This window comes from Atractosteus spatula, chromosome 5, assembly GCF_055471065.1.
Source record: "Atractosteus spatula isolate fAtrSpa1 chromosome 5, fAtrSpa1.hap1, whole genome shotgun sequence".
Classification (NCBI taxonomy): domain Eukaryota; kingdom Metazoa; phylum Chordata; class Actinopteri; order Semionotiformes; family Lepisosteidae; genus Atractosteus; species Atractosteus spatula.
The window spans coordinates 12081378-12137038 of NC_142710.1; the positions used below are offsets into that span (position 1 = coordinate 12081378).

The 55661-nt window shown below is 52.6% G+C and overlaps 4 protein-coding genes across 4 annotated transcripts in view; 3 read left to right on the forward strand and 1 right to left on the reverse strand.

The window, feature by feature from the left end:
• rec8b (REC8 meiotic recombination protein b) overlaps positions 1–2188 on the forward strand; it is a 23411-nt gene extending 21223 nt beyond the window's left edge. Inside the window, exon 18 of the mRNA XM_088916741.1 lies at positions 233–2188. Within this exon, the coding sequence (XP_088772867.1) occupies positions 233–321 (89 nt within the window). The 3' untranslated portion in view covers positions 322–2188. The remainder of the gene's footprint in view (positions 1–232) is intronic.
• Positions 2189–4027: 1839 nt separating this feature from the next.
• On the forward strand, positions 4028–6923 carry LOC148834118 (uncharacterized). Its single transcript, XM_088916736.1, has 3 exons — positions 4028–4287; positions 5052–5281; positions 6717–6923. Exons 1-3 carry the CDS (start codon positions 4166–4168, stop codon positions 6830–6832), a joined length of 468 nt encoding a protein of 155 aa, XP_088772862.1. The 5' UTR covers positions 4028–4165; the 3' UTR covers positions 6833–6923.
• A 3328-nt stretch (positions 6924–10251) lies between these two features.
• Positions 10252–39181, reverse strand: ipo4 (importin 4). The gene is made up of 30 exons (XM_088916688.1): positions 38830–39181; positions 33255–33341; positions 33083–33162; positions 31605–31646; positions 31374–31503; positions 29902–30081; positions 27672–27737; positions 26489–26590; positions 25902–25985; positions 25633–25791; positions 25411–25464; positions 25219–25328; positions 24496–24604; positions 24025–24154; positions 23817–23930; positions 23113–23226; positions 22803–22926; positions 22458–22569; positions 22202–22335; positions 21974–22051; positions 21823–21880; positions 20190–20295; positions 19690–19883; positions 15886–15933; positions 15405–15530; positions 14783–15009; positions 13971–14103; positions 13230–13334; positions 11576–11645; positions 10252–10880 (listed from the first exon to the last, which is right to left on the reverse strand). Exons 1-30 carry the CDS (start codon positions 38893–38895, stop codon positions 10750–10752), a joined length of 3273 nt encoding a protein of 1090 aa, XP_088772814.1. The 5' UTR covers positions 38896–39181; the 3' UTR covers positions 10252–10749.
• Positions 39182–47344: 8163 nt separating this feature from the next.
• nanog (nanog homeobox) lies at positions 47345–51015 on the forward strand. Its single transcript, XM_088916702.1, has 4 exons — positions 47345–47615; positions 48568–48896; positions 49598–50191; positions 50686–51015. The coding sequence occupies exons 1-4, from the start codon at positions 47345–47347 to the stop codon at positions 51013–51015; spliced, it is 1524 nt and encodes a 507-aa protein (XP_088772828.1).
• Positions 51016–55661: the final 4646 nt, after the last annotated feature.

The following is a 55661-nucleotide window of genomic DNA, read 5'->3' on the forward strand; positions in this document are numbered from 1 at the left end:
CTGTTCAGAGAGGACACACTCAGTGTTCACAGCCTGGACACAGACAGACCTGGCTGTCCAGAGAGGACACACTCAGTGTCCACAGCCTGGACACAGACAGACCTGGCTGTGCAGAGGATACACTCAGTGTCCACAAACTGCCCATAGAAACTGGACTATCCAGTTGTTTACAGTGTATATTAACTGAATGTGTGTGTACAATGTGTATTAATTGAATGTGTGTGTTTTTCAGAGTTGGTGTCTGCAAGAATCCTGAAAGTGTATCAGGCTGAACCCTACAGCATCATCATTGTGACACCTGGAGAGCTGTACTCATACTAACACACTCACTCACACTGACACACAGTGATATACGGTTACAACAATTGATACACACTCAGTGTAGGGAGGTGAGGGTTACACACACACTTAATGTGATTACAGTATGAAGGGTTAGGGCTACAGTATATAGAGGTTAAGGGTACACACACAGTGTAGAGAGGTAAGGCTTACAGTGTAGAGAGTTAGAGCTACAGTTTAGAGAGGCTAGGGTTACACACACAGTGTAGAGAGGTTACGATTACAGTGTAGAGAGGCTAGGGTTACACACACACTCTGTGTAGAGAGGCTAGGGTTACACACATACTCCGTGTAAAGAGGTTATGGTGACAGTGTAGAGGTGTTATGATTACACACATACTCAGTGTAGAGAGGTTATGATTACACACATACTCAGTATAGAGAGGCTAGGGTTACAGGGTTACAGGGTTACAATGTAGAGAGGATGGAGTTACAGTGCAGAGAAATTAGGGGTACACACAGTGTAGAGAGGCTAGGGTTACACACACACTCAGTGTAGAGAGGTTAGGGTTACAGTGTAGAGAGGCTATGGTTACACACACACTCAGTGTAGAGAGGCTAGGGTTACACACACACACACTCAGTGTAGAGAGGTTAGGGTTACAGTGTAGAGAGGCTAGGGTTACACACACACTCAGTGTAGAGAGGCTAGGGTTACAGGGTTACAGGGTTACAATGTAGAGAGGATGGAGTTACAGTGCAGAGAAATTAGGGGTACACACAGTGTAGAGAGGCTAGGGTTACACACTCGGTGTAGAGAGGCTAGGGTTACACACACACTCAGTGTAGAGAGGTTAGGGTTACAGTGTAGAGAGGCTAGGGTTACACACACACTCAGTGTAGAGAGGCTAGGATTACACACACACTCAGTGTAGAGAGGTTAGGGTTACAGTGTAGAGAGGCTAGGGTTACACACACACTCAGTGTAGAGAGGCTAGGGTTACAGGGTTACAGGGTTACAATGTAGAGAGGATGGAGTTACAGTGCAGAGAAATTAGGGGTACACACAGTGTAGAGAGGCTAGGGTTACACACTCGGTGTAGAGAGGCTAGGGTTACACACACACTCAGTGTAGAGAGGTTATGGTTACAGTGTAGAGAGGCTAGGGTTACACACTCGGTGTAGAGAGGCTAGGGTTACACACACACTGAGTGTAGAGAGGTTATGGTTACAGTGTAGAGAGGCTAGGGTTACACACACACTCAGTGTAGAGAGGCTAGGATTACACACACACTCAGTGTAGAGAGGTTATGGTTACAGTGTAGAGAGGCTAGGGTTACACACACACTCAGTGTAGAGAGGTTATGGTTACAGTGTAGAGAGGCTAGGGTTACACACACACTCAGTGTTGAGAGGCTAGGGTTACACACACTCAGTGTAGAGAGGTTATGGTTACAGTGTAGAGAGACTAGGGTTACACACACTCAGTGTAGAGAGGCTAGGGTTACACACACACTCAGTGTAGAGAGGTTATGGTTAGTGTAGAGAGACTAGGGTTACACACACACTCAGTGTTGAGAGGCTAGGGTTACACACACACTCAGTGTAGAGGAGTTAGGGGTACAGTGTAGAAGGGTTAGGGTTACAATAGAGAGAGAGATTAGGGTTTACAGTGTACAGAAAGGCTCAGGATGCAGTGCTCACTCTGTTTCAGAAGTGGTTGCTATGATTTTTCTCACTTACTGTTCTAAGTGTAGACATTACAAGACAAGACAAGAAAGTAGACATTAAAGACAAATTTCTTATAACAAGAAATTGTTTTTCTACTTGATGTTATTTTTTGTCCAAACCACACTGTACATATTATGGCTCAGGATTCTTCTAGATTAAAGATCCATGTTAAAGAGCCCATCTCTGTGTCTGATTGGTGAGCAGGTAGGGCTTGTGATCAGTACATGAACACTGCACTGAGAGAGAGGGGTTAATACAGACACACTGACTGACTGGACACTCCAGTACATTAACACTGCACTGAGAGAGAGGGGTTCATACAGACACACTGACTGACTGGACACTCCAGTACATTAACACTGCACTGAGAGAGAGGGGTTCATACAGACACACTGACTGACTGGACACTCCAGTACATTAACACTGCACTGAGAGAGAGGGGTTCATACAGACACACTGACTGACTGGACACTCCAGTACATTAACACTGCACTGAGAGAGAGGGGTTCATACAGACACACTGACTGACTGGACACTCTGCACTGAGAGAGAGGGGTTCATACAGACACACTGACTGGACACTCCAGTACATTAACACTGCACTGAGAGAGAGGGGTTCATACAGACACACTGACTGACTGGACACTCCAGTACATTAACACTGCACTGAGAGAGAGGGGTTAATACAGACACACTGACTGACTGGACGCTACAGTAAATTAACATTGCTCCAAGCCAAGTGTCCAAGGGGGTGTGAGGGGAGTGTAAGGGTTATTTACTGAACAGATTTTTAAAATGTGGCGCATCTGTGTGAGAATTCAATAAATCAGTCAGTACGCACTCTGACTCATCACACAGAGAGAGAGAGTGCATGTGAGATCAAACCGTTATTATCTGCTATAGCTGAAATATTTTAATTACAAAGAAATATCAACATGGTTAAATAAACACACTGTAGCAAAGTCATGGGCAGTCTTTATTATGCCATATTATTCTGCCAGATTTGACACTAACAGAACATCTCCTGTCCTGTTGTGTGTTTATTACTGAGGGCTTCTCTGTGATCTCCTCTCTCTCACTGTGTCTCCTGTCCTGTTGTGTGTGTGTATTACTGAGGGCTTCTCTGTGATCTCTTCTCTCTCACTGTGTCTCCTGTCCTGTTGTGTGTATTACTGAGGGATTCTCTGTGATCTCCTCTCTCTCACTGTGTCTCCTGTCCTGTTGTGTGTGTTTATTACTGAGGGCTTCTCTGTGATCTCCTCTCTCTCACTGTGTCTCCTGTCCTGTTGTGTGTGTGTGTATTACTGAGGGCTTCTCTGTGATCTCCTCTCTCACTGTGTCTCCTGTCCTGTTGTGTTTATTACTGAGGGATTCTGTGTTATCTCCTCTCTCACTGTGTCTCCTGTCCTGTTGTGTGTATTACTGAGGGATTCTCTGTGATCTCCTCTCTCACTGTGTCTCCTGTCCTGTTGTGTGTGTTTATTACTGAGGGATTCTGTGTCATCTCCTCTCTCACTGTGTCTCCTGTCCTGTTTGTGTGCTTATGACTGATGGATTCTGTGTCATCTCCTTTCTCACCGTGTCTCCTGTCCTGTTGTGTTTATTACCGAGGGATTCTGTCATCTCCTCTCTCACTGTGTCTCCTGTCCTCGTGGGGGTTTCTCAAGGACAAGTCAGTGAGAGAGGAGAGGTGAGACCGGGAGCAGAGCTGGTGATACAGACTGCGATTCTGCTGTCAAGGTGGACTGACATGTCAGTCTTGACAGTTTAATGAGCTCCACAGCCAAGCGCCAAATTACACACTTTCACATGCGTAACATATATCTGCCCCCAAGAACAAGAGGCAGAGAGCTGACAGCAGCACCTCAGAGAGAGACTCAGCCCCACACACAGAGACAGAGAGAGACTCGGCTCCACACACACAGACAGAGAGAGACTCGGCCCCACACACAGAGACAGAGAGAGAGACTCGGCCCCACACACAGAGACAGAGAGACCCAGTCCCACTCCACACTGACGAGTGAGTGGTCCACACACAGAGACAGAGGAGAATTTATTTTCCAGTTTTCTCACATTCCGACCAGTTTAACTCGGACACGCGGGTGAGGAAGAGAGGTGTTTGCGCACACCTGTCTCCTAGCTGTGGGGCGCGGGGATGGTGCGCTCCGATCTGGAGAGGGACCTGCCCCTCTGCGTCTCCCTGCCCATCGAACTGCTGAGCGTGGAGGAAGCTTTTCCCTTCCTGGACCTGACGCTGAGGGACCTGGGGATCTCACAGTGAGTCCACTGGGAGAGAGAGAGACACTGAGGGATCTGGGGATCACAGTGAGTCTGGCTGGGACAGAGCGAGACACTGAGGGATCTGGGGATCACAGTGAGTCTGGCTGGGATAGAGCGAGACACTGAGGGATCTGGGGATCTCACAGTGAGTCTGGCTGGGAGAGAGAGAGAGACACACTGAAGGACCTGGAGCTGGGAGGGAGAGAGAGAGAGAGACACTGGGGGATCTGGGGCTGGGAGAGAGAGACACTGAGGGATATGGGGCTGGGAGAGAGAGAGACACTGGGGGATCTGGGGCTGGGAGAGAGAGAGAGACACTGGGGGATCTGGGGCTGGGAGAGAGAGAGACACTGGGGGATCTGGGGCTGGGAGAGAGAGACACTGAGGGATATGGGGCTGGGAGAGAGAGAGACACTGAGGGATATAGGGCTGGGAGAGAGAGAGAGACACTGAGGGATATAGGGCTGGGAGAGAGAGCGAGACACTGAGGGATCTGGGGGTGGGAGAGAGAGTCGGTGAGCGGGCGTGCGCCTCGGGACCCGTGTGCACCGCACGAGTCGGTGATTGGGCGCCTCGGGACCCGTGTGCACCGCACGAGTCGGTGAGCGGGCGCCTCGGGACCCGTGTGCACCGCACGAGTCGGTGAGCGGGCGCCTCGGGACCCGTGTGCACCGCACGAGGAGAGCACCACAACTCCAACTCGCATTACTACCAGTCAGCAGTGTTATAGATCGGAGTCTAGTGCGGGTGTGTCTGCGCAGGTCCGCAGTAAAGGAGAAGGTGTTCTGGGTGGACAGCACGAAGACTCGGGTCCGGAAGGGCCCCAGCCAACTGCGGGAGAAGGAGGTCCTGGTCGTGGAGGCACGGGTGCGAGTGCAGAGGACCGGCGACCCGCTGGAGCAGGAGATCCTGTACAGCACCGAGACGCACACGGACCGCAGTTACTGCAGGAGCTGTGTGTCGGTGCTGCCCTGGAGACACACCCAGAGAGGTGAGGGGGGCCAGCCTGTTAGATCTCAGACAGCATTAATGATGGATTAATCTGATCTCATTCCGCTCCCCAGGCTGTGAAATAACACACCCGGGTGAGACAGACACTTCACTGCATGAAAATGAAAAATATTACATTTCAAGCCAGCATCTTCGAACTGAATGTATCAACATATTTACAACTCACTCTCCAGCTGCATTCTAAACGTACTGGAGTGTCCAGTCAGTCAGTGTGTCTGTATGAACCCCTCTCTCTCAGTGCAGTGTTAATGTACTGGAGTGTCCAGTCAGTGTGTCTGTATGAACCCCTCTCTCTCAGTGCAGTGTTAATGTACTGGAGTGTCCAGTCAGCGTGTCTGTATGAACCCCTCTCTCTCAGTGCAGTGTTAATGTACTGGAGTGTCCAGTCAGTCAGTGTGTCTGTATGAACCCCTCTCTCTCAGTGCAGTGTTAATGAACTGGAGTGTCCAGTCAGTCAGTGTGTCTGTATGAACCCCTCTCTCTCAGTGCAGTGTTAATGTACTGGAGTGTCCAGTCAGTGTGTCTGTATTAACCCCTCTCTCTCAGTGCAGTGTTAATGTACTGGAGTGTCCAGTCAGTCAGTGTGTCTGTATGAACCCCTCTCTCTCAGTGCAGTGTTAATGTACTGGAGTGTCCAGTCAGTCAGTGTGTCTGTATGAACCCCTCTCTCTCAGTGCAGTGTTAATGTACTGGAGTGTCCAGTCAGTGTGTCTGTATGAACCCCTCTCTCTCAGTGCAGTGTTAATGTACTGGAGTGTCCAGTCAGTGTGTCTGTATGAACCCCTCTCTCTCAGTGCAGTGTTAATGTACTGGAGTGTCCAGTCAGTCAGTGTGTCTGTATTAACCCCTCTCTCTCAGTGCAGTGTTAATGTACTGGAGTGTCCAGTCAGTCAGTGTGTCTGTATTAACCCCTCTCTCTCAGTGCAGTGTTAATGTACTGGAGTGTCCAGTCAGTGTGTCTGTATGAACCCCTCTCTCTCAGTGCAGTGTTAATGTACTGGAGTGTCCAGTCAGTCAGTGTGTCTGTATTAACCCCTCTCTCTCAGTGCAGTGTTAATGTACTGGAGTGTCCAGTCAGTGTGTCTGTATTAACCCCTCTCTCTCAGTGCAGTGTTAATGTACTGGAGTGTCCAGTCAGTCAGTGTGTCTGTATGAACCCCTCTCTCTCAGTGCAGTGTTAATGTACTGGAGTGTCCAGTCGGTGTGTCTGTATGAACCCCTCTCTCTCAGTGCAGTGTTAATGTACTGGAGTGTCCAGTCAGTGTGTCTGTATGAACCCCTCTCTCTCAGTGCAGTGTTAATGTACTGGAGTGTCCAGTCAGTGTGTCTGTATGAACCCCTCTCTCTCAGTGCAGTGTTAATGTACTGGAGTGTCCAGTCAGTCAGTGTATTATTAACCCCTCTTTCTCTCCTAGAAGGGCTGCCAGAGAACAGTGACAAGACAGTGGAGATGGTTGTTGCTGTGGATACAGAATCACATCCAAACTGGCAGAAAACCAAAGAAACCAAAGGAAATTTGATCCTGAATTAGCAAAGATGACTTCTGAAGCAAAAAACAAGATTTAGTAATGAGCTTTCCTGCAAGTGAACCCTTCAGCTAAAGACCTTTATCTATGGGCTCTATGGACATCTAGTTCTCAGTGCTGTTGACCAATCTGAAATGTAATTCTTCACTATGCTGTAACTGTAGGCCTTAGTCTAACGGAAGTGTTCTACTGTACTGGACTGTAGCTCCTATTGTAACAGACTGTTCTACTGTACTGGACTGTAGCTCCTATTGTAACAGGACTGTTCTACTGTACTGGACTGTAGCTCCTATTGTAACAGACTGTTCTCCTGTACTGGACTGTAGCTCCTATTGTAACTGGACTGTTCTACTGTACTGGGACTGTAGCTCCTATTGTAACTGGACTGTTCTACTGTACTGGACTGTAGCTCCTATTGTAAGGGGACTGTTCTACTGTACTGGACTGTAGCTCCTATTGTAAGGGGACTGTTCTACAGCACTACTGCACTGGGATTATTGCAAGAAATAGTTTCCCATTGTAAGAAGTTAACTCTGTTCAGTGATGTACATTAACACCTGACTTACATGATTTGAAATAAAAAATAAACAATTTCTTCTGCTTTCCCACTAATGACTGCAGTCTCTCTCATCAGTATCAGAGGTCAGCATTCAAACAGATGATAGTCACGTGTCCCCGTCAGTCCGAGATGAGTCTCAGTGTAGCACTACAGAACCAGTGTGGGGGCAGGGTGGCACAGTGGTGAGCATTGCTACTCGCCTTGCTGGGGTTCTGGGTTCAATTCCTGGGGTGCTATCTGTGTGGAGTTTGCATGTTCTCCCTATGCGCATGTGGGTTTTCTCCCGCAGTCCGAACACATACTGGTAGGTTAACTGGCTTCAGTTAACTGGCTTCTCACACCAATGGGCCATAGTGTGAGAGTGTGATTGTCTGTGCGCGTCTGCCCTGCGATGGACTGGTGTCCTGTCCAGGGTGTGTGAGAGTGTGATTGTGTGTCCTGTGATGGACTGGTGTCCTGTCCAGGGTGTGTGAGAGTGTGATTGTGCGTGTCCTGTGATGGACTGGTGTCCTGTCCAGGGTGTGTGAGAGTGTGTGTGCGCGTCTGCCCTGTGATGGACTGGTGTCCTCTCCAGGGTGTGTGAGGGTGTGATTGTGTGTGTCCTGTGATGGACTGGTGTCCTGTCCAGGGTGTGTGAGAGTGTGATTGTGTGTGTCCTGTGATGGACTGGTGTCCTGTCCAGGGTGTGTGAGGGTGTGATTGTGTGTGCCTCTGCCCTGCGATGGACTGGTGTCCTGTCCAGGGTGTGTGAGAGTGTGATTGTGTGTCCTGTGATGGACTGGTGTCCTGTCCAGGGTGTGTGAGGGTGTGATTGTGTGTGTGTCCTGCGATGGACTGGTGTCCTGTCCAGGTTGTGTGAGAGTGTGATTGTGTGTGTCCTGTGATGGACCAGTGTCCTGCGATGGACTGGTGTCCTGTCCAGGGTGTGTGAGGGTGTGATTGTGTGTGCCTCTGCCCTGCGATGGACTGGTGTCCTGTCCAGGGTGTGTGAGAGTGTGATTGTGTGTCCTGTGATGGACTGGTGTCCTGTCCAGGGTGTGTGAGAGTGTGATTGTGTGTCCTGTGATGGACTGGTGTCCTGTCCAGGGTGTGTGAGAGTGTGATTGTGCGTGTCCTGTGATGGACTGGTGTCCTGTCCAGGGTGTGTGAGAGTGTGTGTGCGCGTCTGCCCTGTGATGGACTGGTGTCCTCTCCAGGGTGTGTGAGGGTGTGATTGTGTGTGTCCTGTGATGGACTGGTGTCCTGTCCAGGGTGTGTGAGAGTGTGATTGTGTGTGTCCTGTGATGGACTGGTGTCCTGTCCAGGGTGTGTGAGGGTGTGATTGTGTGTGCCTCTGCCCTGCGATGGACTGGTGTCCTGTCCAGGGTGTGTGAGAGTGTGATTGTGTGTCCTGTGATGGACTGGTGTCCTGTCCAGGGTGTGTGAGGGTGTGATTGTGTGTGTGTCCTGCGATGGACTGGTGTCCTGTCCAGGTTGTGTGAGAGTGTGATTGTGTGTGTCCTGTGATGGACCAGTGTCCTGCGATGGACTGGTGTCCTGTCCAGGGTGTGTGAGGGTGTGATTGTGTGTGCCTCTGCCCTGCGATGGACTGGTGTCCTGTCCAGGGTGTGTGAGAGTGTGATTGTGTGTCCTGTGATGGACTGGTGTCCTGTCCAGGGTGTGTGAGAGTGTGATTGTGTGTCCTGTGATGGACTGGTGTCCTGTCCAGGGTGTGTGAGAGTGTGATTGTGTGTGTCCTGTGATGGACTGGTGTCCTGTCCAGGGTGTGTGAGAGTGTGATTGTGTGTGTCCTGTGATGGACTGGTGTCCTGTCCAGGGTGTGTGAGGGTGTGATTGTGTGTGTCCTGCAATGGACTGGTGTCCTGTCCAGGGTGTGTGAGGGTGTGATTGTGTGTGTCCTGCGATGGACTGGTGTCCTGTCCAGGGTGTGTGAGAGTGTGATTGTGTGTCCTGTGATGGACTGGTGTCCTGTACAGGGTGTGTGAGAGTGTGATTGTGTGTGTCCTCTGATGGACTGGTGTCCTGTCCAGGGTGTGTGAGAGTGTGATTGTGTGTGTCCTCTGATGGACCGGTGTCCTGTCCAGGGTGTGTGAGAGTGTGATTGTGTGTGTCCTGTGATGGACTGGTGTCCTGTCCAGGGTGTGTGAGAGTGTGATTGTGTGTGTCCTCTGATGGACCGGTGTCCTGTCCAGGGTGTGTGAGAGTGTGATTGTGTGTGTCCTGTGATGGACCGGTGTCCTGCGATGGACTGGTGTCCTGTCCAGGGTGTGTGAGGGTGTGATTGTGTGTGCCTCTGCACTGCGATGGACTGGTGTCCTGTCCAGGGTGTGTGAGAGTGTGATTGTGTGTGTCCTCTGATGGACCGGTGTCCTGCGATGGACTGGTGTCCTGTCCAGGGTGTGTGAGAATGTGATTGTGTGTGCCTCTGCCCTGAGATGGACTGGTGTCCTGTCCAGGGTGTGTGAGAGTGTGATTGTGCGTGTCCTGTGATGGACTGGTGTCCTGTCCAGGGTGTGTGAGAGTGTGATTGTGTGTGTCCTCTGATGGACCGGTGTCCTGCGATGGACTGGTGTCCTGTCCAGGGTGTGTGAGAATGTGATTGTGTGTGCCTCTGCCCTGAGATGGACTGGTGTCCTGTCCAGGGTGTGTGAGAGTGTGATTGTGCGTGTCCTGTGATGGACTGGTGTCCTGTCCAGGGTGTGTGAGGGTGTGATTGTGTGTGCCTCTGCCCTGCGATGGACTGGTGTCCTGTCCAGGGTCTACCAATGCTTAGACAATGGAGCGGGTGCAAGCCTGCAGGGGCAGGACAGGGGAAGGGAGTACAGGAAAGAGAAAACAGGTGAAAGACATGCAGAGTGCAGTGGATTAAGTGCCTAGGAAAATTTTATTTTGTACTACTTGAGTTCTGCAGCAATTTTCACACAGAGAAAAGTCTCATTGGAAATGTATTTATCAGTCAGTAAATGAAAACAGCTTCAAAACAATAATAATAATACTCTAACAGAGGGAAAGTAAATGTGAAAGATACCTTGACTCCTGTCGTCTTTCTGCTCTCCACATTACAAACCTCTCTAAACTGGTTAATGGTTTGAAAAACACCCAGCAACTCCAAAAGCACTCCCCTTCATAGAAGAAAGTGAAATATTAAACAGCAACAACAAAGGATAAAATGAAAGTAAAAATTAGAACTAAACAATCTTTGCATTAAGTCTGAACTTTGGCTCTCTGTGTTTCAATTGATAGTACGAAGATTGATGGTATAAATTAAATAGCTACTGAGCGCCCCACCTCATTGGCTAAACTTGAAGATACTGATTTGGCAGGCAGCCAATGAAGAGAGAGTTTCCACCGATGTGGGCGGGGCTAGGAGGCAGTAACAGCAGAGGTCACCGTGGCCCTCCCCTGAGCAGGAAGTGACATCACAGCGGTCTGGAACTCCTGAGGATAACGCTGGGCAACGTCTCTGAGCAACAGAAGCAAAGTGTTCTGGATATCTGAAACAGAGAACAACAGCCAATATAGACACCCTGACAGAACAGCCATTACACTGCATTACAAAAGCAAAGGGCATCAGATTGTCACAGCCTTTTCACATCTCTGCTCATTCTCTTTCAGACATAAAGCAGACAATAAATAATGATGAAATGAAGACAAAGTAATACCCACTACAACATTCTTGGATAAACAAATAAAATCCATGCAGATTTAACTATTCAGTTGTACTTAAGAAATATTACTACAGTACAGTAATGCAAGTATTGTTTCCTGTGATCCACACAATAACAAAGCAAATATCCCTCAAATGTCCACTAATGTTCAGAAGTGCACAACACTCCTGACGAGCACAGAGTGACGTCCTGTCACTGGTGAACAGTCAAGCCACCGCACTCCTGACGAGCACACAGTGACGTCCTGTCACTGGTGAACAGTCAAGCCACCGCACTCCTGACGAGCACACACTGACGTCCTGTCACTGGTGAACAGTCAAGCCACCGCACTCCTGACGAGCACACAGTGACGTCCTGTCACTGGTGAACAGTCAAGCCACCGCACTCCTGACGAGCACACGGTGACACAGTGGATTAAACAGCTCAAGAATGTGAAACAGTGAATTGCAGTACAACAGTACAGCACAGATGACAGACACAGACACACACAGAGTGACAGACAACAACAGATGACGCCTCACCGGGCTTGAGTTCTTTGGTTCCCAGGACCTGACTGACTGCAGACACCACTGGCTTCAGGTGTCCCACAACCTGCACACAACACAGCACAGGAGAACACTTACTCAGGCTGTACACTGCTACATCACTCTGGGAGGTGTTTTTATGGTTAGTGTCATTATTTCAGTATTTCTGGCTATATAAGAAACATCAAAAAAGGGCGTCAATTTTCAGGCATTTATGATTTTCAAAACATAACTAAACTGGTAATGATGACAATATACCGTTCAGTAGCACGTTCGTAGAGAACTATGCACTTCATACAGGCGATTTCAGCTTCTCTGTCAATTATGGCTTTGGCTCAATTTTTGTTTCACAAAATCACTAACTTCACTCTCTTCCCATTTGATGCCTGGTGTTTGTGCACTGGAAGTATTCTCTCCCAGCGTCAGTAGCACTGAAGTCATTTGGCCTGTTTTCACCACAGGCTGTGCTGGCTGTGATTCTGCCCCCTGTGTTGCTGCTCCCTGGTTTGTATTGGCACTGTAACGTCAGCACAGAGAGAGCAGGCCTGTACTAGCAACCCGCCCGTACTGCGCTGTGCTCAGAAAATACCTTTGATAAACTCCAGCAATCCTGCAATTTAGAGACCCAGAACTTTAATCCAACTCAAAATCCGAGGAGGAATGAGACCGAACTCCTCATTTTGGAATGAATTCTTTTCTCCACTGTGATGACTCCTTTTCTGTTGTCTTGGGCTCTTTCTCTTCCAGTGTGGACCCCTCTAAACAGGGACAGTCCAGACTGGACACTGCTGTCCCAAGAAGTTTCTTTTATCCCCCAGATGGACGCCGCTGTGCAAAGCAGTGTGCTTTTGAGAGACTTTTTTTAAGATCACTTTATTGGCCATATACAATTTCACCACGAACCGACAACCTTCCAGCCACAGGCGCAGATCCTGAGCCACAGAGCCACCACACCACACTTCTGCTTTTGCTTTTTCCTTTTTTGGGCTTTTTCCCCGTTTCCTCCCTCTGACCTGACACCGGGGCCTCAAACGGTTACAGTTACCCTGTGTTGAAGTGCTCTCTTCCCATTCCCACTTGTCCTTCAGAGCTGGAGAGGGTTTCTGGGGTCTTCACTGCCCTCTCCAGCGCTACCACCGCACCACTGGTGACTGCTCTCTGCTGGGGTGACAGGGGCGGACACACTTGTCTCGGATGAACACAGCGGCCTCCGCTCACAGTGTCACTACGTTACCATACGTGGTGTGGTGGCTCTGTGGCTCAGGATCTGCGCCTGTGGCTGGAAGGTTGCCGGTTCGAATCCCACAGCCGGCAGAGGAATCCTACTCCGTTGGGCCCCTGAGCGAGGCCCTTAACCCCAGCCGGTCCAGGGGTGCTGTATAAATGGCTGACCCTGCGTTCTGACCCCCAGCTCCTCTCCCTGTCTGTGTGTCTCATGGAGAGCAAGCTAGGGTCTGTGAAAAGAAATTGAATATACGTTTTGGAAATTGTATACATATACAATTTCCCAATACAAGAAATTGTATATGTATGTGGCCAATAAAGTGAGCTCATACATGCGTCCATCACAGGCTGGGGCCCCGAGACCCACGGAGCGGACAAGGCCGGCCCCCGAGCTCGGGTTGACGTGCCCCGCTACCTGCCGTCTCACCAGCGGCTGTGTGTGGGTGTAGAGGAAGGCCAGGCAGCTGAACACGGTGCTGTTCTCCTCCAGGTCCTCCTTCAAGGGGAGACATGACAGCACGGCGGGGAGCACCTGAGACAGCAGACAGGGGACAGAGAAGAGGGACAGGTTCTTGATCATCGGAAATGTACATCTGACTAAAGAGCTGCAAAATATTACCTCCACAAGCAGAGACACTTCACAGCGACAAGCGACAGTTTCATCATTCTTGACACTCTTGACAGAGGGCAGAGTTTAGCAGTCCATGTATGTAGTACAAACCATTTTCTCTTGTATGTAATAATATTCCTTACGCTTATATATCACATTTTCTGGACACTCCACTCAAAGCTCTTTGCAGGTAATGGGGATCCCCTCTTCCACCACCAGTGTGATGATGCACCAGTCTGCTCACACACCAGCTCTCAGTGGGGAGGAGAGCAGAGTGATGAGGCCAGTTCAGAGAGGGGGGTTATTAGGAGGCCATGACTGGTAAATGTCAGGGGGAAATTTGGGCAGCATGCTGGGGTAACACCCCTACTCTCTTCGAGAAACACCCTGGGGTTTTTACTGACCACAGAGAGTCAGGACCTCAGGGTTTACGTCTCATCACATTACTGGGAGATGAATCCACGACATGTGCGGAAGGGGAGGACGAGGATGGGATTAAGCATGAACGTGCTTCAGCCCCTGAGGGGGAGAGAGGCAGGAGATCGCACGCGCACTCACCTGCTCCAGCGGGACACACTCGGCGTTGGCCAGGATCATGCGGCTCAGCGCAGCACACAGGTTGTCGATCACCCTGCGGTCAGACTCCCGGGACAGCAGGGAGGAGAACAGCGCCAGCATGGCGGGGTAGTCTCTGAGACAGGGAGTCAAGGCAACGACGGAGACGGGAGAGGAGGGGGGCAAAGGGCACCGCAGATTCCGAAAAAAAATCCCGCTCCTTCCAGACGGCATCCTGCAGGCCTGCGCTAATGTGTGCTCAGTGTGCGGACAGCAGGCAGGATACTGTGAGAGGGCAGGCCTGCGCTAGCGCCCCCACCCTGAGCACAGTGGAACTGCACCTCTCCCACTCTCACTCCCTACAGCTCAGTGTACAGACAGCAGGCAGGATACTGTGAGAGGGCAGGCCTGCGCTAGCGCCCCCACCCTGAGCACACTGCAACTACACCTCTCCCACACACTCCCTACAGCTCAGTGTGCAGACAGCAGGCAGGATACTGTGAGAGGGCAGGCCTGCGCTAGCGCCCCCACCCTGAGCACAGTGGAACTGCACCTCTCCCACACACTCCCTACAGCTCAGTGTGCGGACAGCAGGCAGGATACTGTGAGAGGGCAGGCCTGCGCTAGCGCCCCCACCCTGAGCACAGTGGAACTGCACCTCTCCCACACACTCCCTACAGCTCAGTGTGCGGACAGCAGGCAGGATACTGTGAGAGGGCAGGCCTGCGCTAGCGCCCCCACCCTGAGCACAGTGGAACTGCACCTCTCCCACTCACACTCCCTACAGCTCAGTGTGCACACAGCAGGCAGGATACTGTGAGAGGGCAGGCCCGCAGGCCTGAGCTAGCGCCCCCACTCCGAACACACTGTTGCTGCGCACCTCGGCATCGCTGTCCCTCACGCCGCCCACCAGCACTGGCAGCAGTCGACTGGCCAGGTGGGTGGCGACGGGCGCACCCCCCGACACCCCCCCGAGCGCCTGCAGGATCTCGGCCAGCGTGCCCAGAGAGAAGGAGCGGTCAGCCACCGTGCAGGAGGGCTTCTGCCAGGGAGAGACAGAGGGCAGGGGTGTGAACAGAGCAACAGAGCGTGTGTGAGTGTGATACAGTGTGACATAGTGTGCAACAGTGTAATATAGTGTGCAACAGAATGTGCGCGAGTGTGATACAGTGTACAACAGAATGTGAGTGAGATAGTGTGTAAGAGTGTGATACAGTGTGTAAGTTCGATAGGGTCTAAGAGTGTGTGAAACTGTGTAAAAGTGTGTAATACAGTACAGTATGTGATACAGTGTGTGAGTGTGTGATACAGTGTGTCAACCTGTGATACAGTGTGTGTGTGTGTGTGAGATAGAGTGTGTCAACCTGTGATACAGTGTGTCAGCCTGTGATACAGTGTGTCAGCCTGTGATACAGTGTGTGCGTCACACAGACTCACAGTCTTGTTGATCAGCAGGGGCAGCAGCTCGTTCAAGTAGGGGGAGAAGGTCTCTCCTGGCACAGCGGCTGCGAGGAGGGGGATACCCTCGCCAGCGAACTCCTGCAGCATGGCGTCATACTCCGCCTGGAACACATGGGGCAGCACAGCACGGTCAGCAGGGGTCTATAGCGCAAGGCATGGAGCTCACAACACACAGGTTCGGTCTGGCCAGCACAGCACACAAACATACTGCAGCCTTGGAAAGAGTTTAAAGAAGATTAATAGGCATGATTCCTAGTTCCCGTCAGGAGATCGTAATATACCCTGAGAAACATCCATCCATTCATTTTCTATCTACTTCTCCCAATACAGGATCACAAGGGAGCCGGAGTCTATCCCAGAAAGTACTGGGCGCAAGGCAGGGTACAGGGAGAGGAACTGAGGGAACTGCTGCTAGCATAGCCTTCTACTAACAGCGAGACAGAGACAAACTCCATACCTGCTGCTCATCATCATCTCCATCATCTCCTGCATCCTGACAAGCTGTCTGCAATAGAGAGAGAGGGGTTAATACAGACACACTGACTGACTGGACACTCCAGTACATTAACACTGCACTGAGAGAGAGGGGTTCATACAGACACACTGACTGGACACTCCAGTATATTAACACTGCACTGAGAGAGAGGGGTTCATACAGACACACTGACTGACTGGACACTCCAGTACATTAACACTGCACTGAGAGAGAGGGGTTCATACAGACACACTGACTGACTGGACACTCCAGTACATTAACACTGCACTGAGAGAGAGGGGTTCATACAGACACACTGACTGACTGGACACTCCAGTACATTAACACTGCACTGAGAGAGAGGGGTTCATACAGACACACTGACTGGACACTCCAGTACATTAACACTGCACTGAGAGAGAGGGGTTCATATAGACACACTGACTGGACACTCCAGTACATTAACACTGCACTGAGAGAGAGGGGTTCATACAGACACACTGACTGACTGGACACTCCAGTCCATTAACACTGCACTGAGAGAGAGGGGTTCATACAGACACACTGACTGGACACTCCAGTACATTAACACTGCACTGAGAGAGAGGGGTTCATACAGACACACTGACTGACTGGACACTCCAGTACATTAACACTGCACTGAGAGAGAGGGGTTCATACAGACACACTGACTGGACACTCCAGTACATTAACACTGCACTGAGAGAGAGGGGTTCATACAGACACACTGACTGGACACTCCAGTACATTAACACTGCACTGAGAGAGAGGGGTTCATACAGACACACTGACTGGACACTCCAGTACATTAACACTGCACTGAGAGAGAGGGGTTCATACAGACACACTGACTGACTGGACACTCCAGTACATTAACACTGCACTGAGAGAGAGGGGTTCATACAGACACACTGACTGGACACTCCAGTACATTAACACTGCACTGAGAGAGAGGGGTTCATACAGACACACTGACTGACTGGACACTTCAGTACATTAACACTGCACTGAGAGAGAGAGGGGTTAATACAGACACACTGACTGGACACTCCAGTACATTAACACTGCACTGAGAGAGAGGGGTGAATACAGACACACTGACTGACTGGACACTCCAGTACATTAACACTGCACTGAGAGAGAGGGGTTAATACAGACACACTGACTGACTGGACACTCCAGTACATTAACACTGCACTGAGAGAGAGGGGTTCATACAGACACACTGACTGACTGGACACTCCAGTACATTAACACTGCACTGAGAGAGAGGGGTTCATACAGACACACTGACTGACTGGACACTCCAGTACATTAACACTGCACTGAGAGAGAGGGGTGAATACAGACACACTGACTGACTGGACACTCCAGTACATTAACACTGCACTGAGAGAGAGGGGTGAATACAGACACACTGACTGACTGGACACTCCAGTACATTAACACTGCACTGAGAGAGAGGGGTGAATACAGACACACTGACTGACTGGACACTCCAGTACATTAACACTGCACTGAGAGAGAGGGGTGAATACAGACACACTGACTGACTGGACACTCCAGTACATTAACACTGCACTGAGAGAGAGGGGTTCATACAGACACACTGACTGGACACTCCAGTACATGAACACTGCACTGAGAGAGAGGAGTTAATACAGACACACTGACTGACTGGACACTCCAGTACATTAACACTGCACTGAGAGAGAGGGGTTCATACAGACACACTGACTGACTGGACACTCCAGTACATTAACACTGCACTGAGAGAGAGGGGTGAATACAGACACACTGACTGACTGGACACTCCAGTACATTAACACTGCACTGAGAGAGAGGGGTGAATACAGACACACTGACTGACTGGACACTCCAGTACATTAACACTGCACTGAGAGAGAGGGGTTCATACAGACACACTGACTGACTGGACACTCCAGTACATTAACACTGCACTGAGAGAGAGAGGGGTTAATACAGACACACTGACTGGACACTCCAGTACATTAACACTGCACTGAGAGAGAGGGCTTCATACAGACACATTGACTGGACACTCCAGTACATTAACACTGCACTGAGAGAGAGGGGTTCATACAGACACACTGACTGACTGGACACTCCAGTACATTAACACTGCACTGAGAGAGAGGGGTTCATACAGACACACTGACTGGACACTCCAGTACATTAACACTGCACTGAGAGAGAGGGGTTCATACAGACACACTGACTGACTGGACACTCCAGTACATTAACACTGCACTGAGAGAGAGGGGTTAATACAGACACACTGACTGACTGGACACTCCAGTACATTAACACTGCACTGAGAGAGAGGGGTTCATACAGACACACTGACTGGACACTCCAGTACATTAACACTGCACTGAGAGAGAGGGGTTAATACAGACACACTGACTGGACACTCCAGTACATTAACACTGCACTGAGAGAGAGGGCTTCATACAGACACATTGACTGGACACTCCAGTACATTAACACTGCACTGAGAGAGAGGGGTTCATACAGACACACTGACTGACTGGACACTCCAGTACATTAACACTGCACTGAGAGAGAGGGGTTCATACAGACACACTGACTGACTGGACACTCCAGTACATTAACACTGCACTGAGAGAGAGAGGGGTTAATACAGACACACTGACTGGACACTCCAGTACATTAACACTGCACTGAGAGAGAGGGCTTCATACAGACACATTGACTGGACACTCCAGTACATTAACACTGCACTGAGAGAGAGGGGTTCATACAGACACACTGACTGACTGGACACTCCAGTACATTAACACTGCACTGAGAGAGAGGGGTTCATACAGACACACTGACTGGACACTCCAGTACATTAACACTGCACTGAGAGAGAGGGGTTCATACAGACACACTGACTGACTGGACACTCCAGTACATTAACACTGCACTGAGAGAGAGGGGTTCATACAGACACACTGACTGGACACTCCAGTACATTAACACTGCACTGAGAGAGAGGGGTTCATACAGACACACTGACTGACTGGACACTCCAGTACATTAACACTGCACTGAGAGAGAGGGGTGAATACAGACACACTGACTGACTGGACACTCCAGTACATTAACACTGCACTGAGAGAGAGGGGTGAATACAGACACACTGACTGACTGGACACTCCAGTACATTAACACTGCACTGAGAGAGAGGGGTTCATACAGACACACTGACTGACTGGACACTCCAGTACATTAACACTGCACTGAGAGAGAGAGGGGTTAATACAGACACACTGACTGGACACTCCAGTACATTAACACTGCACTGAGAGAGAGGGCTTCATACAGACACATTGACTGGACACTCCAGTACATTAACACTGCACTGAGAGAGAGGGGTTCATACAGACACACTGACTGACTGGACACTCCAGTACATTAACACTGCACTGAGAGAGAGGGGTTCATACAGACACACTGACTGGACACTCCAGTACATTAACACTGCACTGAGAGAGAGGGGTTCATACAGACACACTGACTGACTGGACACTCCAGTACATTAACACTGCACTGAGAGAGAGGGGTTCATACAGACACACTGACTGACTGGACACTCCAGTACATTAACACTGCACTGAGAGAGAGGGGTTCATACAGACACACTGACTGACTGGACACTCCAGTACATTAACACTGCACTGAGAGAGAGGGGTTCATACAGACACACTGAGTGGTAATTTACTGATCGGTGAGCACCTTCTTCTTCAGCACGTCGCGGATGGTGTGGCTGATTTCTTGCAGGCGGCCGTTCTCCTGCAGCGCCTCCCCTTTGCAGGACTTGAGGACAGCATTGAGAGACTCCAGCACCGCCATCACCACCTGCCTCTCCTTCTCCTCCCGCACCGCCTTCAGGAAGCAGGGGGTCACCACTGACAGCAGCTTGTGCAGAGCTGGGGGAGACACACACGCTGCAGGGCACTGTACACAGCAAGACAGCACAGTCCAGACAGGGACAGGCAAGTACCACACAGACAGGGACAGGCAAGTACCACAGAGACACACAGACGGGGACAGGACAAGTACCACAGAGACATATAGACAGGGACAGGCAAGCAGCAGAGACAGGCAAGTACCACACATAACACATAGACAGGGACAGACAAGTACCACAGAGACACATAGACAGGGACAGGCAAGTACCACAGAGACAGAAGAGCCGACACAGACAGGGACAGACAGACGCACACAGGCGTTACCCTGGTGGTTGTTCTCAGTGGGGCTCTCCTCCCACACCCGGTGCTGGGCCCTGCAGAACTGACCCAGAGCCTCATAGGCTGCCTTCCGCACGTTCTCATGGGGGAACTGAGGGGAGCAGGGAAAGACAGGGGATAAAGAACAGATCTCACAACAAACACACCCTGATGGACAGTCACAGTCACACACACACGCGCCCTGACACACCTGACAGACAGTCACAGGCACACACACACACCCTGACACACCTGATAGACAGTCACAGGCACACACACACACACACACCCTGACACACCTGACAGACAGTCACAGGCACACACACACACACACACCCTGACACACCTGACAGACAGTCACAGGCACACACACACACACACACACACCTTGACACACCTGATAGACAGTCACAGGCACACACACACACGCCCTGACACACCTGACAGACAGTCACAGTAACACTCGCCCAGACACACCCTGACGGATAGTCACAGTCTCACACACACACGCCCAGACACACCCTGACGGATAGTCACAGTCTCACACACACACGCCCAGACACACCCTGACAGACAGTCACAGTCACACACGCACATGCCCAGACACACCCTGACAGACAGTCACAGTCACACACGCACACGCCCAGACACACCCTGACAGACAGTCACACACGCACACGCCCAGACACACCCTGACAGACAGTCACACACGCACATGCCCAGACACACCCTAACGGACAGTCACAGTCTCACACACACACCTTGACGGACAGTCACAGTCACGCACAGACAGACTCACCCTGACGGACAGTCATAGTCAGTCACAGTCACACATGCACAGACACACCCTGACGGACAGTCACAGTCACACAAGCACAGACACACCCTGACGGACAGTCACAGTCTCATACACACAGACACACACACACACCCTGACGGACAGTCAATCACGCACAGACAGACAACCTGACGGACAGTCATAGTCACAGTCACACATGCCCAGACACACCCTGACGGACAGTCATAGTCACAGTCACGCACAGACAGACACACCCTGACGGACAGTCACAGTCACGCACAGACAGACACACACACCCTGACGGACAGTCACAGTCACACACACGCCCAGACACACCCTGAAGGACAGTCATAGTCACAGTCACACACACGCCCAGACACACCCTGACGGACAGTCACAGTCACACACACACACACATGCCCTGACACACCTGACAGACAGTCACAGTAACACATGCCCAGACACACCCTGACGGACAGTCACAGACACAGACACAGTCACAGTCACAGTCACAGTCACAGTCACAGTCACAGACACACACACACACACACACACACACACACACACACACACACACACATGCCCTGACACACCTGACAGACAGTCACAGTAACACACGCCCAGACACACCCTGACGGACAGTCACAGTCACACACGCACACCCAGACGGACAGTCATAGTCACAGTCACACACGCCCAGACACACCCTGACGGACAGTCACAGTCATGCACAGACAGACAGTCACAGTCACGCACATACACGCCCAGACACACCCCGACGGACAGTCGCAGTCACACACGCACAGACAGACACACAGCACCAGAAAGGGGCACACTCACGTCATGCAGCTCGTACACCTGCTGGAAGCTGGACTCCAGGAAGGGCAGGAAGGCAGAGCTGGGAGAGGGAGAGTGAGAGTGAGAGTTAGCACAGCGCAGCAGTGTGCGTGGACAAGCCTGGCGCTGCAGGAAGTCAGCCTGTCCATCTCACCCTGTGTTGTAGGCGATCTCCCCCAGAGCATCGCAGGCATCCTCCTTCTCATCGATATAGGCGTTTTCCACACTGAACCTGCCGACACACGAGCAAAAATACACTGAGATCGTCTGCAGACGTTGCCATCATACGGATTCAGTATCGCCGACAGACAACAGAAGCTCAGAAGCCATCTGTCTTTCACTAACGCTGCTCTTCCAGATGGAGCAGGACAGATGTACGCACCCAGCAATGTCTCTCTCCTCTCCCTCGCTGTCTCGTCCACTCTCGTCTTCCACGACCACCTCTTTCTCTTCATCGTCATCTTCGTCTTCCTCGTCCAGGAGTAGAAACGACCGATGCTCCTCATCCAGGTGAGCCTGAGGGCAGAACAGACACACTGGCTGAAGAGCTGGAGTAATGGGGTGGTGAAGCACTGGGGGCTGGCATGCTGACATGCGAGAGAGAAGACAGGAGACTAAGGAGAGGGCCTGTGACTCACAGTGACGCCCTCAGTGGACTTCAGAGACATCAGCATCAGGGTGGTGATGGAGGACAGGTGAGGAGTAAGGCACTCCGGGCAGACTGTAGACACTGCCGAGAACAGGCTGTACCTGAGACAGACAGGCAGAGAGAGGGAGGGAGTTACTCACAGCCTACAGGATGACAGGATACAGACAGAGACAGACGGGGTGCTCCGACAGGATACAGACAGAGACAGACGGGGTGCTCAGACGGGATACAGACAGAGACAGACGGGGTGCTTGGACGGGATACAGACAGAGACAGACGGGGTGCTTGGACGGGATACAGACAGACAGACGGGGTGCTTGGACGGGATACACACGTGCAGCGCCGCAGGTCAGGGTCATCCACAGTGTCGGTGAGTTTGAGGCCGAGCTGAACACACTCCGGAGCCAGAGGACTGAACACCTCTTTGCCCACAGTCCTCCCCAACACGCCCAGGGTATCTATAGAGAGAGGGGGCGAGACTGACTGACCACACTGCAGCACGTCAGTATGTACAGGGTGAACTGCCGCTCACAGGCAAGAAGACAGCACTGACAATCACTGGCGATACTGACATTCCCTCCCAGCACAGACACGAAAGAGACGCATCAGAAACGGTACAGGAAGTTGAAAGCAGCTGTCCGTACCCAGGGCCTGCGTCTGCAGGGACCTCATCTCCTCCCGCGTGTCCGTCAGGAAGCCCTTCAGGCTGTCAATCACCGGGGGGAAGAACGGCACCAGAGACTCCTTCGCCGCATTGGCTGAGAGGCACACAGAGGGAGGGATCAGAGGGCCTGCCGGCCAATGAGAGTGCATGCACGCGCATGTGTGCGGTAATTCAGACACAAACACACGCAGGGGCAAGCTGATTCAGAGACACTTACGGACACGATTATATAAGAGACGTATATCTCTTACATAATCACTTTAGAAGATCACTTTATTGGCCCTATACAATCTCTTGCATTAGGAATTTGTCTTTTCACAGACCCCAGCTTGCTCTCCATGAGACACACAGACAGGGAGAGAAGCTGGGGGTCAGAGCACAGGGTCAGCCATTTATACAGCACCCCTGGAGCAGCTGGGGTGAAGGGCCTCGCTCAGGGGCCCAACGGAGTAGGATTCCTCTGCCAGCTGCGGGATTCGAACCTGCAACCTTCCAGCCACAGGCGCAGATCCTGAGCCTTACACGGTTTGTCTGCTGCAGATCAGCCATCAGACAGAACTGCTTGTTGTCCAGGTCCCAGAGAGGGGCCAGTGAGCCGACCCCGGAGCCCTGAGGAGCACGAGGCCGGCGCCCGGCGCCTGTCCTGCGTCAGCAGTGGAGAGACAGCGGGCGGAGCCGAGTTACCGATGGCCCCGATGGCGCTGACGGCCAGCTCTCTGATCCGTAGGCTCTCGCAGCAGCTCAGAGCTGACAGCATCTTCTCCATCAGGGTGGGGAGGTAGGGCTGGATGCCTTCTCCTGGGGGACACAGGGGTGGGAGCACAGAGTCAGAGTCAACACATACCGCAGCCGGACACCAAGTCCAGAGAGAGAGAGAGACCACCTGTCTCACCCAGGTTCTCTACGAAGTTCTCCAGGGCGTAGAAGGCCTTAGTGACGTGGCTGCTTCTCCGCTCGTCCAGCCCCGACAGATACCCCAGCAGCAGGGGCATCAGCTCCTCGCTGAACTTGCTGATGTCCGGCTGCCAGACAGGAGGAGAGAGGGAGAGCGGCACTGTGGGACTGGAAGAGACGCTCCAGGCAGACGTGGGCGGAGGAAGGGGAGGGGGAGGGGTGAGACCCTCCAGACTGGACTGGACTGACTGGACTGTGATCTTGATTAGTGATTAACTGAGATTATAATCAGACTCCACTGACACTGACAGAGCAGTGTGAGACTCTCCAGGCTGGACTGGACTGACTGGACTGTGATCTTGATTAGTAACTAACTGAGATTATAATCAGACTCCACTGACACTGACAGAGCAGTGTGAGACACTCCAGGCTGGACTGGACTGGGGGGAAGGGGAGGGGGGTGCGATACCTGCAGGTGCTCGGAGAACTGCCCCAGGGCAAAGAGAGCCGCGCTGCGCACCACCTGGCTCTCGTCCTCGAGCGCACGGCACACCACCTGCAGCAGAGAGGACAGCAGCCTGGGAGACACAGAGAGACGGTGGGGGGGGTTACTGCGGACAGTGCGCTTTCAAGAAGAAAGAGGAGCGTGCCTCCCGCACGGGAACGCCAGGCCTGCCGGCGGCTTGGACAGCTTCCCGGGACAATCGGAGGAGTCCAAGCCCCTCTGCTCAGCCGCAGAAGGAGGAGATACAGAGATACAAGGAAAGCAGAAGGGTTTTATTCTAACTCCTGCCCAAATCCACCACCACAGTGTCCCTGCACCCCCACCCCCACACAGCTGGGGTCCGACCCGTGCAGCAAGACCAAAGCATTACGTCAATTAGAATAATGAAAACTGCTGGATCGTCACCGTGGAAACGGTAGCTTTTTCGGTCAAGAAACCTCACTTCTTATTTGATTTTCTCTCACGGGGCACCAGGTTGGCGCCTGTGGGCACGAGACCCACAGCGAGGAACAGGCCTGGTAACTCCAGGTCTTACCAGCTGTGGGCTCTCAAACAACAAACTCCTGCTGCCGGAAATCGCAGCCGGTCACCGGAGATCCCTTTCACATTCTACCCCCGTCCCCGGGAGCGAGGAGAGGGGTACGGATCGTGATCCGACGGGAAACCCGCTGCCGAGCGGAGCCTCACTTGGTGCGGATGTGGTCGGCGCAGCCCTCCGCCAGCACGGCCAGGCACATCAGGCCGGCCTTCCTCTGGTACGGGTTCTCGCTGACCAGAGCCGCCTGCGTCAGGGGAGTCTGGGGGCAGAGGGGAGGGGCGGGGTTAGCGCGCGGACAGCCGGCCGCGGCGGGCGGAGCGACGGCGGACGCGCGCACTGACCAGCTGGCCGAAGAGCTTCTCGGGAGGCAGGTGGAGAGCGAGGGTGTCGATGACCTGCGGGCAGAGATATCGAGTGAGGCAGGCGGTCAGACACTCCAGCAGGGACTAGCGGTCACTGCCGTAGCAGAGCACCGCGGCTACTGGCCGGCCTGTATTTGTCACCGATCCCGATTTCAGACCGGGTGGCGGCGTCGCTGGCGACCGCGGAACAGACCCCCGTACCTGGGCGGCGTAGTGTTTGGGCGTCTCGCTCTCTTCCCCCAGCTCCTCATTGTCATGCTCCTCGTCCTCGGGGTCCTCCTGGCCAGGAGGGGGCGCCGCGCTCAGCACGGGGAACACGGTCTGCAGGATCGGGGCCAGCAGTTTCTGCTTCAGCACGGTCTGGGGAGCGCGAGGACCGGAGGGGGGGGGGTTATTGCCGGCTCGTCGTTAATACTGCACTGAGGCAGATGAGTAGACGGTGACAGGATGAAACTGTGGGAGCGAGTTACCTTGCTCTTCAGCCTGATAAGAAAGGCGATGCAGGACAGAGCCTTCACACGCACTGAGTCGCTGAGGGTCGAGTCCGCACTCACCTGCCAACACACAGTTTAAGTCACTGTCCTGCACCACGTGCAGCATAACCCCTATACATCACAGACTAACGTTTCCACTAGCACAATTAGTTAATATATTATAAACACAATCCCACTGACACTGACAGAGCAGTGTGAGACTCTCCAGGCTGGACTGGACTGACTGGACTGTGATCTTGATTAGTGATTAACTGAGATTATAATCAGACTCCACTGACACTGACACAGCAGTGTGAGACTCTCCAGGCTGGACTGGACTGACTGGACTGTGATCTTGCACCCAGCCTGTTCAAGGAGCCACCAATTTGCCAGAGAGCACAGAGTCCTGGTAGATGAATCCCAACCCTGCTCCCACTGGCACTCAGCCCACTGAGCGCCCCCACCGGGAGAATGCTGACCGCAGTCGAGGCATGCCAAAGGCACGGCCCAGCCTCAGACTGGAGATGTCCGGCTCACAGAGTCAAACCAGATCCGCCATCGACTGCTCGAGCAGCAGAACTGACCTCCAGGCAGAAGTGAACGATGTCAGAGATGTGGGGGACAATGATGGACACCTCGCTCTCCATCAGCTCGTCAAACACCTCCATCGCCTCGCTGGCCTGGGACTGAGACAGAAGGCATGCAAATGAAGATTCCCTTTACAGAGCATCTTTTGAGTCTTTCTGATGAACAACTATTGGAGATTTGTTCTCAAGTAAGGTCTTGTGGGCAACGAGGTGGTGTGGTGTGTAGCACTGCTGTGTCATGGCTCTTTGGTTCCAGACTTGAGTCCGGACTGGGACACCTTCTCAGTGGAGTCTGCAGGTTCCCTTGTGTTTATGTGGGTTTTCACTGGGGGCACCAAGTTTCATCCACTTTCCAAGGACATGCTGGTGAGAAAAACTGGCGTCTCTAAATTGTTCCCATGCGTGTGTGGCCTGGGAACCACCCATCTCACCTATGATAGGACACCCACGTTTCCACACACCACCCTCACCTGGAACACGCAGCTTTTTACAACCAGGTCTTGGAAAACGACTTTGGCTGAATGTGCAAGTGCAGTGCTTTAGCATGCAGATAACATTTGAATTGATCTCATGATGAACTCAAGAGCCATGATGGCTAAGAGTTTGACATGTTATTTTACTACAACCAACACCAAAGAGAAAATGTATTTACTGAGACGAGCTTACTCACACGCTGCATAACACAGAATTATTTGTAAAGAAGGATCTTTTCTCAGTGGTGGCCCGTCTGAGCAGAGCAGGGACTGGGATTCGGGCAGGCAGAGCCGTACCGAACAGAAGAGTAAGACAACCCTGTGATTCGGGTCAGGAATCACACTGGAGACCTGCTCAGTTCCCAGCGCCATGGCTCACACGACACAGCCGGACACAAGAGTTTTCAGACCAAGCTGTGTCAGAGCTCAGGACAGCCCTGCGAGCTAAGCCCCGGACGCTCTGGGGACCGTCAGGAGCTCAGTCTGAAGTGGCTGCAGTAGCTGGTTGGAGACGTGCGAGGCACAGTTCCTTCACCAGCCAGTACTGGCTTTCAGCTCGCCCGTGCTGGAGGAAATCAACCCAGAATAAAGGAGCCAAACCTCCACAAGCTCTGTACACGGCATGACATTTGAGTGATCTACAATGAGGTCTGCACCAAGAGCGCCCCCCCGTCCGGTACAGGGAGGTGCAGCTGTAGTGTGTTTACCTGGTCAGTCTTGATCAGCTGCTGAATGGCCACAATCAGCTTGGGGACAATGGACCTCATGAGGTTCTGAAAAACACACAGCAATGAAAGACTGGACACTGTACACAGCCCTCACACACACTGCACACTGTACACACAGCCCTCACACAAACACTGTACACACCGCCCTCACACTGCACACTGTTCACACCGCCCTCACACACACACTGCACACTGTACACACCGCCCTCACACTGCACACTGTTCACACCGCCCTCACACACACACTGCACACTGTACACTGTACACACCGCCCTCACACACACACTGCACACACCGCCCTCACACACACACTGCACACTGCACACACCGCCCTCACACACACTGTACACACAGCCCTCACACTGTACACTGTACACACCGCCCTCACACACACACTGCACACTGTACACACCGCCCTCAAACACACTGTACACTGTACACACCCCCCTCAAAGACACTGCACACTGTACACACCGCCCCCACACACACTGCACTGTACACACCGCCCTCACACTGCAGACTGTACACACAGCCCTCACACACACACTGTACACAACCCCCTCAAACACACTGCACACTGTACACACCGCCCTCACACACACACTGTACACACCGCCCTCACACACACACTGTACACAACCCCCTCAAACACACTGCACACTGTACACACCGCCCTCACACACACACTGCACACACCGCCCTCACACACACACTGCACACTGCACACACCGCCCTCACACACACTGTACACACAGCCCTCACACTGTACACTGTACACACCGCCCTCACACACACACTGCACACTGTACACACAGCCCTCACACACACACTGTACACAACCCCCTCAAACACACTGCACACTGTACACACAGCCCTCACACACACACTGTACACACCGCCCTCACACACACACTGTACACACCGCCCTCACACACACTGCACACTGTACACACAGCCCTCACACACACACTGCACACTGTACACACCGCCCTCACACACACACTGTACACACCTCCCTCACACACACACTGCACACTGTACACACAGCCCTCACACACACTGTACACTGTACACACAGCCCTCACACACACACTCCACACACCCCCCTCAAACACACTGCACACTGTACACACTGCCCTCACACACACACACTGCACACTGTACACACCGCTCTCACACACACACTGCTCACAAAGCCCTCACACACACACTGTACACACCGCCCTCACACACACACTGCACACTGTACACACCGCCCTCACACACACTGTACACACAGCCCTCACACACACACTGTACACACCCCCCTCACACACACTGCACACTGTACACACAGCCCTCACACACACTGTACACTGTACACACCGCCCTCACACACACTGTACACACCGCCCTCACACACACACTGCACACTGTACACACTGCCCTCACACACACTGTACACTGTACACACAGCCCTCACACACACACTGCACACACCCCCCTCAAACACACTGCACACTGTACACACTGCCCTCACACACACACTGCACACTGTACACACCGCTCTCACACACACACTGCTCACAAAGCCCTCACACACACACTGTACACACAGCTCTCACACACACACTGCACACTGTACACACCGCCCTCACACACACACTGTACACACAGCCCTCACACACACACTGCACACTGTACACACCGCTCTCACACACACACTGTACACACCGCTCTCACACACACACTGTACACTGTACACACCACCCTCACACACACTGCACACTAACACAGAGAAATCACACTATGCACTAGTACATCCCATAACCACACACGTCCTAACGCACACTCTCAATACACTGTACACACAGAGAAACCACACTGTGCACTAGTACATCCCATAATCACACACTTCCTAACACACACTCTCAATACACTGTACACACAGAGAAACCACACTGTGCACTAGTACATCCCATAACTACACACTTCCTAACACACACACAGGAATCCCACTCTGCAGTAGGACATTGTGCAGCGGTGTAGCTCTATGACGTTTTGAAGAGATTTTAAACTCGCATAAGGGCTCTTTTCTGAAAAGCAGGGACACAAACCTGCCACGTTCAAACTACAGCCACACTCTTTCTCGAAGGCCTCTTTGTCATGCCAGCACAGCCCCAGCCAGCAGACACGAACGCGGCACAGTCCCCGACGCCCGAGCTCTCACCAGCTCCTGCGTGCCGGTGTAGGCGCTCATGGCGGTCAGCGTCTGGATGCTGTAGTACAGCGCCGTGGGGTTGGCCAGGTCCTGCAGGGTGCTGTGGAAGAGCTGCAGCAGCTGCCGGTAGTGCGGCTTGAACGGCTCCGGGTTCGACTCCACTACCTTGCTGAGCAACAGCAGGCCCACCTGAGTGACAGGGAGAGAAATGCGGGGGGTTAATATGGACAATACTGACCTGCTCACTCTGAGAGAGAGGGGTGCCTGCCTATCTGGCACTGTAGCTGTGTGTCTGTCTGTCCAGGCAGGGGGCGCTGTAGCTGTGTGTATGTGTCCAGGCAGGGGGCGCTGTAGCTGTGTGTCTGTCTGTCAAGACAGGGGGCGCTGTAGCTGTGTGTATGTGTCCAGGCAGGGGGCGCTGTAGCTGTGTGTCTGTCTGTCCAGACAGGGGGCGCTGTAGCTGTGTGTATGTGTCCAGGCAGGGGGCGCTGTAGCTGTGTGTCAGTCTGTCCAGGCAGGGGGCGCTGTAGCTGTGTGTATGTGTCCAGGCAGGGGGCGCTGTAGCTGTGTGTCTGTGTCCAGGCAGGGGGCGCTGTAGCTGTGTGTCTGTCCAGGCAGGGGGCGCTGTAGCTGTGTGTATGTGTCCAGGCAGGGGGCGCTGTAGCTGTGTGTCAGTCTGTCCAGGCAGGGGGCGCTGTAGCTGTGTGTCTGTCCAGGCAGGGGGCGCTGTAGCTGTGTGTATGTGTCCAGGCAGGGGGCGCTGTAGCTGTGTGTATTTGTCCAGGCAGGGGGCGCTGTAGCTGTGTGTCTGTCCAGGCAGGGGGCGCTGTAGCTGTGTGTCTGTGTCCAGGCAGGGGGCGCTGTAGCTGTGTGTATGTGTCCAGGCAGGGGGCGCTGTAGCTGTGTGTCTGTCCAGGCAGGGGGCGCTGTAGCTGTGTGTCTGTCCAGGCAGGGGGCGCTGTAGCTGTGTGTATGTGTCCAGGCAGGGGGCGCTGTAGCTGTGTGTATGTGTCCAGGCAGGGGGCGCTGTAGCTGTGTGTATTTGTCCAGGCAGGGGGCGCTGTAGCTGTGTGTCTGTCCAGGCAGGGGGCGCTGTAGCTGTGTGTCTGTGTCCAGGCAGGGGGCGCTGTAGCTGTGTGTATGTGTCCAGGCAGGGGGCGCTGTAGCTGTGTGTCTGTCCAGGCAGGGGGCGCTGTAGCTGTGTGTATGTGTCCAGGCAGGGGGCGCTGTAGCTGTGTGTATGTGTCCAGGCAGGGGGCGCTGTAGCTGTGTGTCTGTCTGTCCAGGCAGGGGGCGCTGTAGCTGTCAGTCTGTCTATCCAGGCAGGGGGCGCTGTAGCTGTGTGTCTGTCTGTCTGTCCAGGCAGGGGGCGCTGTAGCTGTGTGTCTGTCTGTCCAGACAGGGGGCGCTGTAGCTGTCAGTCTGTCCAGGCAGGGGGCGCTGTAGCTGTCAGTCTGTCTATCCAGGCAGGGAGTGGGTACCTGTCTGTCCTGCGGGTTGTTGCTCTTCGTAGACTGGTTAAGCAGAGCGAGGAGGGCGGGCCAGCGGTCGGGGGTCTCGTGCTTCACCAGGACGGCAGCCAGCTGGGACAGAGAGTGACGCACTTTGTGCCTGCAAGCAGAGCATGGGGGGGGGGGGGACGGGGGAAGACACAGGGTGAGCAAGCGCAACACCAGCGCGGGAGAAAGACTTGGACCGCGGGCAGTACTCACTCTGTCTCCTGCTGGAAAGCTTGCAGGACCACAGACTTCAGGCTGGGAAGGGAGAGAGGAGAAAGGGTTCAGACTTACGGACAGGGAGAGCCGCAGAAATCTGAGCTCGGCTCACGGTCCACAGAACACTCCGGCTCCTGCGCGCAGCGCGAGAGTTACTGATACTTTCATTATTTACCTCTGCTGTGGGAAGCTATGGAGTGGTAAATCAGATCAACAATCAGAGATATAATCAGTAAGTCACAGTGCGATTGCACAAGCAACGTGCATGCGATTCCTCAGCCCCTCACGCGGGATGAGAGGTTATTGCTCGGGTGACAGTGCCAGTCCCGAGTGAGCCAGCCCATTCTCTCGGGGCTTGTGCAGTGAACTCTGCGACCTGCTGCCCCTTCCACTTCATTACACCTACTGTTCCACTCAACCCGCCTGGACGGAAACAGATCTCTCCTGTCCCGCCAACAGATTCTGCAACGTAAAGGATTCTTTTAGGCCAGGGTCACAGCCGGTGGGCTGTGTTCCTACATTCGGCACACTCTAGGAGCGCCCAGATCGCTGTACAGTAGAGCTTTTCCACAGGAAAAGGTTTAGCTTGTGTGGCGAAGACCTGCTGATTACTGTGAAACAGTTTTCCACTATGGATTCTTGTGAACCTTTTTATGGGCGCTCCTGCGTTTGTTTGACCAGGTCTCACCTGCACACAACTGCAGGAAACCCCAGAACTGTACCCTGTTCAGCCACGGTGCTAACAGGACAGTCCCGTGTGGGGGCTCTGTTCGCGTCCTCGGGACTGGTCCATTCTCGAGGACCCCAGTCATCCCAGTCACAAACTGTGTTCTCTCCTACTGTCCAGTAAACGGTACCGAAGCATTCGGTCAAAGTCCAACAGATCAGGGAACAGCTTCTACCTCCAGGCAATAAGACTGCTAAACAGCCAAGCTGCAGCTCCTTCAGCAAATCACCTGTACTGGCTACAGGGACACAGTTCTCACTGTATTCAGCACACTGCACTACTGGGACACACTGTACTGCACACACCCTGGACACAGAGCAGCTCCATTTATATCTATACTGAGCTCTGTCTGACTTTATCTCATTCAATTTCTATCGCACTATTATCTATCATTATGTCACCTTATTTTCTAACTTTAATTTTGTGATATTTATATCTCCCAGGTGAGCTCGTAGAAAAGACATTTCTACTGCTGCAGGCGGTATTGTTGTGCTTTTGATAAATAAACTCTGACTGACTGATTGACCGAACTGTCCGGGCAGTGACCTCATGTCCCCCCGGAGGACCTGGACACTGGCGCCCCCTTCAGGGTGTATTCCGCCTTCCCGGGACTGGGAGCCGGAATTGGAGAAGCGATTACAGAAGGTGCGGTGACGACGATGGGAAAGACGGAGATGCTCGAAGGTGGAGGATTCAATCCGGAGGCCTGGGACACCGGAGAGCCAGCGGGAGAGGCAGAAGCTCAGACCTTTCCCTGTGCTCCGGGTTGATCTTCTTCCAGTGCTTGCTCACCCTCATCCTCAGCATCACCGAGGCGGACTGCCGGACCTGGCGGAGAGACGAGACGAGACGAGAGGAGCCCGTGAGCGCGTGGCGGCACGGCGGCGCTGGCGAGCGGGCGGGTGGGCGGGGTCAGTCACCTGGGGGTTCTGCGAGCCGGTCATGACGGCGCACAGGGCCGGGATCACTCCCGGGTCTTTGAAAGCCTGCTTCAGCTGGGCCGTGGCCTGCGGAGAAACAGCAGCGCGCGGTCAACACCCACTGGGGTCTGCTCTGCCCTCCTCCCCACGGCAGGGCCTCTACTGGGACAAGCAGAGGTGCTGGGAGGGCGAAGTGAAACGCGTCGTGTCCGCCCTGTACCAGTGAAATGTGTACTCCAGGTCCAAAGCTGCACAGGGGTGTGGAATGTGGAGAATTTCAGCTCTGTTTGGGGGGATTTTTGTGCGCTCAGCTTAAACCACAGCGGGGCAGTGACCCCGCTGTGACCATCCGTGTTGGGACACTCGGCCATCAAGTGGATTACACCAGCGTCGGGCGAGGCTTTGGCCTCCCACCCGATTCTTCGTTCGCCACCTCTGGAGCGTGGGTTCGACACGCTCCTGCTGAATAACCTGTACAGGCACCCCCAGCCTCTCCACCGCGCCCCCGCCAGGCAGGAGAGAGCACAGCGGGGAACACGGATCACCGATCACACAGCCCTTCCACTGAAGTGCTCTGGGGCACAGATTGGACACCAGTCGACAGGGGACACGCTCCAGCAGTCTGAAAGCCGCGAGACTGGATGGCCCCCTTTTTTGATATTACACCGCACACAACTAACAGCATCCACAATATCGAACACAAAAGTCAAGCCACAACTAGAGGAACCCACTGAGAAAACTGAACACAGAAGATGAGTGCTGAGCACCTGTGAGTTAAAGACAGAGATCGGGCTTGTTCAAGGTGAAGCAAGGGCTCAAGAGGATGTGGGATGTGTTTTAGCAGACTATTACACATAAGGTGACCAAGCTGCACCAAGCGGACTTATACTCTTGTGACGAGCTCATCGAAAGCGAAGGGTTCAGACATCAAATGAAACCAATGGTATACGGAATTACTGTGTTTTACTGTATCCCCTTTCCCATTTCTCTGAAGGAACAGCCGTGGAGAAAGCAGAATTGTATACATTTGATCGCGTCTTCCCCCCCGATCCTTCAGACACGTGGATAAGGTCCTGAAGTAAGGGGGAAGGCTGCTGTGAAAGCGGGTTGACATTTCTAGCTCTATTCAGCTCGTGTCTTCGGGGGGGATGTACTGTACCACCCTGAAGCCTGAAGTTTTGTTGGAGCCGTTGGAATGGCAGTAATTCATCGTTCAGGGACGGGTGGGATCATTGCGCCGTCCCCAGTTCTCTTCCAAAGGGGGGAATTCAGTGGGCGGGCCCAGTAATCAAGTCTGGGTCAGGCCAGACTGGGGGGAAGACACGAGGAGATGTCTGATAACTGGGACCAGAAGGGGGACTGAGCGGCAGCAGCCTGGTCTGGGAAGTGGAGACCGTGCGCCGGACCTCACAGCGGTCACTCAGCAAGACGCAAAGTCCTGGTCAATTCATTTTCAAGCCCACCCTTGGGCTCGGCGGGAACTTTCTGTGGGGGAGCTCGAAATAAAAGAGATACAAAAGGACAGACACAAGAAGAGAAAGACAAACCATAAGAATGACGTACAAAACACAAGACGACGCTTACAGCGAACCCCAGATACTTCGATACTTTTCTAAGAGTGTCGAGTCGGGAGACGACAGCCTCTGTTCTAGACTTGATACACCCTCGGCAGCTCAAACAGTGGAAACTCATCGTCCTCAGAGCTTTCCGCTGGAAGTGTGTCGCCTGTATCAGAGCACTAGAGGGCCACAGCCAGTTGTTCTAGGGGCAGTGTGGACCACTCTCTCCAGCTGTCTCCCCTCCTGAGTGGACCGGGTAAAAGATTTATTCCCGGCTGAGAAGAGAAGAAAGGAAACGCAACGTTTCGTTTCACCCACCGATGCAGGAATAAACCTTTTAGCTGTTCCTTTGCAGCCCGCGCATGCTGACGCAGCTGCCCACCTGAACTACTGTACTTCCTCTCCTGCCTGCCTGCCTGCCTGCCCTGACCAGACCGGCGCGGAAACCCTCAAGACACTCAAGGCCTCGAGGCAGAGCAGCCTCTGAGCGGAGTGCCGAGGAACTCCGAGGTGTCCGCACGCTCACATTAGGAACAGGGCCCGGGGTTGGCACAGCAGGGGACGGCCTCTCTCGGGCCTGGGGGCCCGTCACCCTCACAGCTGCCCGCGTTCGGATGCTAATGAGCCAGTTAGAGGTGCGAATGGGGAGTGCTAACTGCACACTCCAGCAGCACAGCCCTGCTATAGACACGTCCTGCCGGAGGGCCAGAGCCCTCTGGGGACAGGAGGGTCACAGCAGGGGGGGCTCTTCCCCTCTCCAGCGGCCGTACAGAGGCCACGCGTCGCAGTGAAGCCTAGGGCCGTTTGCACAGCGAGGGGAGGGAACGTGTTCCGATGTTGTTTTTCACCCACTGAGACTTCACCTGCAGAGACTTCTGCCCACCACAGCCTACTCATTTCACAGCTCGTGTCAATCAATCAATCAATCAATCAATCAATCAAAGTTTATTTCTCAACGCACAAGCAGTACAGCACACAGCGGTGTTGCCAGCAAATGAAATGCTTTGTCCGCGAGCTCGTTGAGAGACGCTGGGAAATGACTGAGCCCCATGGCCCTGTCTGCCCCGAGAACCGTCACTGTACTTGCGGACGAGCTGCTGAAAGCTCGCTGTGACATCTGTGGCTGGGAAATTATTTATTTTGATGATGTCCGCCACGATTCTGATTCGTTCCAACTGCTCACGACCGGACGTGAACCAGCCAAGTTCAGGTACTCTTCTGGTTATGTGAGCAGTTTGGCACCACCAGTTGTTAAGAGTGTGTTACAGCAAGTCGAAAGCACCACTGTGTCTCCTTTCTGCCAGCTGCTCTGTTCAAGTGGGTGACAAAACAGGAGTGTGGAGCGATCCCTAGTACACGTGAACAAGAAATATGATGTGAACTAACCAGAGGTTCACAAAACTACCAAACAAAAATGGTTGATTATGTTTGTGAATAAATCCTGCGCAGTTGAAGGTGGAATAATGCCGAATACAACTGTAAAAGACAGAGCACCAAGCTCTCTGTCAATACTGTGTGTTCGTGGAGGACAATCAAAATATGATAAGGCCATGAGGCTCTTATTCAGTCACTTCCCAGCTTCTCCCCGTTTCTCCTGGCTCTCTGACGGCAGGAACAAGTGTTCCTGGTTCTCCTGTGTCCAGACTCCTCTCTCACACCAGGGCCCGCTAACCTGCCAGCGAGTCTCTGCACAGATCTGAAGGGCAGTGTGCTAAGGCTTGCCGGTTCCGGGTTTCACTGTGTGTTTGAAGAGAGGAGCTGACTGGAGCACAAAGGGGTGAGAGAGCAGCGCTAGTGAGCCACAGACTCAGAGCTGTTAGTGTCGTGTTCGGCTGTACTGAACCCACCAGTACTGTACTGATCACGCACACACACAGTACACACAGCTGGAAAGACTGGCGAGCTCTCCTTTTCCTTTTCTCACATTCTCCCTCCCAGCCTCTTCCTAACGGCCTTATCCAGCACAGAGTCACAGGGGAGCCAGTCTCCAACACAAGGCAGGACACAACCTGGACAGGACACACTCTCACACACCCTGGACAGGACACCAGTCCATCACAGGACACACACTCTCACACACCCTGGACAGGACACCAGTCCATCACAGGACACACAGACACACACCCTGGACAGGACACCAGTCCATCACAGGACACACACTCTCACGCACCCTGGACATTAGACATTAAAAATATTGCTCGTGAAAGAAGGAAGGTGAAGAGATAGGGAAACGTTCTGTAGATAATTATATCATTGCTATGGCTTGTAAACTGGGGGTATAAAGTCAGTCCGGACTCCCCACACCTGGCTCTGACTGGGTACTTTTCCTCAGGGTCTGGATCAGCTGTGTCTGTGAACATAACACAGGTCACAAACAAGAGGACCCATCTCATCCAGCTGTTTCTTGAAAGAAACCTGGGTATCGGCTTCAAGAACATCACTGGGCAGCTGCTTCCACACTCCACACTTCTGACTAAAGAGACGCAGTTCCTCCAACCTGTCAGTGTGGGACACTCCCTTCAGACTAAAGAGACTCAGTTTCTCCAACCTGTCAGTGTGGGACCCCCTTCAGACTAAAGAGACTCAGTTCCTCCACCCTGTCAGTGTGGGAAACTCCTTTCAGACTAAAGAAAATCAGTTCCTCCAACTGTCAGTGTGGGATACTCCCATCAGACTAAAGAGACTCAGTTCCTTTAACCTGCCAGTGTGGGACACCCCTTTCAGACTAAAGAGACTCAGTTCCTCCAGCCTGTCAGTGTGGGGCTCTCCCTTCAGAGAGTCTAAAAAGATTCAGGCAGATCAGTGGTCAGTCAGTGACAGGACAAGCAGATGACTGGTCAGACAGTGACACACAGTGACAGGACAGGTAGATCACTGGTCAGACAGTGACAGTGACAGACAGATCACTGGTCAGACAGTGACACACAGTGACAGTGACAGGATAGGCAGATCACTGGTCAGATAGTGACAGGACAGGCAGATCATTGGTCAGACAGTGACACACAGTGACAGTGACAGACAGATCACTGGTCAGACAGTGACACACAGTGACAGTGACAGGGTAGGCAGATCACTGGTCAGACAGTGACACACAGTGACAGAGACAGGGTAGGCAGATCACTGGTCAGACAGTGACACACAGTGACAGGACAGGTAGATCACTGGTCAGTCAGTGACAGGACAAGCAGATGACTGGTCAGACAGTGACACACAGTGACAGGACAGGTAGATCACTGGTCAGACAGTGACAGTGACAGACAGATCACTGGTCAGACAGTGACACACAGTGACAGTGACAGACAGATCACTGGTCAGACAGTGACACACAGTGACAGTGACAGGATAGGCAGATCACTGGTCAGACAGTGACACACAGTGAGAGAATAAGGACAGACAGATCACTGGTCAGACAGTGACACACAGTGACAGGATAGGCAGATCACTGGTCAGACAGTGACACACAGTGAGAGAATAAGGACAGACAGATCACTGGTCAGACAGTGACACACAGTGACAGGATAGGCAGATCACTGGTCAGACAGTGACACACAGTGAGAGAATAAGGACAGACAGATCACTGGTCAGACAGTGACACACAGTGACAGAGACAGGACAGACAGATCACTGGTAAGACAGTGACACACAGTGACAGAGACAGGACAGACAGATCACTGGTCAGACAGTGACAAGACGAATGACTCAGATCACTGGACGGATAACTCTGTTCCTCGGACTAAATATTCAAACAAATGAAAACCGTTGTTACAGGGTAAAACCACTTTCTGCGGTACAATACCGACTCTTCACGTCACGTATAAAGTATTAAACTACAGGATTTTCCATTTCAGTCGGTGGTGATTTCAAACTTCTCGAACTTACACCCATTCACTGGCCATTCGAGTGAACAAATAACTAAAAGAAACACATATCAGCCCTCCACACCGACTTTTTTTTTTTAAAAAAAGCTTAAATTAAAGTTGTGTGGAGGAACAGCCGGGCGGGGGCCGGCGCTGTACCTGTCGGATGACGGCGTTGTCCGGCTGGGTGAGCTGGGAGAGGATGTGTTCAAGCTCTTCGGTCATTGCCGGAGGCGGTGGTTTCTCAACAGTAAACGAAATAAAAGTATCCCGAAGTCACGGCGGTAAGCCCGCTCTGCGGCTGTACGGTAAGACGGGTGGACGGCTGCAGGCCAAGCGCGGCGGGACTCCCCTGTCTGACCGCTCTCTCCGCCTGGCCGAGAGAGACTGAGGCTGCCCGAGCGGCGGCGGTTGGGATTCAAGCGTCGGGGGGCGACTCGCGTGCCGGGCTGAGCGAGAGCCTCAGCGCGGACGCACATGGCCCGGCCGGCAGGAAAGACCAGAGAAACCCCGAGAGGAACACAGAGCGCCGGGGCCCCAGCCTCCGCCACAGCGCCCCCTGGCGGAGCGGAGGGCGGATAGACGGGCAGGCGAGAGCGTCGAGAGAGGTCATTAAAAACGAACCATCAATCAGATATGAGATCACCTCATTGGCCCTATACAATCTCTTGAATTAGGAATTCGTCTTTTCCCAGACCCCAGCTTGCTCTCCATGAGACACACAGACAGGGAGAGGAGCTGGGGGTCAGAGCGCAGGGTCAGCCATTTATACAGCACCCCTGGAGCAGCTGGGGTGAAGGGCCTCGCTCAGGGGCCCAATGGGGTAGGATTCCTCTGCCGGCCGCGGGATTCGAACCAGCAACCTTCCAGCACACAGGCGCAGATCCTGAGCCACAGAAAATGAACAACCTGAAGCGCGCAGCCCAAATCAAAACACAAGCTCTGGCATTGACTCTGGATGCAGAGCAAAGGGGCCCTTAATGTTTGAAACTTGTGGACAATCTAGTTCTGTGCTGCCTGTCGGGGAGCCTTGCAGTATCACACATGGGGAACGAGACCAGGACTCAGCAGAAGACAGCAGAGGGACGCAGAGGGAACCGATATCCAGCAGCAGGAGAAACACAGAGAAGACGATGTCCTTCGATAACACCACAACTCCAACAACATCCCTCCCTGTTCTCCCGGAGGGAACCGCGGAGCACGGGAGATTCTCGGGATAGAAAATGAAACAGAGAAAAGCCTGGAGCCGTGGTTAGCGGGAGACCCTACCTCTCCAGCTCCCAAATGAAATTCCCAGAACAATCAGGGTCGGGATCAGATAAAAGATTCTGCAGCTCCGACACCCAGAAAGCTGGAAAACAGAGTTCCCCAGAACCAGCCGAAGTGTGGGAAAGACAGCTGAGGCCATCGTGCACACAGGTGGAGAATCCCGTTCTGGAGAAGGCCGGAGGCTCCTCCGCAGGAATTCACTTCCCGCATTTCTGCCTGTGTTCCAGACCTCACCGATCCCAGTCGGGCCGGATACACGCAGATGGAGGGAGCGACGCTCGTCTGGCTTTCTCCGGGAGGCCAGACAACCAGCGGTAAGACCTGCCACGTGCACGCTCTCCAAGGAGAAGGGAGGTGTCACTGGGCGAGGGCTGCAGCCTGGCCTCCTCTGCACTACGGACAGGAACGCCCACAGGAGCAGCAGCAGACATCTCACTTCAGACAACAGCCCTTCCAGCGCAGGCAGGGACCGGGGAACGGCCGGACTGATAGCATGCTGAACAAAACACACACGCAGAAGAACGCGCCATAATTAAAAATCCACAGAAGGATTTTTCTTCCTTCTGTTTTTTCTGTGTTTTTCCAGGGGAGAGAAAGCTCAAGAATACCGGTGGGAGAAACAGCACAGCGCCCTGTTGTTTATATCCGGTAGAACAGAGGGGTTTTTTTTTTTAAGGAATGGTCAGCTCACGGACAAAGGCGGCAGTGTAGCGGAGCCTGGGGGCACCTGGGAGAGAAACCCGGCCCCGACTCCCTCGTTTCCACAGGAATTACGGCGCAGAAGGCGTCTCGGAAAGGCATCTGCAAAGCCGAGGGAGCAAGACCTTCACCCGCTCTGTTGCTATCAGGTGGATACGGGATATCAGCGCACACAGGAGGCCTGGGAGAGGCAGGGGGAAGATCCAAATGGGAAAGGGAGGTGAGCACCAGCAACTGAGGCAGGCACAGGCACGCTGTTAGACTACCGCAGGAGACCGCCAGCTCTCCTGCGTGGAGAGGACGCGCACATTCTTCATAACTGGGAGCTCGGGACAGCCCCACTACCGGCCAGGCGTGACTGGCCAGAGAGTACAGACTGTCCGAGGAACCGTGGGGAACAGCACGTGATGAAGGCATACCGGGGGCAGACTCTCGGGGAGAATGCCCGAAATCGTCTCCGCCGGATGAGAATTCAGAGTACGGCTCTCCCGGGAGGAGAGGAGACACAGGAGTCTGAAGCCGTTGTAAATGTCGCGCGCATTAAGAAGCGCTCGTTTTAAATACCTCGGGATTGCTCAAGAGACGGGTGAAGAGGGTCAGATACAGCCCGATGGACCTCGGGTGTCTGTGAAAGTAACAACCGATGCTGCTGCGTGTTCTCTGCCACCAGTTGATTACTGTATAACGAGCCGGTGACGAGCAGGAGAACCCGCCCTCAGACGCCCTGTACGCCCTGCGGAAGACAACACTAGGAGTGCTGGGCAAGACAGCGACACACTGTCCCCACTGCACCAGAAGGAAGAACATTTCGAGCTCTCTCCAGACGCCTGTCTGGCTTTTAGTATCATAAACACTCCCAGCGCCCCCCAGCTCTGACACACCTCTCCTAGAGGAGACTTCCCGCTGCGGTCTGGAGCCCCCCAACTCGGACAGTCAGCATTTAGAGCATAAAACACCAAACGTGCCGGGTGCAGTCCGGGGTCTGGAGAAACACCTTGACTAATTACAGTACGTCCGACTCTCCTGGATGGCGGGGGGGAGGGCTGTGTTTTTCCAAGGGAGAGAAAGTTCAAGTTATTTTTGACGGTCTCCCCTCCTGCCAGCTGTCGGGTCAGACTAAAATGAATGACAAAATGGGGTGCTCATAGGTTACAATGGAGAGGCAATGCTCATAGAGTACAATAGAGAAGGAATGCTAATAGAGTCAATGGAGAAGGAATGCTCATAGGTTACAATGGAGAGGCAATGCTCATAGGTTACAATGGAGAGGGAATGCTCATAGGCTACAATGGTGCAGGAGTGCCCACAGACGACAGTATAATAGAGCAGGAGTGCTCATACACTGCAGTACAATGGAAAAGCAGTGCCCACAGGCTATCCTGGAACAGAGAGAAAAACAGCTGAAGGATTATAATACCTGACTCAAACCCTTAAACCAAAGACTCCGTTTCTGGTAAATCCCCTAAATGTACACAAAAAAACAGGGGAATGGCAAGGAAGGACAGGTCTTCTCCACGGAATAACAGGCCAGGAATATCCAAACGCAGGGAGAAAAACAGAGTCCCTCCGGGGAATTAAAAGCCCACGGCTCAGTATTTCTTACACTCAAACCTTAAAACCAGAAACTGCGTTTCTATCAGATGCCCTGAAGTTGGAACGAGAGCCATTTTCCGTGGAGCAACAGAGCAGGAATCCGGAAACAAACCCAGAGATTCCCAAGGGAACGGGCCTCACAGGGGCGGGAAGGCGGGCCCCGTGAGAGCGCGCGCTGCACGGGCCGCACGGACACCGGCCGTCCGCAGCTGGACAGCCTGGGCTTCGCGGTGCGCCCAAGCAGAAGGGGGCTGCGCTCTGAAGCCACACTCCCGTCTTTTTGCTCGGAGCCTGTTCCGCCCACTGCCCGGAGACCGGAGTTCAGCCTTCCAGGGTCTCCCGCTGTCTACCTGTGGACAGTCCGCTTCCAGAGCGTGAACCCTCCCGCGTGCCGCGCGCAGCCGGGGCTCCGGAGGACCTTTACCGATGACACACGAGCGGTCTGGACAGCCGGCCTGACCGGGGTTGCTTTGCTCGCCCCTGCGATGACTGTAAACACATTTAGGACAGCGGACAGTCCACAGCCCTGAGAACCGTTCTGCTGCGCGGTGTCAGGAAACAAGCGCTCTTCCCCCCTGCTCTGTCCCGGAGAGGGCGGCATCAGCGCCCATGAGTAACCAAACTTCACCATGTGCTAGAGCTCCCGTCTTCCCTTGTATAGAGGCAAGAATTATTATCTCATGTCACCTCACAGTATATTTATTATTATTATTATTATTATTATTACTAGTCCAGGTGGATATCGCTGCATCAGCATGCGCAGGCTGCAAAGGAACAAGTAAAGGTTTATTCCAGGCTGAAAAGAGAAGAAAGGAAACAGCGTTTCATCTGTGGTGTTCCACAGCCGCCACCCAAGGCCCCAAACATGTCACTGTGTTTCCAAGGAATAAATCTTTATCCAGCTCTGTTTCACCTTCTCTTGCATCTGTCACTTCTGGCAAACTGCCTTCAATCAGTTAAAACAACTCCACTGCTCATTTTCACGGTGGTTTCCTTTTACTCACAGTGTAGTTACTATCGTATTTATCTTTAAAATGAATGTAATGCTTAAAATGAATTTGAATATAAACGTAGTATACATATCATTTGAATTTTATTATTAAATTCATTTAGTGTATCTAGGTACTCAATAACAAATCCTTGATTTTGGAGTACTAAGTAATTTGAATTATTATATTGAGAGATAAGCTTGTACTAGCTCATCCGACTGTGATATAGACTGTTTTTTCCCTATAATCTCACAATTCCTGGCCAGTCATTCCACAGAACAGACCTGCCCTTCCTCGTCACTCTACCTCAGAATAGCTGTAGTGATTTTGAAGACGAGGGGACTTTCAAGAAATGGTGTCTGTGGTTTTCGGGTTTGAGCACATAATGCTCACCTACGAGCCTGTTATTGTTCCAATTTGTTCATTTCCCCCTCCCCCTGCACTTCGATACCGCTAGCCTGTGTCACTGCTCGCCGTTGCCCTGTTGTCCTGGACAGGAGGACAGGAGGGGACATTTCCGGGACGGTCCAGGCGCCCTGGGGCTCGAGGTGCGGGTGCGGGCGCTGTTCTCGTCTCTGCGCCGGCCCACGAGCCGCCGGCGTGCTCACACGTCATCAGCGAGGGGAGACCCGCGCGCGGGGGGGGGGGCAGGTGCTCTCCGGCCGCTCTCTACATGCTAATGACCTCGCGCCCCCCTCCTCCTTTCTTCCAGTATTTTCAAAAAAAAAAAACCGCCACCCCGGAATTCAGGAATTCAAACCCGACTCGAAGAACAAAACCCGCCGTTTCGCTCTTTCTCGGCCGCCCTCCGGCGGTGGTGTTTCAAACTCGCGGCCGTGATCGCCCGCGCATTGTTCCCCGGCCGTGCTTTTGTGTCCGCCGGCCCCTGAGTCGGGTCCGAGAAAGGTGTTAAACTCGCAGTGCGCCTGGGGGGAGAGGGGGGGCTCAGCCAGCGGCGCGGACAGTGTTGTAGGTGAGAACAGATCGTGAGCGGTTTGTTGCGACGCCGGGGAGTCCGGAGGCTCGAGTCGATCACAGCTCGTTACCGCAATAAGGTCATTTGAGCAAATTAGTGGCTTGAAATGGACCCCGAGCGCCGCGGCTGTTGAACGGCCATATCCCAGTCCTGTCATTTCTGACTGTGGGAACCCCTCACGCCTCACGCCTGCTGCGGACCGGGCCCGTGTTGTCTTAATCACAATAGGCCATAAGAAGACTGCTCCTGCGCCGGGGAAGGGAGAGGAGAAGGGGAGAAAGGAGTGAGGGGAGAGGGCAGAAAGGAGTGAGGGGAGAGGAAAGAGGGGAGAAAGGAGAGAGAGGAGAGAGGAGTGAGGGGAGAGAGGAGAGAGGGGAGAAAGGAGAGATGGGAGAAAGGAGTGAGGAGAGAGGGGAGAGGAGAAAGGAGTGAGGAAAAGAGAGAGGGGAGAGGAAAGAGGAGAGAAAGGAGTGAGGGGAGAGGAGAAAGGAAAAGAGAGGGGAGAGGAGAAAGGAGAGAGGGGAGAGGAGAAAGGAGTGAGGGGAGAGGAAAGAGGGGAGAAAGGAGTGTGAGCAGAAAGGAAAAGAGAGGGGAGAGGAGAAAGGAGAGAGGAAAGAGGGGGGGAAGGAGTGAGGGGAGAGGAAAGAGGGGGGGAAGGAGTGAGAGCAGAAAGGAAAAGAGAGGGGAGAGGAGAAAGGAAAAGAGGGGAGAGGAGAAAGGAGTGAGGGGAGAGGAGAAAGGAAAAGAGAGGGGAAAGGAGTGAGGATAAAGGAGAGGGGAGAGGAAAAGGGAGAAAGGAGTAAGGGGAGAGGAGAAAGGAGAGGACTGTGTGCGGTCCGCTGGGCCTTCTTCAGACCCCTGAAGGAGTCAATTCAATTCAATTTATTCTTATATAGCGCCACACAACAACAAGGTTTCCCCAAGGCACTTGCTGTGGATACAGAGCAGAAAAGACCAGAAGACAACGTAGGAGAGGAACCAAAGGAGAAAAAACCTCTAGGGGTCCAAGGTCCACTGGCTGCCCAACCCCTCTGGGCACGCTAACATCATACAATTTAAAAAAATAAAGGAGTCTCCACACCCTCTCCAAACGTCTTTCCCATCTCCACTTTCCCTCCTGGCCAACACAGCTTCCCACTCAGATATTAGAATTCGGATCTATTATGCTGATATCTTATTCTACATAACATTCTAGTGTACTCATTTTGGTGCATTATAAGCAGTGGTGAGCACTGCTGCCTCCCAGCTCTGGGGTCCTGGGTACAATTCCTGGGGTGCTGTCTGTGTGGAGTTTGTATGTTCTTCCAGTGTCCTCCCACAGTCCAAAGACATGCTGGTGGGTTGACTGGCTGCTGGGACAATTGGCCCTGGTGTGAGAGAGAGTGTGTGTGTGTGTGTGTGGGAGGCTGGGAGGGAGAATGTGAGAAAGGGGGAAGGAGAGCTGGCCCAGCTGTGTGTGATCAGTACAGTACGGTGGGTACAGTACAGCCAAACACGACACTAACAGCTCTGAGTCTGTGGCTCACAAGCGCTGCTCTCACCCCTTTGTGCTCCAGTCAGCTCCTCTCTTCAAACACACAGTGAAACCCGGGACCGGCAAGCCTTAGCACACTGCCCTTCAGATCTGTGCAGAGACTCGCTGGCAGGTTAGCGGGCCCTGGTGTGAGAGAGGAGTCTGGACACAGGAGAACCAGGAACACTTGTTCCTGCCGTCAGAGAGCCAGGAGAAACGGGGAGAAGCTGGGAAATGACTGAATAAGAGCCTCATGGTCTTATCATATTTTGATTGTCCTCCACGAACACACAGTATTGACAGAGAGCTTGGTGCTCTGTCTTTTACAGTTGTATTCGGCATTATTCCACCTTCAACTACGCAGGATTTATTCACAAACATAATCAACCATTTTTGTTTGGTAGTTTTGTGAACTTTTGGTTAGTTCACATCATATTTCTTGTTCACGTGTACTAGGGATCGCTCCACACTCCTGTTTTGTCACCCACTTGAACAGAGCAGCTGGCAGAAAGGAGACACAGTGGTGCTTTCGACTTGCTGTAACACACTCTTAACAACTGGTGGTGCCAAACTGCTCACATTACCAGAAGAGTACCTGAACTTGGCTGGTTCACGTCCGGTCGTGAGCAGTTGGAACGATTCAGTCTTCTACATGGATTTTAATGGGGATTTAGTGTCGGTGTGAATTTTCACCTGTGAGCAGACATTTTCAGGAACTAATCGGTGCGATTGTTGTACCTGAACAAGGCACAGCACTCACAGCTGAGACCACGAGGCCTGCCTTTACAAAAATCTCTTTCAGATTAAAATTCACCAGGACGGCTCTCTGCGAAGGGGGAGGGGGGAGTTACTGGAATCTCATTTTTTTGGACACTTTTCAATCTGAAGATCTAAAAAAGCAGAAGAAATCCAAATAAAAAAAAAGTTCTTGCTTGTGAGAATACACTCCAGTTTTAAGCATAGGAATTAATGCAACAACAGCAGAATCCTCACTAACCTACAGGAATATTATTAACGACCGCAGCGGGTAACACGCTCGCTTTCCAGAAGTTCAAACCGAATAGTGCCCAAAAACATGAAAACATGAGTTTCTGGTCTCCACCCCCCTTGTCAAGAGCCATTACAGTGAATTTCAATCTGAATAAAACGGGACCACAGCAGCCAGCAGCGCGGCCGCTCAGAAGTGGGCGTGGGAGTGGGAGCGGTGTGGAGGTGGGGCCGTCTCTCGGCCTCGGTCAAGTCCAAACTGATGCAAATGGCGGGAGGCCTCGCCCCACTCGCGGATTGGCTGCGACGGGTACCGCGCACGCACACGCCCCCGCAGGCCCCGCACGCCGCCGCGGCCCTTAAACACCCGCGGCGCCGCCGGACACCGCAGTGCCGTCGGAACGAGCCCGCAGTCGAGCGGCGAGGACGAACTGACACTTCGCGCCTGCAGGGCCCCGGCAGTTGGAAACCGCGGACGCTCGCCGCCCGTCCCTGCTTTCTGGGAAGACCGGCGGGGAGAGGCGGTTCAAGACGACGGATTTGGCATCAGTTCTTTCTTAGGAGTGGGAGTGGTGGGGTGGAAAGAACGCATTTTTCTTTAAATTAAAAAAAAACAACGTATTTTGTAACGCATCTAAACCGAGAGAAATGGAGGAATGGAATTCGCTTCCGAACTACAGCTCCGCCTATCACACCTACGCTTACGGCATGACCTACCCGCCGCCGCCCGTCCAGAATCACCCGTCCTTGGGCTGGAGCGGCTCCGGCTTCACCCCCTCCGGCTCGGACGGCCTCTTCCTAGACGTCCCGCCGACGGCACCCCAGAATGCCCTGCCTCAGGACGCGACCCGTGTTCCCGGGGTCCCGCTGGCTGGATCCCCGGGCGACTCCTCCAGCGAGACGGAGCCCAGCACCCCCGGTGAGTCCCCGGCGAGCCCCTTCTCTCTAATATCCCCTATTGTCACTTTTTAGTCGCATCTGAGTGTTTCTGTACACGCGTGTTTTCCGAGTCTGGGACTCCGGCGGTTCCCGGAGACACGGTTGTTTATCCGCGCTGCCGGCGGCGTGGAAAAGCAGGGAGACGCGTTTTTCTGACTTGTTCGCCTTCGCCGGCTGCGTGTCTTTCTTACCCGAGTTGGTTTTGTATTTGAAAGCGCCGGACTTTCGCGTAAAAGCCGCACGATGTGGCCGTGCGTGTGGAAAGCGCTGCGTGTTTCGGAGAGAGGCGCTGCGGCCTCTAGACTGCAGGTCGCCGTTGTCGCTTTCTATCGGGAAGCGATCCCGCATTTCCACAGCGGAGCGAGAGGATGTAGTACTGTGCCCCCGCTATGTGGGTCAGTTCGTGGATTCACCCACCTGCAGCGCCTGTCCTCCTGCTGGACACGGGGTGCGTGCGTTTTCCACGCCGCGGTGCCTCACGCCGTCCTCGGAGGGATCAGGTGGCGATGCGTCCATCTCTCTCTCTCTTTTCCTCTTTTTCCCTCTCTTTCCGTTACGCCGCCACTCTTTGGTGCGGACAGTGTGGAGTCTGGCGCCCCCCCGTGGCCGCAGGGAGAACTCGGTGGGAACAGAGAGGGCCGGTAAACGGGAGGGGATGTAACACGTTTCGGTGGATCTTCTGTCTCCAGTTGGAATGAATCCGTCGCTTTAAACAATTGTGTGTCTATTTACATTGCTTTTATGTGTCCTGGGGTCTCCAACTCGTGTCCTGAGCAGCCCTGTTCCAGCTGTTTATTATGGGTCTCCCCAGGAATGGGGCTGGAGACCCCAGGACTAGTTGGTCCAGGGCCCCCCTGAGACAGGGGAGAGGGTCCCTGCAGGCTCCATGTGGACGCTGACCGTGACGCTCTCCTCCACTCTCTGTGTTCCAGACTCCTGGAGCTCGCCCAGCGCCGACGAGAGCTACGCCCTGAGGCCCCCTCCTGCGCCCTGCAGCCCGGCTGAGACTGCCTGCGCTGAGCCCGTGCCTGCTCCCTGCAGCTGGGCCGAAGGTGCAGAAGAGCTGGGGCAGCAGCAGGGGGCTCTGCTGGACATGGAGCCAGGTGCGGCCCCGGCAGCTGGGAAACGTGCCCGCAAGCTCCGCACGGCTTTCTCTGAGACGCAGATGACCGCGCTGTGCGAGCGCTACATGATCAAGATGTACCTCACTCCTGCAGAGATGAAGAGCCTGGCTGACAAGATTGGACTGTCTTACAAACAGGTAACGGAGTCACTCCATCCCCAGTACAGAGCACCCTGTCTGTGTGTGTGGGACAGACTGGTACAGAGCACCCTGTGTGTGTGTGTGTGGGGGACAGACTGGTACAGAGCACCCTGTGTGTGTGTGTGTGGGGTACAGACTGGTACAGAGCACCCTGTGTGTGTGTGTGGGGGACAGACTGGTACAGAGCACCCTGTGTGTGTGTGGGGGACAGACTGGTACAGAGCACCCTGTGTGTGTGTGTGGGGGACAGACTGGTACAGAGCACCCTGTGTGTGTGTGTGTGGGACAGACTGGTACAGAGCACCCTGTCTGTCTGTGTGTGTGTGTGTGTGTGTGTGTGTGTGTGTGTGTGTGTGGGACAGACTGGTACAGAGCACCCTGTCTGTCTGTCTGTCTGTCTGTCTGTCTGTCTGTCTGTCTGTGTGTGTGTGTGGGACAGACTGGTACAGAGCACCCTGTCTGTCTGTGTGTGTGTGTGTGGGACAGACTGGTACAGAGCACCCTGTGTGTGTGTGTGTGTGTGTGTGTGTGGACAGACTGGTACAGAGCACCCTGTGTGTGTGTGTGTGTGGGACAGACTGGTACAGAGCACCCTGTGTGTGTGTGTGTGGGACAGACTGGTACAGAGCACCCTGTGTGTGTGTGTGTGGGACAGACTGGTACAGAGCACCCTCTCACCATCCCCTGTCTGTTTGCAGGTCAAGACCTGGTTTCAGAACCGCAGGATGAAACAAAAGAGGCAGCAGAAGACTCTAACCGAGGGAGAGGAGCAGGTTCCCAGCTCTGGGTACCCCATTATTCCACCTCTCCTCTTGGAGAGCTCCAGCTCTGCGTACCCCAATATTCCACCTCTTGCCTTGGTAAGCACTAGCTCTGCTTACACCAATATTCAGGCTCAGACATCGGAAAGCTCTGCGTACCCCAATGCTCAAGCTGAGGCCTCAGAAAGCTCTCCGTACCCCAGTATTCAAACTCAGTCCTTCGAAGACTTGGGCTCTGTCTACCCCAACTTTCAAGCTCAGACATTGGAAAGCCCCACCTCTGTGCACGCCAGTGTTTCACCTCAGACCTCAGAAAGCCCCACCGCTGTGTACCCCAATGTTTCACCTCAGACCTCAAAAAGCTCCAGTTTGGTGTACCCCAATATTTCACCGCAGTTCTCGGTAAACCCCAACTGTCCCTACCCCAATATTCCACTTGTCACCTCGGAAATCCCCAGCTCTCTGTACAGCAATGTTTCACCTAATATCTTGGAAGGCCCCAGCTCTGCGTACCCAAATCTTCCACCGCAGGTAAGCCCTAGCTCTTTTTCTCTTGATAATTCTGCCTGTGTGAGTTGTGTGTCTGGATAAGAGAGTCTCTCCTGTAGTGTCCAGTGTGTCTGTATGAACCCCTCTCTCTCAGTGCAGTGTTAATGTACTGGAGTCTCCAGTCAGTCAGTCAGTGTGTCTGTATGAACCCCTCTCTCTCAGTGCAGTGTTAATGTACTGGAGTGTCCAGTCAGTGTGTCTGTATTAACCCCTCTCTCTCAGTGCAGTGTTAATGTACTGGAGTGTCCAGTCAGTGTGTCTGTATTAACCCCTCTCTCTAAGTGCAGTGTTAATGTACTGGAGTGTCCAGTCAGTCTGTCTGTATTAACCCCTCTCTCTCAGTGCAGTGTTAATGTACTGGAGTGTCCAGTCAGTCAGTGTGTCTGTATTAACCCCTCTCTCTCAGTGCAGTGTTAATGTACTGGAGTGTCCAGTCAGTCAGTGTGTCTGTATTAACAGTTCTTTATCTTTTTCAGTTTCGGGGCTTTTACTCCACAAGCCAGTTTGGGAACCAGGGGTATTTCAAGAAGAATCCACCACCCTTCTACCCCACTCAGCCCTGTTATCCCTCCCGTGTGAATGTGGCCGCCGGGTCTCTGGAGAGCTGGGCGCTGCCCTCTGCTGGGCGCTTCAAGTATGGCAGCCTGAACGGTCCCATTAGATACAGCGGCAAAGTCATCGGCTACGAGTGCGTCGGTCCCGCCTGTCCTGGGAGCAGCGCTGCTCCTCTTCAGCCCCAGGCCTCTGCCGCGCTCCCCCAGTGGGGAGAAGAGGAGCTGCAGATCCCGGCTTCCTTCAGGAAGTGAATTCTGCACTTGTCACGTTTTTAATTGTTTAAATTAAACGCCTATTTTTAGAAATTGCACATCTTTTTGGCTTCCGTGGGGGAGGAGAGAAGGGGTTGCTGTTTTTAGAATTTTGTAAATAAAAAAAAAAACCCGTTCAAGGCTTGTTAATGAAGTCGCGGAGACAGAAATGGACTGTATGACCAGTGAGTGCAGAGACATTTTAAGGCTGTTTTGGATGATACTGGATTAAGAAATCTTGTGCTTTAAAATGAACTTCACCACCGAGTTGGGGCGAGTCATTGTATTGTGTAACCTCTGTGTCAGATGTACATACTACGTGGTAGATAACCTTTTGCCCCCGATTCTTGTACATGGGGAATCGGAAGTCTTTAAATTGTCCTAGAGTTGAGCTAGAGCGCCCCTCGTTGTTTGCAGGCCCGGCGGTGGAATTGCAGGCGTGAATTGCGACGCTGACACCAGTCTTGTGCCGTTACTAATGGGGAATGAGCCCCAGACCTCTACCGCCTCCCCAGTGGATAGACAGTGAGCTGCAGCTCTGCACTTCCTCCCAGAAGTGAATACTCCTCTTTTAATGCTTTTCATTTTAAAACAAATATGCCAAATTTAATTGACATCTCAATTTTTCTTTGGGGGGGTTGTGTTTTTATTGTATCGTTACAATTTTGTACTTTCAAAAATGTTCAAGGGTGTATCAACCAAACCGGAGACCGAAACGGAGTGAGGAGAACAGAATCAAGTTGTTGGATGAAACTGGATTAAAAAATCTTGTTCTTGAAAATTCACCTCAGCTCCGTTCCGCGGTGAAATGTTGTCTCATAAATTTTACCTACAATACTGTTGGGTAGCTTTGACGTTTTACTCCTCGATTCTCATCTGTTCAAGGGGGCGCCCTCCTTAAAAATAAATGCTTATCGTCGTCACACTGACTGCCAGCGTCCCTCATTCTTTACAGACCAGTGTCGGTGTTGAGCTGTAACCTGCGCCTGCAATGAACTCACCTGGAATAAAGACAAGGTCCGGGGGGGGGGGAGGGATATATTGTGACTCTAGTCCCACATTGTTTCCAGAACTATCTGGACCAGGAAAACGGACTTCCCGAGTCATTTCAACCCCCTCTTGAGTGGAATAACACTCCGTCAGCGCTTCTCCACAGCAGGTGCCTCCCGTCACGACTCGCTATCTTCTGCAGCGGTTTCCAGAAGTCGCCTGAGGAGAAAACTACACATATAAACGGAATAAAACGCGGTTCGTATACGGTAACGGGTCCGCCGAGGCGTCGCTCTGCGCGGACCACGCGGGGCGAACCCGGGAGTCGTCCTCGGACTATTCGTGACAACTTCACGGGTTGGCCGTGTTGTCTGTGTGTCTGTGGGCGGTGTGCCGTGCAGTTCCGTCCGGTGGGGACGGAAAAGACCGCATAACACCTGCTTCCAGGCCCCGTAAACCTCAAGCCCCTTCTACTGGTATTGGTTCCGAAGAAGCTTTGTTCCCTTTGAGGGGTGATCTTCCGTTTGTCTTCAGCGAGCAGGAGATATCGGCCTTTGCTTTCCATCCTTCTCCTTCAACCGCCTTGACGGGTCAGGGAGCTTCGCCTGTTTATAGCTGCCCGGGTCAGAGGAACACGCGTGTCTGCGAAATAACACGGGCAAATGCAGTACGCTCAAAGGCGTGGCGGGTGTTCAGGAAAATCCTCCTACTGTAACAGACTGTTCTCCTGTACTGGACTGTAGCTCCTATTGTAATGGGACTGTTCTCCTGTATTGGGACTGTAGCTCCTATTGTAACAGACTGTTCTACTGTACTGGACTGTTGCCCCTATTGTAACAGACTGTTCTCCTGTACTGGGACTGTAGCTCCTATTGTAACAGACTGTTCTCCTGTACTGGACTGTAGCTCCTATTGTAACAGACTGTTCTACTGTACTGGACTGTTGCCCCTATTGTAACAGACTGTTCTCCTGTACTGGACTGTAGCTCCTATTGTAACAGACTGTTCTCCTGTACTGGACTGTAGCTCCTATTGTAACAGACTGTTCTACTGTACTGGACTGTAGCTCCTATTGTAACAGGACTGTTCTCCTGTACTGGACTGTAGCTCCTATTGTAACAGACTGTTCTACTGTACTGGACTGTAGCTCCTATTGTAACAGACTGTTCTACTGTACTGGACTGTTGCCCCTATTGTAACAGACTGTTCTCCTGTACTGGACTGTAGCTCCTATTGTAACAGGACTGTTCTCCTGTACTGGACTGTAGCTCCTATTGTAACGGGACTGTTCTACTGTACTGGACTGTAGCTCCTATTGTAACGGACTGTTCTACTGTACTGGGACTGTAGCTCCTATTGTAACAGGACTGTTCTCCTGTACTGGGACTGTAGCTCCTATTGTAACGGACTGTTCTCCTGTACTAGACTGTAGCTCCTATTGTAACGGGACTGTTCTCCTGTACTGGACTGTAGCTCCTATTGTAACTGGACTGGTCTACTGTACTGGACTGTAGCTCCTATTGTAACAGACTGTTCTACTGTACTGGACTGTAACTCCTATTGTAACAGACTGTTCTCCTGTACTGGGACTGTAGCTCCTATTGTAACAGACTGTTCTACTGTACTGGACTGTAGCTCCTATTGTAATGGGACTGGTCTACTGTACTGGACTGTAGCTCCTATTGTAACAGGACTGTTCTCCTGTACTGAGGAGAGAGGAAAGCCCACCAAAATTCCAAGAACACAGAGCTCCCGTGACAGTTTGACCGGCCCCCAGCCTCTTGCACAGCGCCCCCTGTCGCTGCAGAGGGCAGACAGACAGGCAGGGGAGCGCACAGAGACATGTCTTTAATCATTAATCAGACAGTCTTTCCATTTAAATTGTTTTTAATCTGAAAACGATGCTTCCAGTGGGTCTCACATAGAAGTGGAAACGTACAGGTTTGGATAATCAACATTATTTTTCCCATTTTATTTTTTAAACTTTATCGTTTGAGATTTAATTAAAAATGATTCATTGAGCTGCTTTTCTCCTTAGCCAGGTCACATCAGGACTCTGAATGTTAAAGCTGGACCTGGAAAGCACCAGTAGGGGGCACTCTCTCTCCACCTGTCAGATCAAAAGCGCTTCATTGGGGCGATCAATGAATTACAGTGTTGCAGAATATTCATGTAACCATAACCAGAGGTAAAAAATTAAATTCAGACAGTACATAATATAATAGTATATAATATATGGCACAATACATGGTTCTTAATGTGGCAGATGCTGTGGTCCACTTCAGTCAATTGCACAAAAAAATGAAACTTTAATTTGGCAGTGCCTCCACCTGCAACAGCCTATGAATCAATCTGTAACCATATCAGGCTTCTCAGGAATTTCAACCGTAATTCTACCACTGATCACAAGATGACTCCACCCGACTTCAGGTGTGTGCGCCCAGTTTTACCCTTTACTGTGCGGTATATTACAAATCAACAAACAACCTCCTTACTTTCTGTAATACAAACTTCAAAAACACGTATGGACCACGTTACACTGTGCAAGTTCCCAAACCCAACAACATATATAAATAACCATTAGAGACCCCCCACCCCACCCCAAAAAAAAGTCAGTCAAAAAAAACAGGCTCATCCGTGATAATACATTCTATAAGCACTTTGAGAAGCCACCTTTAAAGGCGATATATAAAATAAAGTTTATTATTATTATTAATACGGTAAAACAGATTTCAGTCCCTACTCACACAAATCAAGCGGTCCAGGGAAAATAATATGCCTCCCGTGTCCAGCGCTGCCAGCTGCGAGTCGGCGGGTTTACTCACAACCTCTGACGATCGGGAAGCTCGCTGCCCTCTCCGCTGCGACCCGCAGATCCCCGGTTTCTTCTCGTTGCAGAGCGAACGTGTATGCCTTGCACGGTGTTTCAGCCCCTCCACACGTTCTCCCAACCCCAATCCGGTATCGCCCCTCCCGTTCCTCTCTGTTCCCGGTAATCTCTCCCCCTTTCCTCCGGCTGTCCCTTAGATTCCCAGCCTCACGCCCCCCGGCCCCCGCGGGCCGATCTCCTGTTGCCCTGTTGCCGTGATATGCGCGCTCTCTGTCTGTTTGTTTTTCCTCTGGGGACGCAGACGCGGACCCTCTCCAGTCCTGTGAGCACAGTACATGTTTATTTAACCCCGTTCAACTACAATATAACTTGCATTTCACCTGCAACAAATTTACATTAACATTATATTCACAAACTGTATTAAAACAACAAAAAAACTAGATTTTAAAACTATGTGCGTAAATTCACACAGGGCTATATCTACAATTAACAGGCGATTTACACTAAAACATGATTTCACATTCACCATGTAAAATATATCACGATTATCATTGCAGAAAGTACAGGCCTGGTCAGACATCAGCACTGAGAGGCTCCAGGGCAGCCAGTCTCAGCCACAGCACGTCCAGCTGAGATTATTCCCCCGTCGTCACCCCCGATTCCGCAGAGCAGAGCCCCCAGTATCTACCCAACGCAGGACTCCCTGTCTGAGAACAGCAGGAAACATTCCCACTGTTCAGACCCTACACACCAGCAACTTGAGTCCACTGCAAACTAGTGAGCTGGTGAACTAGTCAGTTCTGCAGATGATACCTAATTAGATGGG

What these genes read in the sequence shown, in the direction of transcription:
- LOC148834118 (XM_088916736.1), top strand. Translation starts at nt 4,166, where the DNA reads ATGGTGCGCTCCGATCTGGAGAGGGACCTGCCCCTCTGCGTCTCCCTG. An exon ending in AGGGACCTGGGGATCTCACA is followed by an intron (nt 4,288 to 5,051) that starts GTGAGTCCACTG and finishes GTGTCTGCGCAG; the next exon opens with GTCCGCAGTAAAGGAGAAGG. An exon ending in CTGGAGACACACCCAGAGAG is followed by an intron (nt 5,282 to 6,716) that starts GTGAGGGGGGCC and finishes TTTCTCTCCTAG; the next exon opens with AAGGGCTGCCAGAGAACAGT.
- ipo4 (XM_088916688.1), bottom strand. Translation starts at nt 38,895, where the DNA reads ATGACCGAAGAGCTTGAACACATCCTCTCCCAGCTCACCCAGCCGGAC. An exon ending in CCTGACCTGCGGCGCTGCAC is followed by an intron (nt 22,570 to 22,802) that starts GTGTGTATCCCG and finishes TGTCTGTCTCAG; the next exon opens with GTACAGCCTGTTCTCGGCAG. An exon ending in AACCAAAGAACTCAAGCCCG is followed by an intron (nt 10,881 to 11,575) that starts GTGAGGCGTCAT and finishes TCTCTGTTTCAG; the next exon opens with ATATCCAGAACACTTTGCTT.
- nanog (XM_088916702.1), top strand. Translation starts at nt 47,345, where the DNA reads ATGGAGGAATGGAATTCGCTTCCGAACTACAGCTCCGCCTATCACACC. An exon ending in GACGGAGCCCAGCACCCCCG is followed by an intron (nt 47,616 to 48,567) that starts GTGAGTCCCCGG and finishes TCTGTGTTCCAG; the next exon opens with ACTCCTGGAGCTCGCCCAGC. An exon ending in TTGGACTGTCTTACAAACAG is followed by an intron (nt 48,897 to 49,597) that starts GTAACGGAGTCA and finishes GTCTGTTTGCAG; the next exon opens with GTCAAGACCTGGTTTCAGAA.